We start from the raw sequence: 72,089 nt of genomic DNA on the forward strand, positions 1-72,089 counted from the left end.
AAAGGGAGTGGACTGACAATTCTTGGGGGGAGAGTAGGTGAGGGGTGCAGGAAGAGATTGGACAGAAATCTTATACCTATGGATGAGAACAGTGACAAGGGGTAAGGGTATAGGGTTGGGAGGCGGGAAATCAGGTGGAGGGGAGCTATGGGAGGGAAAAAGAGGAATGTCTTAATAATCTGCACATTAAAGATTTATTTAAAAAAATAAAATAAAAATAGCCTGTAAAAACTATCAACAATTTAAAAGCAACAACTGGAAAGCTTTAAACTGTAATGCATTTAATTTTGAATACTGGACAAAAATCTAAGTGTAAACTATCAGAACAGCTAAGTAACCCATGTGTGTATAGACTACACCTTTAAAAAGATATGAATATTTAAATAAAGATCTTTCTTTATAGTGTGGTTATAGAGAATTTTGTATATGCAGTCAAAGCTGAAGGTAAGATTAGGGAAGGATGCAGATGACCTGTAAAGTGTGTTAATGTAAGAATTTGAGAGTCATTATCTGGCTTTTGCAAAGTGAGTTTTAAGATTTATTTATTTTTAGTGGGTTGTTTTTTTGTTTTGTTTTTTAGGAAGGGAGAGGGAGAGGGAGAGACAAAAAGAGAAACATTGATCAACTACCTGGCCATGCACCCCACCTGGGAATCCAATCCTACAACCTGTGCATGTGCCCTGACCAGGAATCAAACTTGTGTCCTTTCAGTGTATGGGAGGACACTCCAGTCAACTGAGTCACACCCACCAAGGCTAAAATTTATATTTTGAAAAATTATTTTGTTAGCAATGCAGGACAAAAGCCAGAAAGAACTCTGGATTCCAGAAAGTGTACCACAGCAATCCATGGAAAAGACAACTAGATAATGAATTAAGGAGACAGATGCAAATGAAGAGAAGCATAAGGAAAGAGTGACTTAGAAAATTAAATAGAATGCAAATTGTGAATATTTGGATGTGGGAGGTGAGTAATTAGGGTGGATTTAAGATTTTGCATTGTTTTCTGTGGAAGGTATATAAAGTGGTTTTACATACCCGAGTTGTTCCAAACATGCATATCAGTTTTTCAATAACTGAATCATTGTCTATTTCAAGATTTAAATTTAACTGTGACTAATGCTAAATAATCTTTAAAACTTTTAAAAAGACTCTATATTGAGTGGCTTGAAAGATAGTTGTTCTCATGAAGACAAGTAAGAAAAGCAAATTTTACAACACATGATCATCTCAGTATCACTTATATTTAAATCAGGGTATTTTTTTAGTATGATCAAATTGAAGAAAAAGATGAATAGCATCAATTTGGATAGGAGCAAGCCAGGTGGTTGAGTATAATGCCAAGAAATAAAAACTAATCCCTAAAAATTAGGCATTTATGATGTGTAGACAACTTATCCGCCTCTTTACAGATTAAAATAAGCTAATTAGAGCAATTTTTCATCTATTCTTCATGAACTGAAAGGGTCTTTGTTCTGATTTTTCAAAAGATAATACAGTCTAGCCTTAGACTGTCTAAAATATAGTTGAGGATTATTTTTAGTCAACACATTAGACACATTGCTGTAGTTTGCTTTTCTCAGCAAAGAAAATGAATAGGCAGTAAATACAAAGTAGAAAAACTGACATGAAAAGGAAGATTAATAAGGAAAGATTGTCATTTACTTTCAAATCCTATGGCTCATTCTCCACAGAGCTCAAAAGTATTAGCTGCACGGTATTTGAATTCAGCAATAAAATGCATAACTTTAATGCTATACTTTTACGAGGTCATACATTTACTTTGTATTCCAATGTATACTTAATAAAAATAAATAAATAGAAATTAAAATATGCCTTTGCAACAAATTTTGATTCTAAAATGTCGGTGTGATAAGTCACCTCAAATTATTAGCAGTAATATCTACTTATGACAAAAATTAAGATATCACCTCCAGTTTATCTGATTCTTTAAATTAGACTTTCCAAGTGAAAACTTCATTTTAAAATGTTTTGTCATTAAAAGTGTTTTTAGCTTTATTGTATTATGTTTTATATAGAAAAATAGAACACATTTAATGTGTGCCTTAATGAGTTTGAACATATGCATGTACCCATAATATCATTGTACTACATTTGATGATATAATCAAGGTATTAAATATGTACATCATCTCCAAAAACTTCCTTTCAAAATTGAGCTATCAACTATTAAAGTGTATATACATTTTTGGGACACCCTGTATTTGAACATACACAATTATTAACTACAGATACTATCTTGTAGTGTATCAGATCTCCTGAACTTGTTCATCTTGGATAACTGGAACTTTCAACCCATTGAGCAATAATTCTCAATTTTCCCCTTCCCTGTCAACCACCATTCTATTGTTTGTTTCTATGAGTTTGACTATTTGAGGCATCTTCTACTAGTATGTGTGGAATCGAGCAGCACTTGATCTCATGTGACTGGCTTATTTCACTTAGCCCAATGTCCTCTAGTTTCATGCAGAAATTTCTCCCTTCCTACAATACAGACTAACACCCCATCATATGCAAATGCCACATTTTCTTTATCCACCATTGTGAATTAGGCTGCAATAAACATGGGAACACAGATATCTGTTCAAGATCCTATAGTTGTTCTATTCTTTTTTTTTTCCTAATGACCTCTGTTGTGTATTGTGTATTGTGTTAATATGATAGCAAATACACTTGTTTATGACTTAAGTGAAATCATTTTAAACCACTTGTTTCTGACACACACACACACACACACACACACACACAAACACACACACACACACATAAAAAAGAAAAAAGAAAAAGAAAAAAAAAGAGTTGCTTTGATATAAGAATGAAGTGTAAGCCTTGCCAGAAGGTCATCATTCTACATATGTTGTCATTGAAAAGCAGTCAGCAAGCAGCCTCTCAGAATTTCTTTCTGAGAGGCCCTGCTGAGGACTTATCCATAAGAACACGTGGAGAAGCAACTATGGCAAGGGGCCATTTAGACTATACATAGTGAGAGGTTGTGAGGACTATTTGAGAGTTTCACTTTGGGCAAGGCAACTCTTTGCTAATCTGAAAACTCACTAGAGGTGTCTGGTCCTACTGTGGCCAAGGTTAAAAGAGATATCCTGTAGGCCACTGTTTCCCAAAGTGTGGTACACATGCCCCCAGGGGTACGGGAAGAGTTTGGTGGGGGTACGTGTTGCACCGGAGTTTGGTGGGGATATGCACTGCACCGTGCTTAGCTGCGCCTAATTCTACATTCTCATGAGTACGAGGGGTACTCAGCGTTACGGAAATTATAGAAGGGGTACACATATGTCAAAAATTTGGGAAACACTGCTAGCTATAGGATTATAATTATTACCATTCCCAGCAAACCTGCAATAAATAAAAGCTGGCAAAAACAGAACCAGCCTCTGAGTATAACTTTTGCTGCCTCCCACAAAACCACACCAAAACAACCTCCATACTCTTTTCCATAGCAGCTGCACTAATTTGTCTTCCCACCTACAGTGTAGAAGGATTCCAATTTTTCCACATCCTTGCCAGCAGTTGTCTTTTTGGTTTTCTGCTGAGAAACATCCTAACACGTTTGAGGTGATATTCGTTGGTTTTGATTTGCATTTCCCTGATGATTAGCAATGTTGAGGACCTTCTCATGTACCTGTTAGCCATTTGAAGTGTCTCTCCAGTTCTTTGCTCATTTTTAAAGCAGGGTATTTGTTGTTTTATGCTATTGAGGTGTAGGAGTTCCTTGTATAGTTTGGATATTAACCCCTTATCAGACAGAGAGTTTACAATATTTTCTTAGGTTCTATAGCTTGCCTTTTCACTCTGTCCATTGTTTCCTTTGCTGTACAGAAGCTCTTTCATTTGGTATAGTCTCATGTGTCTATTCCTGTTTAGGACTTCTTTTTCCTGTGCTTTTGGTATCAAATCAATCATTGTCAAGATCAATGTAGTTTTACAAGTTGAAATTTTACATTGCTGTCTTATCCTTTCCAAAGTGTGGTGTGTGTGTGTGTGTGTGTGTGTTGTAAATAAGGATTTAATTTCATTGTTTTGTATGCAGATATCCATGTTTCTCAATACCATTTGTTGAAAATATCATTTTCCCACTGTGCATTCTTGGAACCCTGTTAAAGATCACTTGACCCTAAATAAGTTAGGCTCTCTATAAATTTATATATATATTTCAAAGAGGAAGGGAGGGGAAGAGAGAGACAAAAGCATCAATGATAAGAGAGAATCATTGATTGGCTACCTCCTACATGTTCCATGCTGTGTAATGAGCCTACAACCCAGGCATGTGCCTTGGCCAGGTATCTAACTGAACCTGTGACCTCTTGGTTCCTGAGTTGATTCTCAACTGCTGAACTACACTCAGCTGTGCTCGAATTTATTTCTTTACCAAATTGGTTGCAGAAAACAATGGTTTGGGGAATGGGGATGAAGTTTGTTTGGGATGGTTATATGGGACAAAAAGGGTTATCTGTAATAATTAAAAATAAATAAATTTAAAAAATAAAAAGCAAACAAACTAAATGATAGATGATAGATAGTAGATAGGTAGGTAGATAGATAGATAGATAGATAGATGATATAATTTTAAGAATCAGGACTCTGGCAGTTGAGAGAATGCAATGATAATTCTGTGTATACAATTATGGCCTGTAATTGCCTGAACTGCAGTGTTCAGTGAGGACAAGCCGTTGAGAGTCTAAGTTGCTGCTGCCTTTAAACCTATGAAAAGTTATCACACTGAGCCTTTGTAGCTCACATCTGTTCCCCTGCCTTGCTTTCTGAACAGACCAACCTCAGCAAAGGCTTGCACCATACCTCTGATGGTAGAGCCAGGTTATTATTTCTGCCGCCACCACAGCTATGCAACCCATATCCCTGCTGATGGCCTTGACTGGCAAAGAGCCTGTGTACCAGGCTCCTGCTGTTCTGAACTCCCAGTGGCTCCGGAGAGGCCAGGGGATGTGACCCACACTCAGGGCTGGGCGATGACACTCCATGTGAGGCTGGATTGAGCCATAGGATGCCTTCTCCTCTCTCCCTCAGATGGATTGCTCTGACATACAAAGTCATTCAGATGCCTCTATTAAGATTCATCCTGGCCAGAGCAAGCAGTTATGCTTTCTATAAATCTACAATGGGTGCAGTAACATTCCTAGCCACATTTTCTCTCCTTCCTTTTCTGTCTCACCCCCTCCTTGGGATTGGGATCTGTTCTCCAGGGAACCTGGATAAGAACAAAGGGGATGAGAAATTCACATTCCCCTGGGTGGTATATTTGCTCTGATATTGCAGGTGAATTTGGAGCTGTGCTCATCTTCTGAGTTGAATACAGGAACACTCCAAGTGTTCTCATCTACTTACTGTTCATTCTCCTGCAGCTGTAAGACTTAGAAAAGCTGCAGGCCAAACGCTGCATCTTTTAGCATGTCAGATTTCAACATGTGTTGAATTCGTAGCTACAGGTCGCCTGGTACAAAGTAAAATTTAGGCTATTGATTTAGAAAGAGGGTGAAATGAAATGTGTGTGTCCAGAAATAGCTGGAAGATACAGAGAATGCTGACCAGCTACTTGCCGTGAGCTGAAGAAGCTCATCTGCTCCATCTTTAGTGACTTTACCGTTGGGGATGGAGGACATTTCTTTGCAAGGTGAAGGCAGAATATCTGAGCTATGTGAGTGCTCATTAAAATTCTCCCACAGTCCGTTCCAACTGACTGAGATTACTACACTCCTTCCACCCTGGGATAAAATCACACTCCAAATGAGGAGCTCCATGAAGAAAATGGGAACATAGACTGGGTCGTGGAAAGAAAAATGAGACAATTTAGCATCCAAATGAAAATACCCATAAGAGTATTTATATCATTTCTAAAATACATCTTTGTTAATTGAATTTATATATATATTTATCAATTTGTTAATTGAATTTATAATATATATATAAAATATATATTTTAATAATATATATATTATTAAATATATATAATTAATAATTATATAAAATTATTTTTGTACACTAGTCTTCTATAGTTCCATATATATATATATATATATGGAACTATAGAAGACTAGTGTACAAAAATAATTTTAAATAAAAAGTAATTCTGTTTTAAAACAATATAAACACCCTATCTTCACATATGTAATTACACTAAAGCAACATTAAAAACTATTTTATATAAAGTTTCTCAATATTAAAAATCACATTTGGTGCCTAAATCAAGATATCTATTTGTACTTTAGTATATTTCTTAACAATATATGTTTCCTAATATATCTCTGGTATGATTTTCAGAGGTTATTCTTTTAATATATTATTATTATTATTTAATTTTTAAGTAAATTCAACACTGATATTCTTTAAAGTTGCATTATAGCTGATAAATTTGAAATTTCATTAACTTTCTTTATATATCATCTTACTCTTAGCCAAGAAAAACTTGAAAATGAAATATTGTTATGGATTTCCTGTGGAGTCAGCCTAGCTCAGTTACAGGGAGGAGCTGGAGTGTCTAGCATTCCAATATTCCATGTTAGCAACAAGTTGTCATGCATATCATATCCTTGTTAGCAGCAGGTAGTCATGCATCTGTCAGTTCTGCAGGCCACTTCCGGTCATTGTTCCCAGCTGGTGTTCTCCATGCCTGGTTCTCTGGACCACCTGGCTATAGGTGGAATGCTCACTTTCCATTCTGAATAACACAGGAGTGATTCCAGTTGTATCCAAACACAGCATACTCCATTAATAATCCCTAGGGATCAGATTCAGGAATGCATGAAGATATTTGTCCATATTTCACAAATAATATTCCAAGATCATTTTCTCCTTAAAAGAACAATTTCATAACATTTTTATCCCAGGGCAGGCGTAGAATAAAGAGTCGTATCTTTTGCTCTCTATTGTGAGTTATCTTTTTGAAATGTAATTTTATTCATTCTGGGTAGAGCAGCCACAGGCCTTTGCTTCTACACAGAGCCACAAATAAGCAAAAGAATAACGTTGATCACTACTGTAAGGCATCCTTAAAAGTCTAGGAGCAGGATTTTCACTTTTCAAATAAAAAAAAAATTGTTAAACAGACATTCTCTGTGAACAGTATCGTCTCTTCTCCCCAAGGTTTCACACTGAGGCCACCATGAGAAATTTCATCTTTCTGTCCCCCTTGTGTTTGCCTCTCCCCGGCCACTGGCCACCTGCCCCGGGTGCTCTACAACAGCTGAGGGGCTGGTGCTTCAGACCACTTGGCTAATTGATTCCCCAGGAAGTGCTATTCTTCGTTGTCTCGTAGGAATTTCTGGTGAACAAGACCTTCCCTACTTCATGTAAAAAGGTATTAGCTCCCTCTGGGTGCCATCAGCACTAGTGTTTTTCCCAATTCAGCTAAAAAAATGTATGTCTAGCCTGAGGAAAAACTGACTAACAAAGAAAGAGATGAGTTTGTGAACTACAAGCACTGGAGTTCTTTTGATTGATAGGCTACCATGTGTAAGGTTTGAGGCACAGGAAACTGAACACCAAGACATATTAAAGTTTATTCCCCAGTAATGAGCAGTACTCATTATGGAGGTAGAGAAATCAGAATTAAAGGAGTGGGGAGAGGAGAAAGGACCCAGCCTGGCTGCCTCCACAGATGGACCTAGAGAGAAGCAACATCTGGCAGGTCTGGGGAGTCTTTTTTGAGTGGAGGAACAGGAAAGGGTTCGACCCAGGACAGAACAGGAAGGGGTGGGCTTCAGGGCACTTCAGCATGCTCTGATTGGTGGTTCAATGTCTTGGGGATGTCTCTGTGAAAGATGCCGGTAATGTCAACTGGCGGAGGCCCACCAGTTGGGGAGAGGGAGAATCTCAACCATGAACTCAACCATCAGCCCTTCATGTGTAAGGCAACTGAAGGGGGTTATTGTAATCCCGTGCAGAGGCAAACACATTTCTATCAAAGAAATTACAATATCTCTTGTTGGTTGGCTCTTCTTAGCTTTCCATAGCGCTCAGATTACCTCATGAAATTATTATGTGGTCTGCCTCTTCTTCACAAGAGATGCAGAATCTGGCTAAGGATCAGCTTCTATGACAAGAGCTATTCAAATATTTAAGACAAGAAATTCATGAATAGTTGTTATTTCTATTTTCCAGGCATGAGACTGGTTTAAAGTAAGTGGCAACTTCATACAGGAAGATATACATGTATATTCCCTTGATCTTCTGATTCCAGTGATGAGAGTATTTACTAAGCAAATTCTCTTTCTACTGCATACTGATTTTTCTACTCAGCAACAATGTTCACATGTTTTAAGAACAAATGTTATTTTCAGATATTTTTAGATTAGAATTGATTACAGTACTGTTGCACTTATAAACAAATTACCATTGGACCATGGCCAGTCTGATGACATCAATTTGTGTGACATTTTGCCAAACAAATGTATCATTAACCTTCTAGTCCAGCTTTGTGTGTTAGGTAACCTGTAGTACCCTTTACAATCACGATTGTAGTCATGGACATTACAAGTTGGAATTTTTCAAACTGGCTCACTTGTTACTAATGTCTAGAGATATTTACAATATTTTTTCTCAAAGAAGTAGCTAAAAGAAACATAAACTGCAACAATGATTGGAAGTATTTAATCAGTAAACTATCTTGTATTTATAAGCTAATAAATAGTTAGCAGTTGGTATTACAGCATATCATTGATAAAATCAGCAAACAAAACAACAAGTAAACGAGGCCTTGATTCCTATCTTCATGCTCAGATATAATTATTATATTTTAAATGATCCATTGTTCCTAAAAGAGTTGCTTGTATTTGAGAGGTAAGAAAGGGAAATTTTAATATCTGGAAGTTATTAAAATTTATAAAGAATAATATTCTGGTTTTAACCACCTCAGTCTTTTAAAATTGTGTCCTTTGAAACCCTATGATGGCAAGATGCTGTAAGAAGTATAAGGCCTACGCTCAAATATGTTTTGGATATACTGTATAATACACAGGGATGGACAAAAGGAGATTTACAGTTGTAAGAATGATAAATTATATAATAATTAATAAATAATAATGTTTTGTGTACTCACCACTGTAAACCTACTTCTGCCTACCTTGTGTTCTTACTGAATAGTCACCAAAAATGCTTGTGTTTTAAAGGTTTAAGGCAGCAACTTTCAACCTGTGTTCCTTAATAAAATATGACATACCTGACTATTTAGTCAGGGAACTGACCTTTTTTTTGCCTTCGATTGTAAACTTTAAAAAATGATAACAGCCAACACATTAACTGTGTAGTGTGAATGAGTCAAAATTATACCTATACTAGAGGCCCGTTTCACGAAGATCTGTGCAATAGGTCTTCCTTCCCCTGGCTGCTGGCAACAGTTTTCCCTCGGCACCCGGAACCCAGGCCTTCGCTCTGGCCACCTCCTTCAGCCTTCAGACTTTGCTCTGGCAGGAGCACTGTTCCTGTAGCTCCCTCCCTCCCCTGCCCTTCCTCTCATAGCAGGCGTCCCACCCCACCTAGCTGCTCCTTGCCTGTATGTGTGCTGCCCAGAGGCCCGGAATGGCTGGGGGTGTGTGGGAGGGCAGCTCCACCACCATCTTTGTCAGGTTACTTTGCATACACACTCTTGATTGGCTTATGGGTGTTGTGGAGTGACTGTCAATTTGCATATTTCTTTTTTATTAGAGTAGATTTTTGAATATAGGCAAAAAAGCTATATTTATTGGTATGCTGTAGAATTTTAATAATTAGTTTATGTGTGCCATGAAGTCAAAAAGGTTGAAAATCACTGGTTTAAGATAATGATAAATCCAGTACCAAAGTAGCCATTTCTGCACAACACAAAGATATGCAACTTTATTTGAAACAAAATCTTGTTTTTGTCATTTAACATTTTGTAAACTAGTTTTTGAAAGGTTTATTTACAAAGCCTGGCATACCATAGTTTACTCAATGATTTATATTTTTTCTAAATAGTTAATTCATATTTCTCATATAACGATGAAAGCATGGTAGGCTGTGGTGTCAATAATTAGTTAGAAAGAGCAAATTTATCTTTTTGGAAACAAGGAGATACAGCTGGTATCAAAAGTTAAATCTATGGAAGTATGTGGAGAACACATTTGGCTGGGGGACGTAAGTGTGATGCTTACGATACCTAAAAACTTGATACCGTGACATACGGGCAGATCAAGTGTTGTGTGAGGAAGCAGCATCCTGTTTCAGCTCAGCTGAAATGCTGCCTTCCATGGCAAATATTGAAATGATGTAATTGAAGGGAATAGAATCCTTGGACTGGTGTAAATTTCATTAGAGTTGAATAAGAAATCTCATGCTGCTTTCAGATTAGACATTATTATTTCATGTTATGCTCTTGGATTGGAAATGTTAACTTAGTGAGTTTTTCACTGCTCCCATGAAAACGGAGTGCGTATTGTATTTAGTCAATTCATCATTTGAGATGAAATCTGGAATTGAAAAAAAAAAATGGTTATCAAGTTTCTGGTTAAAGAGAACGGATCTAAAAATAATTTAAAAGTCTGCCTGACTTGGCCTGTCAAAAGAAGACCAAAGGTAGGATGAATATGGAGAAATGTAGTCTCAATATAAGAGAAATGTATAACTTTTTTGAATGATGGGGAATAAAACAGTTTTACATTTTATTCCTGTTCTCATCTTTTCTCTCCTTTATTTCTATTTTTCCCTTTGTTCCTGGTATTGTACCCTGCAAAGAATTGAGGCTCTGTCGATGGTGTTGAATTAGGGATCTCAGAAGCAGGAGCATGATTCTGTGAAAGCAGCCCTTTAGAAATGTCAGTTTTATTAGGGAAAGCCTATTTCCGAGTAATAGACCTGGCACCTAAAATTCAGGAGTGCCACATAGCAAATAGACGAGGGAAAATAAAATCGCAGGAGATTAAGATTTATAGGCGAATAATTTTCTACCTGATTTGTGTTATATTGTCTTGAGCTGTAGTATTGTCTGCGTAGTTGCGGGTAATTTCAGCAACAGATTTATGTCTTCATCTAATTTAAAATGTATGCCTTCATAAAATGTCCACCGTCTTTATTTTCCTATAAATACTGGCATTTTCTACACAGCTTTATTAAGGAGTGGGTAAAAACATAGCTTCTTTCTCAAAATAGATGTATATTTAAGAACACTGCAGTCCAGACAGGGCAGAAAAGTCCATAACAGCATCATAGAGAGAGCATCCAATCCATCAGTGAACATGGGCATATTTGTCCTTTTGGGTTATTTGAAGCTAAATGAAGCAGTTGAAATGGTTCTAGACCACCTTCAGATTTTTTTCACCTCTGTGAAAAATGGAGACTAGGGTAGGGAGTGCTGAAAGTTCTACAGGCCTCCTCTACCTTTGACATCCCATGGGCATACAGCCCATACACACCTTATTCATGTGTGTCTCAACTTGGCCTCTTGTGTGCACACACATGTGCATGCACATACATTCACAGACACAATCACACTCACAACCACAGGCAGAAAAAGTCCGTAGAAGGGAAACAAAAAATCCCCCACCCCAAATGAGAACTCTACAGCACCCATTTAGGCACTGGAAGCAAAAGTGTGAATTGTTTTTTGGGAGACATACATGAGGCCTCTTAAACCATTAAAGCTAATGATTTCTTAATACTTTTCAATTCACCATTTCAAACTTAATTTACAGAGAATTTTAACATGCGTTCTTCATGTGCAACAAAATTTACAGATAACCTTTTGGAGTTGTATACTGAACTCCCAACATTTCACTAAATGTGAATGTTACGATTGCCTGGCATATAAAGTGAGCTTCTCTATGTATGTACATATGTATCTGGGGGGAAATGCAGTATAGAGGGGAAATAATTATGTTGGATAAAATGATGAAGTAATTGCAGGGTCAAAGTTTGATATGTAGGAGAGGATAGCAAGAGTAGAACTGACATAGACATATCATGATGTCTAATATTTTGTATAAAAAAATGCAAGTGTGGGGGAAGGGGAGGAGATAATGCACAAATGTGAAATCCAATGTGCCAGAACTTGTTAGAGTAATCTAAAATCCACAAGTGGAATATAAGAAATTATGAGAACTGAGATGGAAGGAAAATTTTGAACTATAGGAATTACTATATTTTAACCACAAACAGAAGAGTCCTAAAATTGCCTAATTTTTCACTTTGAAGGCAAGGGGAGAATTTCTACCAACAAGCAAATTTACAGAAATTATTACACATCAATTATAATAAAATTTGTAAAATAGAATGAAATGGTTTGATATCCTAATATTTGCTTCTGCAATACAAGATGGCATTTTTAACGCTATGATAAATTGGTCATTGTATTATGTCCTTATATAGCTTTTGTTTCTGGTGTTCATAACAGAGCCAGTTTTTCATCAGCTTGGTTGTCTTTATGGATAAGTCTTCTTCCATACTCCATCAGTGGCTCAATAAAATTTTCCACAGGTCAGTTCTCTCAGACACACTGTATTGAGCACTTAATTCCCCGACTCCCGAGTCATTGCTTCCCAACAGTTGCCAGCCTGGCATTCTGTGAATTGCCTCAGCTCCTTTCCTTTGTGGCCTCTCCTGTCTACTCAGCTCAAGCTTTCTTCTTTTTAAGTTCAGTCCTTGTTTTGGTAAGACACACTCTCACATGTATTCTGAGGACTGCTTCCTCCCTGTAAAAACAATGGTCTTATAATATTACTAGTGGCTCAATGCACAAAGATTTGTGCAAGAATGGGACTTCCTTCTCCTGGCTGCTGTCACTGCCTTCACTCCAGCTGGAGGTGCCTTCCCATGCTGCATAGAAGCCCTGAGCAGCTGGGGCAGTGCTGAACACCTGTGTCCTGCCCCACCCCGCCCCCAGCCACTAGGTGCCTGCATATGCAAATTATCCATCATCTTTGTTGAGTTAATTTGCATACCCACTCTTGATTGGCTGGTGGGTGTCACAAAGGTGCTGTCAATTTGAAAATTTCTCTTTTATTTGTGTAGATAACTGATATTTATTTTTCCTCTGCATACTCCCAGCTTCATCATTGTATTCAGATAACACATTTATCAACTAGAAACCATGCCTAAAGAGCAGATATTTCAATTATAGATGCCTAAGGATGCTTGCCAAAATCATTGGAATGTGTCAAATCATTAACACAGAATGATACCAATGTTTCTAGTATCATGTTATCAGTGAACAAATATGATTAGAAACTTTAAGGTATAATCACAGAACATACTGTTAAACAATAACAATTTTTCAAGAACACAAAGATGGTAACATATGCACTTTCAAATTTTTTCTTTTATTCAACAATACACTATACACAATATATTCAGCCACCATATCACCAAAAACTTAGTTAATAACAATAATCATTCTATTGTTTTTGCTATGGGATTCCCACTCCATAATTAATATATTCCCTAACATCATTAAAATATTTACTAATTATCCCTTATAACCATGTGTTACTAAAAGTCTGCATTCTTTTTTTTTAAAATCTTCATTGTTGAAAGCATTATCTATGTTCCCATTTTTCTCCCATTGACTCTTTATTGCCCCCACACCATTCAGTATTCTTTTTCTTAAGAAGTCATTTCTATTCTTATAGGATTCTCAAATGAAAGCTGCTCATTTTCCAGATCCCATCAAAGAATTCTTTGTCCTCACTCTGAACTTTTGCTTCCCACTGTCTTATGGCACATCCTATTTTTTTAAATGTTAATGCTACATGGTGTACTATAACTGACAATCTCTCTGTTTCTAGTCACTCCACTTACTCCTAGGAATCTATAACACTTGCCAGAGGATCACACAGAACCCAATGCTTTTCCAAAATCTGAAGTGAATTTAATGTCAGTTTATTAGGAAATGAATCTATAATAATTGACTAAATTCTCAATTCTTTGAAGTAGTAATTACATTGGCATGATTTTCTTTTTCCCTTTACACTTCTACCTTTTTGACTCATCATGGAGAATCTAATTCTTAACAAATGGACCTTTTAAATGATAAATTATAAAAACTTATTTACTGACCATGTTGTCATTTCTTAAAGTTCATTTGGTTAATAATGGCAAGATTCCATTTTTTTCTACTTCCAATTCCTAGACTCCTCTTGTTTTTTTCTTACATTTTAGGCAATTCCTTTTTTATTTCCCTCCATATAGGTATTATGTTCTTTCAAGTAGACTAATTACCCTAATACTGGATGGATCTAAATGTTATCCTTTGTTACCATACTCAGTATATTGAATTGTGCCACAGACAAACTCTCATTTAGGTCATTTAGGTGAAATCCATGACCAATTTCAATAGACCCTCAATACTGCTCATCAATTCTACTATACTTCTTCCAATAAATTCTCTCCAGTTTCAATAACTATTTAAAACTTCCCCACTCACCAACCACTTCACAATTCCCACACTCCATCAACACTCTCAGGAGGAAAAAACTGCCTTCTGCATAATTCAAGAGAAAAAGAGAGATAAAATTATTTAAAAGAAATACTCTCATCTTCCCCTGAGCAAAACCAAAAACCTACCTATTTAGGAAGTTTAATTCATGTACAAGGCCATTTTCCCACTTGGTCTCCATTTCAGATCTACTACAAATGCAACAGTGACTCCATTCATTATGTCCTCAGCTCATTTAACATTTCCCATTCTACATGCTTATTCTCATGAAAATTCAAATATACTCCATTCTACCTGAATTTACACTATTCCCGTTCCAGACTCTCTTCTACCTACTCCGTGGGTTTCTCCTTCCTTTCACAGCAAAGTTTTGATTTTTAAAAAAATATTATTTATAGTAGCTTGTTTCCATTTTCTTAGTTTCTGTCTATTTTTCATTCAGTTCCCATTTATATTCTGATCCAATCATTTCACTAAAATGATTTTTGAATAAACATAAATAAAGGTTTCAAAATCATAGCATTTAAGAAAAGTTTTTTTTTTATTTTTTTATCCCTTGTCTTGTTCAAATTATTGCAGTAGTTGGCATTATTTACACACTATCTTCTTATGAAACCCCCCTCCCCCCCCCCCCCGTGCTTCTGTGACACTGTACTTATCCTTTTCTCCTTCTTATATTTGGTCACTCTATTTCAACTTCTTTTTGGACTCTCTTCTTTAGATCTTAACTTCAGGGTCTACTGCTAGTTTCTTCTGCTTATTTCTGGGTGTATAAATTTAGAATGTACGTAGCCAATGGTTATTTTACTCTCTCCAGTCCAATATTGCCAATTACTTACTACAACCCTATAGTTTACAGCTACCTAAAACTCAACATTCCCTAAACAAGCAAAACTATCTTATGCCTTCGGTGTGTGGCATCACAATGTAAACAGTTGTCCAGTAAGAATCTTGGAAGTTACTGCTATTCTTCTCTCTTCTTCAGTTGGTTGAGCATTGTCCTGTGTACCTAAAGGTTACTGGCTGGATTCCCAGTTAGGCCACATACTTGGTTGTGGATTAAGTCCCTGATTGGGGCACATGCAGAAGGCAGCTGTTTGATGTTTCTCTCTCACATTGATCTCTCTCTCTCTCTCTCTCCCTCTCTCTCTCTCCCTCTCTCATTCTCTCCCCACCCCCGTCTCTCTCTAAACATGAGGATAAAAAAAGACTATATTTTAAAAATTAATCTATGGTATATGTATATAGTAGAATAATATTCAGACTGAAAATAAATGAAAAACAGTTGTACTAATGAAAAGAATAACGTAAATCAAAGAAGGTTATATACAAAATGTATCAATTTATATGAAGTTTAAAACTAGGCACTACCTAGTTATGGTACTTCAGAAAAGATGAGTACATGAAAAATTAAAATTAAAAAAAATGTTTGAAAGGGAAATAAGGGTAATGTTGAATATTTGTGGAGAGAATATATTAGATATATTATCAAGGAAATGGGACTAAGGTTAAGAGTGAATAAATTAAGAATAATGTTGTATGTCATAATTTGGATAATATTAACTGTATTCTAGGTTTTATATAGTTGTGTGTTTGTGTGTGTGTGTGTGTGTGTGTTTACTATCATTACAGACATAGCCATATGAATATGATCATTTTCAAAAAGAGAATCAGTTTATGCTCAACTTTAGTAGCTCTTCTAATTTCCATTTTCAAATATATGTTTCAGAATTTAATTATGTATTGTATTCTCCTAACAAGGATCCAGCAATCCCAATTATATATTGATTTTATCTTTGTGTTTCACCGATCTCTCTATTGTCAAGAGTGGAACTAATAGCTTTATAGATAGATGACCACAATTTGGCAAATGCAACACCTACTCAAATTGAACTTTAACATTTCAAGTTTCAAATTTCATCTGTTTTAATAGAAAATCAATTCCTAAGTCAAAAGGAAAGGCATACTTCTGCTATGAGGCCCATGAGCATTTAACACATTCTATTTTTAAAATATTTGACTAATTGAGTTACATGTAATGATTCTAAAACTGAAAATATTTAGTGTAAAATTAAAATAATATATTTTAAAAAGATTTTTATTATAATTTAAAATAAAATTATTCTCTAATGTTTAAAATGTTTAAGTACTTAGTAGTATGTAGTTCTTATACTATCAAATCATCTGATTTGATTGAGGTGTGGCAGTTGCCAATACATACACATTTATTGAGAGAGAGAAAAAATAGACATTGTATATACCATTTGCATTTCCAGGCTTTAACATCTTAATCATCAAAGAATAATAGAATATAACATATGTGAAATATATTACTACATCTCCCAAAATAAAAATACTTTGTGATTTAATATTAAACAAAAATATTTAATTGCCAGAATATCCGATTGTACAGAGAAAGTAATTACCACTAGCAAACAATTTTGAAAAAAAATTATGAAAATTTTGAGTCATCATTCTAAGGAACACATCACAACTAAACAATTCAAAGGTTCCTGCCAATTTCCTATAAGTATTATAAGTAAATGTTGCGTCTGTGCAGAGATAGGAAATTGAATAAAAAAGTGGCCAGAAATGAGACATGAACAGAAAAGGGCATAAGGATGATATCTGGAAAAAAGTTGAATAACAAAACATAAAGGTTTTAGTGTGAAACATTATAGGGATTAAAATTTATTTTGAAAATAACATGAAACTGCTGGATAAATTTTGTAAGGAAGTAAAATTATTTGGCTATTATTCTAAAGAGACTACTCCATCAGCAATATGGTTAACGGAGTTGATATTCAGGGATACCCGAAAGCGGAGGAAACTTTTACATGTGTCCCCAACCAAAAATTAAGTGGTCTTCAAAAAAAGGTGGAATAATTACACATATTTTAAAATACATTTCAAAGGCAAATTCAACAGGACCCAGTTTATTGGTGAAATTATCGTTGCTCAGTAACTAAGTGTAGTTTAGAAATAATAAAGCATCTTGAAGCTGTGTGTGTCATTGGCACTGAAAGTGTTGAGAAAAGAAGGCCTGTGTTAAAGGAAATACACTTGCATAAATTGGAAAAGTCAGTAATTGCTAGATGTCGCCAAGCTAGCTAAATGTAAGTGAAGTTCACACCACAAAAGTAATTTTCCAGCAGGTGAGAAAGTGATTCCGTTATGCTTATATCTGTGTAGAATCAAAATTCAGTGGCAATTGACAACCCTAGGGAGAGCTGAGTATATCTTTTTTGTTTTTGAAACAGGGACATCAAAAATTGTATGTACTAAACCTAAATGGAGGTGAATTCCTGCAGACTTGCTGCAGCAATCTTAGAATATTTACAGATTCATTCCAATTACATTTCATGCCCCATAGTGGGAAGATGTCTCAGAAAAAGAGAGAGAATTGCCATGTTGGGAAATGTGAAATTGGTTTAATGGGTCTTTACAAATTTGATATTTTCTTTACCTTATATTTTGGGAATAGCCTTAGAAATGTTTTCTGGGTCTTGTGTCTGAATTTCCAATCTTCAGAAATCATTTCTCATTGAGTTTTCTGTAGTACTTTCACAAAAAGAAAGTGTAACTAAATCTCCAGAAACTGTTTGCAGATCAGTGCTGACAAATGCTTCTCCGACTTTACCCTGACTTCTCAGCAAAAGTGATGCAGACTTCTTCAGTGATTTCAATCCAGCATTTTAAAAGAATTAAGTTTTAATCCACTTCTGAGAAGAATGGAATTATTGGTGTGATCCAAAGATAGATACAAAGTAGAGAAGTGACAAAATATCTGAGAAAGAAGAAGAAGAAGAAGAAGAAGAAGAAGAAGAAGAAGAAGAAGAAGAAGAAGAAGAAGAAGCAGCTGCCTACTGAGACAATTGTCCTTGCCGTGTACCCAGCACTCTTGGAATCAGTTTCTTTCTTTCTTTTTCTTTTAAAAAATATATATTTTATTGATTTCAGAGAAGAGTGAGGGAGAGAGAGATAGAATCATCAATGGTGAAAGAGAATCATTGATTAGGTGTCTCCTGCATGCCCCCCACTTGGAATCAAGCCCACAACCTAGGCATGTGCCCTGACTGGGAAACAAAATGGGACCTCCTGGTTCAAAGGTATATGCTTAACCACTGAGCCACATCGGCTGATCTTGAAATCAATTTCTTAATTAATTCAGCAGCAAGTGTCAATTCAATACCTAAGAAGGCTAATTCTGATTTTTTTTTTTTTTAGTCTGACAAAATAAGACCAAACGTTGCTTCACTGTTCTTGAAGAAAACTAGAGTATGAAGACTCATTGCATTCTTAAATAGATTTGAGAAATTCCAGTTGAAACTATCAAAGTGACAGTCAATTTCACTTAGCATGCTTCATAGGTGACAGGCATAATAAATAAAAATCTCAATTTTATTTTTTATAACTTCTCACAAGTTATTTGTGATCTGTAACATCACAGCTTTATATAGATTTCTTAATAGATAGCAAATATTTTTAACAGAAATTTTTGCTATTTTTAGCTCTCTAGAGAGTATGAGAGCCACCAGCTGCAAAATATTATTAGCTTTTTTTCATTTCATAGCAGATATGCATTTTTCTATTTCAATTGAATAAAAAATATTAAAAATTGTTTGCCTACTCTTTTTCTAGGACACAACTCTTTCTCCTAAATCACAATATATAAATTTGATTTATATTTCACTCAACCAAGAACAATTCCTAGTAGACCTTGCCTTCTTCACCAGCTCCCCAATCAGATGCACATGCATTGGTTCTCAAAAGCCTTGTCCATCAAACAGTGGTGCTAATTAGGAACAAGGCAGAGATAATAGAGAAATCAAGATGCTTTTAGAGTCACTGTTAGCAAAACTGCTCTGCAGATATGACATTTTTAGTAAAAACATAAGTGAAAACCAAACTCCATAGAACTATTTAGACATTCTCTTTGCAAGAAGCTCTCACTTTTTCACAAAATAAAATAAGTCTGTTTAATTAAAATAAAGTTACATCATTCATTCTTTTGAAGGGACATTTAAAAAATACTTCTAATTGCTTATTATGGAAGGCTGTGTCCTGGAATAAAAGTATTATATTGAAATAAAAGCTTTTGTACAATGGTGACTAACTAAAGAGTATTTTTAAATACACAAAATAATGCTTAAAAGACAAAGTAGAATATGATAAGCTGGATCACAGAAGTATTTAAACTTCCATGAACATCTCAGGAAGAAAAAATAAATCATGAGGTTCCAGGGCTGACCAGCAGATCCTGAGCAATAGATGAATGATTACTCTGACATGATGTTTGCTGTGAAAGAGAGGGCTAAGGGGCTGCCTGGCTAATGGAACCAGACAGCCTCGATCGCCTGCCTCTTTAGGCTTTTATTGTAACAGCAGTTCGAGATAAAGTTTACCTTTTAGATACAATCAGTAGGTTAAGTAATCCGGGGAGGACACATAAATGATTGCAGTGTCCTTTAAGCAAGGACACCTAGAGATTAAGCAGAAGGATTCCAGTAAACACCCAGGGGTCTGCTCATGCACAGACTTGTTTGGAAAGGCCAAGGAATAATTAGGGGTGCTGCCTTCAGCACTCCCCTAAATCAGATAAACAGGGCAGGCCACCTTCAGTACACTTCTCTTTTCTCGGAAAGTTTCCTTTACAAACTTTCCAACCAAGTCTCATGTGCTCCCCAGCAATGCAGCCTTTCAAAATTTTAAGAAATTGCATTGAATCTGCCCTGGAAGATTCAGAAGAAGGCATTCCAGGCCTAGTTAATAAATTAAAATACAAGCTATATACTGAAAAGGAAAAAAAATATACAGGGTCGTTTAAACTCCGCTTATATATCACATAGGATATGTGTTTATTACATAAGAATGTAAAGGGAAGAATTAGTGTCATATTATCAGCAACAGTAGGAGAAAGTTGGACCTGATAAGGAATAAAAATTCACTGTATATATATGTATGTGTAACACCAGTGGTCTTGATCTGGCATCTAGATGAGTTTAGGAATTTTGGAGAAGGGGCTGTGCATAAATTAATAAAGAGTCCAGAAATGAAACATGATTTTTGAAAGACATTTGGGGGTGCAAGAGGAGTTTAGCTGAAGAAACCAAGTTTGCCTTGTCTCAGGACCCCTTGCTTTTTATTAACACAACTTATCCTAAGGTAAGGTGGAGATATATACATCAAAGGGTAGGGTTTTTTACAGAAGCATTGTCATATTGGGGAATTACCTTTGGCTGTTCAGGTGTTTGGCCAGGAGGAGGCAATGACATGTAGATTAAGATACCCTGAGCTGTATGGCAGCAATCAATCATCCTTTTCAGGTTTGGTGAAATGCCTTTAGCCATCCCAGCAGGCAATAACATATGTGACTCAACCCTTGTCGAGTTCCCAAGTTCCATCAACCTTTTGATGAAACTCTTACAATTATGACATGCTGGAATTGGCTTCTGGCATATGTATGTATGCACATATGCATGAATATAAGATATATATATATGTATTGGTTATGAATATATTTGATAAATATTATAACATTAAGAATATTAATTTGGTAAGTACTTAGAGTAAAATAAATAAAAGGACACAGAAGGGAACATATTGAGGAAGCTGTTACATATCAATGGTGAAAATATTAATAACCTAACTAAAATAATAATAGAAGCAGAAGAGAAAAGAAAAAGGGGCATAATTGAGATAGAAAGAAGCATGTTTGAAGAAAAGGGAATACTGAAGTATTACTCAAAGGTTAATCATTTATCAGTTCTGCATATAATCATCGATCACATTTTAAAAATATAAAACTTTTCAATATAAGATTATAGGTGCCTAAAGAGAAATCCATATGCATGATAAGGTTAAGAATAATGTTTTCTAAAGACTGAGTTATTAGATAACATTCTTCCTCATTAACAAACATTAATTAGAGTTTTGACTAAATCTTTAGAATTAGATTGTACATATGGGTATCACTACTAGAGCAATATATATTTTAAAAAAAAAATTTTCCTTTATGAATTAATCACATACACTGTTTCCAATTTAAAAATCATCTGTAATAAAATTATATGGAAATAGTCAACCTTCCCCAAATCAGCAACAGCATTTGAATCAGAAAATTGACATCACCTGATTAATAGAGTCGAGGACTGCTATACTGGCGAATTTAAGACATATATTCAAACACTAGATGTCAATGGCAAGAAAAAAAAATGATTGACCTAACTGTCCTCCTTTTTTTTTTAATTACCATTCTTTGGTGACCCTGTTTAACAAAATCAATGACCTATGTTCTGACCTTCCAATTCAGACACACTGGGGAAATGAAAGCAGGTGCCAGAGATGCACAACAGTTTCCAGATATATAAAATCCATTTTAACCTTGAATTAACAGGAGATGGAGGGCATTAGCCAGCATATGACCCTGAGTTAATGATTTGATTTCACCTATCTTGTGCTTTATGAAAATATATTAAGGGGCAGCTAGAAGGCCTTATCAACTTCTGAGCAAATAAGGAGAAAGTTGTTGAGAAAGAGTAGCTCAGCCTAGTGTTGGAAAGCAATTTGAGGTTAATTGCCCTATCTTGAGGCAGAGTTACCACTTCTCCAGTCTCCAGGGCAGAAGTTGAACCATTAAAGGAGAAAGGATAATACTTTAGAAAGTACTATAACCACTCTACTGTGATTGCAGGAGCAATGATGTATTAAATGAAGCATAATCCTCCAGAGAGGAAACCCCTGATCCAGAGCTCAGAAGTGAGTCATCTAAGTACCCTCTCCTGCCAATGGTTCAGGGAAACTGCAGAAACAGGTGTCCTCACCCTGAAGAATGTTCTGTAAGGAAGAACCACCTTCACCACACAGGACATGGAATGCCTTAGTGGAAGAAACAGATATTATGTTACAGAGAACCTGAATAAATCAGTCAATGCTGGGAGAGTTTGGAGTCACATTTATTACGCGTGGGTCCAGAGGAAAATGTCTCTCACATTCTGGCCCCAACATGGAGGATTTTCCCCTATTTATATGTTTTACCTTTTTTGTCTCCCACATATGGGTATTTCCGGCCCTTTTTGCAAGAGTCCCTATGTGCTGGGGCCTTGAGACCTCAACCAAAGGCCTGGCCTGGTGCCAGCACTGATAACTTCATCCGGGGAAGGTTTAATGGCCTCTCTGAAGTGGGAGTAGTCTTATTTTCCTTATTATTTAAGCAAGCAAGCATTTACAGAAGCCAAATAGCAGGGTTAAAATCTCAAACAGCAGTTTTTATATAAGATGGATGCTTCTTATAAGGTGCTTGGAAAATTAGACTATTATTTTTTGTATTAGATATATTTATATATATTGTGAAAGAAAAGAGCCACATGCTAACCTGACAAGCTCAGGGAAGGCCTGCGTGGCAGTCTTGCAAACCCAGAGACCTAAGATAACCACAAAAGATGGTTTGAAAATCAAATATCTAACAGGTTATAGTAGGTAGTCATGTCCCAGATATTCTCCCAGACAAAGATCAACTTTGATCTTTTTACTGAGCCCATTTGCCTTTTTGCCTCTAAGATAACATATCTGTGAGATGTCTGGGTAACTTGTAACTTCCCTTTTTCCGGAGCCCCTGGGGCACAACCAAATCTGGTGGGCGCCAGGACAGATGCCTCAAATTCCTTCATTATCATGTTAATTGTTCTTGCACTCACCTGAGTACAGGTCCATCATTTTACTTGTTATTCAATCCCAGGAGTTTCCCACCGCTTTGCTTTCTCCCGCCTCCTTACTCCATCACCAATGAATTTCATGTAACCCACCTATGTCCCTCCTTTGATTTTGGTGTATAAATAGAGAAATGTAACCCTCCATTCTTCGGAGCATTATCTCAATCTGTTGAGGTTTTCCTTCCCGGCAATTGTCGACAGTTTTGGCTCAAATAAACTCATTAAAAAATTCTTTACAGGTTTCAATGGTTTTTTTCGTTAACAATATGTATTCATATATTCATGCATTCAAGAATACATATATATTTATGTATTCATATTATACACACATCATCATCCAGTGGGAGCAAAAGCCAGTGACATATGTATAATTACATGTGAAATATGTATAATTACAAGTTACATACTATTTAGTAAATTTTAAGAAATTTCATTTTTAGATACTGCACCTAATATGTACATGTTGAGTGTTTAAATTTACTTTGCTATACCCAAGAAAAGATTTTCTCAGATTCTTCTGACCAAAGAACTGTGATACCTTTGTAAAGTTTCTCAAACACATGGTAATAATCACTGTTACCAAATTATTAAATAAATGAAATTGATTCCTTTTGCAGCTACATTTACCATTCACAAATATCTCAATGATGACTTAAAATGATGAATTATGACATTGCTAATATCTTTGATTCCACCATCAATCCTTTAGGAGTTCTGTTATAGCTAAATAATCAGAGCTCACCATTTGGTTATGAGAGGGCAGGGCAGGGTGAGAGGGCAGGGGAGGTAAGAGGGCAGGATGGGGCGGGGCCAGCTCCCAGTAACTGGACCCTAGCCCTAACCCAACCAATCAGGTCAGTCAAGGTAGTGGCACCCCCCCCCCCTATAAAACCCATTGATATGTTAAATTCTTTCTCTCTTCCACCATGCCCTCGCCAGTATAAGTGGGACTGAGCTAGGACTAGTCCGAAATAAATACAGACTTTCTGCAATTGCATTGGATTCGGCTCCCTGGTAGTCTTTCGGGTTTATGACACTTGGGCACAACAGTTAAAAAAAATTTTCTGTAGAAATCTACTTTTAAACTATATTTTTTATCATACTGAGAAAATTTAATTATGTTTTATTTTCCAAATGAAATATTTTGCCTATTAAAATATTTGCCATCTTTGATAAGTGAAATATTATAAACTATTTGTTTTTATAAGATATATTAATTTAAATGTATTTTATTTTTAATATAACTTAGTTTTGCATTAGTTTTAAGATAAATATCTATACTATTTTACCTTAATGTTATTTATATGAGAAATTTGCATTTTGTATTACAACTTGCATATTTATTGCTTAAATATTCTTCCCATTTTTCATGTAGCTGTAATTTTTTCTGTATATTAACACTCACTTTTCAAAAAACCTTTTTGGATATTTTACTGAGATTTCAAACATTTTAGCTAACTACATTTCTTGATATTCATTATTTAATTGTTTTGTCTTTGATCCAGTAACCTCTTCTTTTGAAATGTACTGCTAAATATTGATCATACTCTTTACCTTTTGTTCTAAACAAACAACAACTATTAGAAATTTAACATCCTAGGTTATAATGATAGTTCCAGTATTTCTCAAATTGGTTTTGATTGATAAACATTAAAAAAATACAAAAAACAAAACACAACACCTGTACTTTCAGTCTAAAATGACTTAGCTGATCATGTAACATTATGACAGATCCTAATAATTTAAAGTAATTAAATTTAAAATACAAATATTTAATACAAATACATACACATACATATAGTATTTCTCTCTCTGAAATGTTATTTTTTCATACTTGTAATCTATGGGAAAAATTTTGAAGCCATTAAAATCCTACACATAGCTTAAGACACTGATATAGTGATAATATGTTTATTTAAGTTGCATAGTTTGAGCTTTATCAACCTCTGAAATGAATACTAGTATAAAAGCAAAACAAAACAAAATAAAAAGTCAAATTCCATGTAAAAATTAAGGTCTATCAAATTAAGGAAGTGGTGCATTTTTTTTCTTTCAAAACACATTTTTGATGCTATAAAAATTAGCAATGAGTAAAGAAAAGTCAGAATCCTAAAATTAACTACTATTTAATAATTGAGGAAACATTGAACATAAAACTATGTGTCTCTCAGTTTCATACATTTGTCTTTGATTCAAAATGAACTTGAGCTTCTACAGCAATACTTATCAGCTTTATGCTGAGAAAATTAACTAATTTAGTGAGCATAAACTGTCATTCAAATTTACAAATCGCTTAAGATTCATGGATACCAATTGACAGAAACCTAACTCAAATTAATTTAGGAAAAATAGCAAACAATATTTCTCAGAGAACCTACTTAAAATGTAAATAACCAAAATACAGAAGGGAAAGATGAAATAGGCTTATGAACAGCTGAACCAGAGTCTGCAATACAACCAAGACTCTATAATAATTTAATTTTCTTTCAACATGCTATCTTCTTTCACTTTAAAATTATTTTCTCTAAACAGTAACCACTGAAAACTCCACTATTTTTTTTTTTTTTTTTTTTTTTGGACTTGCAACTTTCAGCAACATAAAGAAGTTTTCTTTCTTCTAGAATAATTGTTTAAAAATTTCAGGCAGAAACTCTGCCTGAGGAAATCTGGCCAGTTACCTGTCTTTAACTGTATCCACCATGATTGCTATACTTTCATTGGTCTAACTTGAATCATTGATTAAGGAACTCATTTACTCAGGTATTAGGAATCTTTCACCACAGATGGGAGCATCTGGGGCCCACTTATTTGAATTAGAGATTATTGTAAGAAGAGGGGAATAATATGTGTCTGGAACCACCAAAACAGATATACCATACGATTCTGATATTTCACAAACATTAGGCAAAATTGTATTGGCATTAGCAGTCACATAACACTTCTCTAGTTTTTTTTTTAAAAAAAAAACAAAAAACAAAAAAACTGTATTTTGGAAGTTCACATTGAAATAGGAATTTTAGGGGTAAAATAGACAGGTTTAGGAAATTTTAGAAATTTTGGAAATTAAGGGGACCATGGAAGAAGCATAGCAGATGACATATTTCCATAGAATAAAAAAGCTGAAAAACTGTAACAGGTACATTTCCATAGAATGAGGGAGCTGGGAGCAACAAAAGGTCTATATTTACAAAAGAAAGAGAAGGAAGCCTTCATCCAGAAAAAGAAGGAAGAACAGAGGGAATAGGAAAACAATAAGGAAGGAGGAGGGGAGAACTTCACAGGTCCCAGGTGAGGTTCAACCTTTGAACCTAGGAGTTACTATAGCAACCAGTCTAAGGGCATAGTGACCAATCAGAGGGAACATTAAGGCACTAGGATCTGCAGCCTTTATAAGCCTTAGAGGAAAGGAACTCAGTGGGACCCTCTTTCCCTTCCCTACTTGGGAATCCATTCTGTGGGACTCTTTCCCTCTCCCCATGTGGATTCTGTACTTGTAATTCAATAAATCTCCACCTTTGTTATATTATTCTTCAATAAATCTCCACTTTTGCTATATCACTTTCTCTCCGTGGATTCATTCTTATTCTATTCCGGCGATAAAGAATCCGGGTTCCAGTCCAAAATTTTTGTTTCACTATCATCATAGTCTAAGAAGCAAGAAAAATTGGCATCATGTTAATAACTATTATGATTAAGAAACTGGACGATCGTAAAATGAGAATCAGATTATATTTCTGTCAATAATAGAAAAGCAAGAACAATTTCTGGGTAAACAAAAATCCATTCAAGATTTGCCAAATACAAAGCAAACTGCTTTGGGCATGTCTGAATTGTTGATATGTAGAGAAGATAGAAAGGATCTTCAAGATTCCACAAGTTCAAAAAGAAATTGTATTTTCATAATTCTTTTTTTTAAATATAATTTATTGATTTTTTTACAGAGAGGAAGGGAGAGGGATAGAGAGCCAGAAACATCAATGAGAGAGAAACAGACATCAACCAGCTGCCTCCTGCACACCTCCTACCGGGGATGTGCTCACAACCAATGTACATACCCTTGACCGGAATCAAACCTGTGACTTTTCAGTCCACGGACCTATGCTCTATCCACTGAACAAAACTGGTTTCAGCTATTTTCATAATTATAAGTTTTAATTTTATGTTCAAAAACTATTCCACAAAGCACAAAATTTAAATTAAAAAAGCATGTGGAAAATAGATATTATTTTAAAATGAAAAATAATGGCATAACTGATAGAAAATTGGTGACAATTGGTTGGGAGGAGAACACAGGGGAAAGGCTGAAATGTGCTTACCTGATAAAATGGAGATTTAAATGACATTATTTATTTATTTATTTATTTATTTATTTATTATTATTTTTTTTAAATATGTTTTATTGATTTTTTACAGAGAGGAAGAGAGAGGGATAGAGAGTTAGAAACATCGATGAGAGAGAATCATCGATTAGCTGCCTCTTGCACACCCCCTACTGGGGATGTGCCCGCAACCAAGGTACATGCCCTTGACCGGATTCGAACCCAGGACCTTTCAGTCCGCAGGCTGACACTCTATCCATTGAGCCAAACCGGTCTCCGCTAAATGACATTATTTAGAAAACAAAAAAAGTATTTATATATAGCTTGGGGGAAGGATGTGGAGAATGGGTGTAATGTAATTGGATTCAGTTTCTAATATTTTCCATCAGGCAAGTAAAGGACATTTTGCAAAGTAAATAGATAAAAAAAAATTATATCCCAAGCAAAAGAAATTAAGATAACAAAACAAGCTGAATATAGTGGTTATTGGGAAATAGAGCAGTGGGGTGATTGGGTCTCTCTCTCTCTCTCTCTCTCTCTCTCTCTCTCTCTCTCTCTCTCATTTTTTTCAAAACTATGTAATTATTCTAGTCTGCACATTTATCTATACTAATAAAAGGGTAATATGCTAATTAGACTGGGTTGATGAGCCATCTTCCTCTGGACCAGCCATGGTGGCGAGGGCGGAGGCAGAGGCAGTTAGGGGCACTCAGGCTAGCAAGGGAGGGCAATTAGGGGTCCATCAAGCAGGCAGGCAAAGGCAATTAGGAACTATCAGGTAGGCAGGCAGAGGGGTTAGGGGCAATCAGGCAGGTAGGCAGAGGCATTTAGGGATGATCAGGCAGGCAGGCAAGTGAGTGGTTAGGAGCCAGCGGTCACAGATGAAAGAGGGATATCTGACTGCCAGCAAAGGGTCCCTGATTGGAGAGGGTGAAGGAGGTTGGGCTGAGGGAAATCCCTCCCTTGCATGAATTTCATTCACTGGGCCACTAGTATATTATAAAACAAAATTAAAAATTGACTGTATTTTATCATCAATGGTCACCCTCAATAACTCCAGATGTGAACAAAAGTGACTGAGATTTCGATGAGTCAAATTCAGGTTCATTCAAGAGCCTCTGTTACATAATGTATATAGAAAAAGAGTGGAAAAATTTATTTCCATGTGAAAAATGCACCTTGAAAGAACTGATTCCATCCTGTCCCCTGCCTGAACCATAGACACTCCATTTTATTCCCATACATAAGTTTTTAAAAACTGCCTTTTAGGGCTTCCCTATGAGCACAGATGGTCCCCTTGTTCTGTTCATTCCAATATGTAACTAAACCAGATAAGTAACTAGCTTCTGTAGACACTTTGCTTGAATAATGGAAAAATAAGGCATTTTTGGAAAGAGGGGCTTGGGGGGGCTAGAAGTCTGAGTCTATGACAGAAATCTGATGTCCATTCTTATCTGTCTATGGTCTGGTCACTGCTTCTTCTTAATAGTCCATCCTGCAGGACCTGTTTACTTAAGCACTGTTCCCATTCTGGAGAGGCCATAAACATAAAACCCCCAGACAGAGTTGTCAGGGCTGGCGACAGGCCAGGCCTTGAAATACGGTCTCACTGTACCAATCCTAGAGGGTTTTGTTTTTTTTTCCCCCTCTCTCTTTTTGCCTTTATAATCTTACCCTTAACTTCATTTTGAGGCCTGGAGGTTTGGAGAGGTATTCCCCGGCTTTTGAAATAAAGGCTCCAAAATTCGACCCTCTGACTGTGGTGTCTTCTGTGGGACTTGCTGAATTTCAATATAACACATGCTTTCAATATAACACTTGGCTTCCACGCCTTAATTGATATTGCTAATGAAAATGTCACCTTGTCCAACTATCTTGTACCATTTATTAGTCACTTATATTATGCCACCATATTCTCAATGATAATTTTTATATTTTATGTCATCCCTAGAGCAAAACTGTAAATACCACTGTGGCAGAGATCAAGTCTTGTATTTCTTTATTTCTCTAGCATAGTGGTCGGCAAACTCATTAGTCAACCCAGCCAAATATCAACAGTACAACGAGTGCAATTTCTTTTGAGAGCCAAATTTTTTAAACTTAAACTTCTTCTAATGCTACTTCTTCAAAATAGACTCACTCAGACCTTGGTATTTTGTGGAAGAGCCACACTCAAGGGACCAAAGAGCCACATGTGGCTCACTAGCCACAGTTTGCCTATCACTGCTCTAGCACGTTGTATATTATCTTGCAAATAAAAGATGATTGCATATGAACTGAGATGGCAAAAACAATTGAACTATATAGAAAAAAAAACCACACACATATAGAATAATTTATAGTTTTTAGCATGCTATTAGTAAAATAATAAAATTTAATTTCTATGTAGGAAAAGGCTAGGAAGCTTCAACATTCTTGCAAACCATTCCTGCTTTGCAAAAGATGTTTGTAGAGAGAGAAAAAAAAAAAGAAAAAGAAATAGAGAATAAGAAAACGAGGGAATGGCGAAAGGTTGAGAGGAGGATTCTAAGAGAGGTGATAAAAGTGGGAAGAGTGAGAAGACATAAGAAAAAATAATGAATAGTGTCAAGGGATTAAGAGAAATGGGTTACTTGCCTTTATATTGAGAAAGGAAAATTCTCATCTAAATCATCCTATTTTTACCACATTCCTGGTTCCTGCAATTTTGTCTGACCACTTGCCTGGCTCTGGTAATCTTGTCTAATTATCCTACCCAGACCACTTCCTTGGTTCCTGTAAGCTCACCTGCATCAGTCAAACTGCCCAAAACAGAAGGCTCCCTGCATGACCAAATCTTAAGTCCATATCTGTGAGACAAAGGAACTAGGGACATGTTTGGGAGCTTAGTCCATATTTGGGAGATAAAGGAGTTGGGGGTAGGAGTGGGGAGAGGATAAAAGGCCAGGCCCCACTGCATTTGGGGCTCAGCCTCTGGAGAAGACTCCGCTGAGCCAAGCACCCGTGCGAAGAAAACAGTCCTTTTCGGAACCTCCCAGTGCATCTGGCTTGCGGCTTCCCGCAGGCCTGATTTCTGCCATAACAATATCAATTCCCACTCAACCCTGATCTCCCCCTGGAAACATTGTTTTGATTTAACCTGCTCAGAGGCATTAAATCATCATCCCCCCAGGCTTGATTCTGCTTAGTTCCTGCCTGCTTTACCTAACTGAATTTTAGCCTTTGTTTAAAGAGAGTCTTCAGAACTGTAGGACAGAAACATCATGTCCTATAACACCACAGCAAGGCTGATTTAAACCTGTGTTCTAGAGACAGGGTTGGTTTGAAATATTACAAGGAAATCAACAGCAGTGGGCTTCAGAGTCAGCCAGGGAAAGTGCAGTCATGAATAAAAGCAAGCGTGGAGGCCTTTTTTTCCCCTTTCATCTCCTCTCCTCCAGTTTCTGAAAATGGAGACATCTATATCTTGTCCTTTACACTGCCTGCAGAGTGCTAATGACTGCTCTGCTAAGGAAACCTAGTGAGTTGGAGGTAGAAAATAATGACTATCGAGCAGAAGATGTCATCCAGAAGGTCAAAGAGCAAAAAACTTGTAAGGCTTGCGCATCTGAATGAAATGCCATCCCTGTGTGGCAGCTGAGGCGGATTCAGTCTGGCACCAGCGTAATTGTCTCTACGCAGCTTCCGCGGAAGTACAGAAACTCACATTACAGCCCTGTGATTCGGGTGGGTTCAAAGGGTCGGTGATCAAATGGCAGTTACACACTTCCCATGGATTCCTAGATCTTGAAATCAAAATGCTGGATCATGAATGGCAGCTTTGTTCTTTGTGTTTTATTTCTACCAACTTACAAGCAAGCATATTGTACCTCCATGTATGCATTTCCAAGTTCATGGATAACATTATTAAGCCAGCAGTGTTTACAACCTTTAGCATTTGATGTCGTCAAATGCAAGTCTAAGTGAAAGGATGCAAAACAAAGGAATCTGAATGAGTGTATCTTGCCCCCAAAGTCTCCTCTAGATTTTTGGCCTCCATTAACTTCAGCACATTGAGGATTATCCTATGTAATAAAAGCCTACTATGCAAATTGACCGATGGGCAGAACAACCTTTTGGTGATGGTGGGGCCAGCGAGATGGTGGCACCAGGCCAGCCAAGGTGGGTGCCAATGGGCAGAGAAGGAAAGGATGGTGACTGGTGGAGGCAGGGAAATGGGGGGCAGGGCTGGAGCTGCCCCTTGTGCTCAGTGCACTCTCCTAGGGGGAGCGCTGCTCAGCCACAAGCCCACAAGCCAGGTTGAGGGCTGGCAAGTGCAGCAGGGACCGAGCCTAAGCTGTCAGTCAGACATCCCCCAAGGGTTCTTGGACTGTGATAGGGTACAGGCTGAGCTGAAGGACCCCTATCCCCACCCCTGAGTGCCCCAACTTTTGTGCACTGGGCCCCTAGTTATAATATAAAACAAGACTCTTAATCCAATTGTGTTAGATGAGAATTCACAAATTTGTTGTCATGCTGGATTGATCATTAGTTGTTTGAGCATCACATACCACCTATCAATTCCCCTTTGAGATGCCTGGATATTAATCTCTCAGGGGAAAAAAAGACTCATCAATGAACTGTCTCCTTAGGTCACAAGAGCAATGATTTTCTGTCTTCACATTGGTCTCTAGGTGCTGATGGTGGCAGTTTGCATTTAAAAAGATTTTTTCACTTGAGTGTGTTACAGATATGGCACATAGTGAACAAGCTCAAACTTGAAGAACAAAGGATAAAAATTTTTTTTTAGTCTAAATATGTGGCTTTTTGAGAAAGAGAAATAGCATTTACTACCTATTTCTAAATAATGTTAGTAAAATCAAAGAAAGAAGAAAATAGTTATTATCTAAGAAGCTGATGCTTTTTGTCAAAATAAATATATATGTATTAAATGATTAAAAAACACTCCATGCTCCTTGTAAATTTTGAAGTGGAATTATTTGAAAATGTATCAAATAATAGCATAGTGTAATGCATAGCTTTCATTAAATGTTCCATGTGAATTAATATTTAATCCTATCAATAACTCACTGAGGTAAATTTAATTATTAGACTCATTTGTAGACAAGGAAAATTCGGATTTATATAATTTACAATGAGATAATTTACCAAAGACCACTCAGCTATATCCGATGAGTCAAGCTATTTGACTGAATAGCCCTTTCTGAAACCATGACCCTGTGCTATGTGCCTTAGTCATGATTTTAAGCCCATTGCAATAATGCCTCAGAGATAATAATTGCAACTCTTTGTTAAGTTTATTATATATTATTCCATATTTCATAATTTATATATGTTTATAAGTTGACATAGCAATGTAGACAAATAGGCATTTCTATTTTTAATCAGGACAAAATATAACATCAAATAAAATATCAGAGACAGTGATATATCTTTATTCCAATTCATGTAATCAATGCTCATCATTTCAAAATGGCTGCATATCAAGAATTCCTCATGTGACTGTGCAATACTTTAATTAAGGTCCTGAAGGTGAGTATTGAGGCTGCTTTGGATTTTTTTGATATTTGTGTAATGATACTATTAATAAAAATTCTACAATAAAAATGTATATTTATGCACTCCTAGATCCATTTACAAGTTGAACAATTTCTGCAGGGCTGAAATTAAACAACTTTCGCAGAGCTAAAATTATGCAGATATTTTAAAATGTAATTTTGTTTTTCTTTAACTGATCTAATATTTCTCATGAATACTACTATGTAATAATATCTAAGTCTCTTTGGGTTCAAAACATCCCCTTTTCATGGCTGTTACAGACTAAATTGTGTTCCCCCAAAATTCATAGATTGCAGCCCCAACCCTCAAAGCTACTGTATTTGGAGATAAGGCATTTAAGAATATAGTGCAGGTAAAACGAGATCTAATAGAACTGATGTTCTTATAGTAAAGGAAGCGGAACCAGGAGTGTGAACACCCAGAGGAAGGGCCATGTGGCGACACAGCAGCACAGCAAAACGATTTCTTATCAGAAACCACCCTGCTGGTATCTTGTGATTGGACTTGAAGAACTGTGAGGAAATAAATTTCTGGTTTTGAAGCTATCCAGTTTGTGGTATTTTGTTACGGCAGCCCTAGCAGCTTAATATAGATGACTTAGGTTTCTTCTGATAACTGGTCCATGTTCAATATATCTGTCAGTCCCCCCTTCCTTTTCCAAAGAGTGATTTAATGTATCGGGGCTTGGAAATGGAAGTTTATATGACTTGGTCCCTGGAAGAAATAGTGGGGCCTCCTAGCTGTGATTTTGAGTGGTTGGTTGAATACAGTCTACGCCCAGGGGTCTATTGAGGTTCAGGGGTTGCATTTCCTCATTTGGGGGTGCAGCTAATTGCTCAACTTGCCATTGTCTATGAAATATGGTAGCAACCATACTTGGGTAAAAACTGCTGTTTGAATTTTAACCCTGCTATTCTGGCTTCTGCACTTGCTTAAACATAGGGTAGTTACCTCAGCTTCCAGATGAAGACCTGGAGGCTAAGGCAATTTTCCTGTGCCTGTGGAGTGTGTGGACCACAGGAGATTGACTCCCACTGACACAGTAGCTTCAGGAGTAGAAACTGTAGATAACCTTTAGAGATTAATCGCTCAGCTCTGCTTCTGTACTATCTGCTATCGCAAGATAGGACCACATTCCAACGTCCAGCAGGATGTGACTGGGAATGACCCTGCAGGCTCTTCCCAGCCTTTAGAATTTAGAACACAGGAAAATTTTTGTGGTTTGGACCTTTAAAAGGACTGCCTACACTTGAAACAGTATGGTCATGTGGACTCCACCTGCATGTGGTGCTCTTGCTGCCATCCTGGCCAGTTCAATAAATCCTTGCCTATTTTTTTTAATCAATCATTAGCCTTCAGTGGTCTTATTTTGATCCCAGGGTTTGACCCCACAACAGTCTACAGTAGACATGTACCTTCCCTTCAGTGTCATCTGCACCTCCAGGACCCATGAACATGACACCTGGGAAATTCTAGATCCTAGGCTGAGATGAGTCAGGTCCACCTCCTCAGACTTCACTTTCTAGTTTGTTACATTTTTGTTCCAGTAGTTGGTTATGATCTGTATTCTTCCTGTTGGTTTGTTCTATTCCTAGGGAGGTACGTTACCAGTTGTGATTGCCTCATGTTCCTCTACCAATCTATGTCTTCCGAACCCTTCTTTACCAATAACTTTCTACTTTCTGGTGGGCTAGAGTGAGACATGGGTATGTATCTCCCCTTCTTTTCTCCTATGTAGAAAGGAGATCTTAAAATTTTCTATGTTCCTGAAAAAAAATGTGTATAATTCTGCCTAGCATATATGTATATATATTATATTTGATATCTCAGCATACATAATTTTTTCCCTTGTAAAACCTGACTATTTTGTTATTGATGACACAGGGGAGAAAAGAGCTTTAATGTGGGTGTTAAAGGCTGAATATTAAACCTTTATTTATTTTTTGCATTCTTGCTGCTATAATCCCAATTTACCCCAAGGCAAATACATTAGTCTGTAAGAATGGGGATAAGGTGATGGAGAGCAATAACAGAAAATTTAAAAGCACACTAAAAAAATGTGCCTTCAAATGAAAGAGGCACATTCACTGCTCTTGTGGATAGCATATATATATATATATATATATATATATATATATATATATAGAGAGAGAGAGAGAGAGAGAGAGAGAGAGAGAGAGAGACCCGCTGAGAAGACATTTAAAAAATTCAATACAAAACCCTTACCCGTTTGTCTCATTAGATAGAGCATGGATGGGTGTGTGGATCAAAGGGTCCCAGATCTGATTCCAGTCAAGGGCATGTACCTCCATTGCAGGCTCCTCCTCAGCCTGGGTCTTGTTCAGGGCTCATGCAAGAGGCGACCAATTGATGTTTCTCTCATAGCGATATTTCTCTCTGCCTTTCCCTCTCTCTTTCACTCTCTCTAAAAAAACAGTAGAAAAATATCCTCGGGGAAGGATTAAACATTTTTCAATACAAAATATTTAATTAAAATGACCATACATGCCAAGAGAGAATGAGAGGTGGGGTGTACTTTAAGAGTGGATAGGAGGGACATCTGTTAAGTCTTTTGTGGAGAAATGACCCCTGAGCTGAAAACCAAGGGAGAAACACTTGCAAAAGCCCTAAGAGTGAGAAGCTGGCAGGACTAAAGAAGAGCAATGGTGAGCAGGGAGTGTAGTATGGCCAAGGGAAGGGAGGACGGGCACAGTAAGAGTCTGAAGAAGTCAGTAAAGACAAATTATTCAGGGTACAGAATCTAGAATATTTACCTAGTTCCTACAGAACCATGGGAAGCCAAATGAACATGTTAAACTGAGTAGTGTCTTATCAGATGCAATTGCAAATGGTTTCTCTGCAGGTAGAGGGCTAGAGCGGATAGAGGGAGCCTGAGTAGAAGATTCTTGCCTGTGCACTAGTGAAGCATCCATCTTATATAAAAACTGCTGTTTGAAATTTTTTAAAAATATGTCAAATTACAGCGGGGAGGGGAGGAGGATCTGGGGGAGATAATAGATCAACCAAAGGACTTGTATACATGCATATAAGTACAACCAATGGACATAAAACTCTTGGGAGGGAGGGGATGTGTGGGAGGGAGGGAGGGGGGCCAAAAAAATCAATAAAATATGTAAAAAAAAAAAACACAAAAAAACAAAAAAAAACACACAATCTTTAGCAATAAAAACTTTTGATACCTTGAAAACAAAACAAAAAAATAAATAAATAAATTAAAAGTATATATTTTATTGATTTTTTACAGAGACGAAGAGAGAGGGATAGAGAGTTAGAAATGTCGATGAGAGAGAATCATTGATCAGCTGCCTCTTGCACATCCCCTACTGGGATGTGCCTTTAACCAAGGTACATGCCCTTGACCGGAATCGAACCTGGGACCTTTCAGTGGGCAGACCGATGCTCTATCTACTGAGCCAAACCATTTTCAGCTGCTGTTTGAAATTTTAACCCTGCTATTGTATTTGGGTTCTGTAAATTCTTGCTTGCTAAGACTACTCTCACTTCAGAGAGTCCATTAAACCTTCCCCAGACAAGGTTATCAGTGCTGGTGCCAGGCCAGGCCTTTGGTTGAGGTCTCAAGGCCCCAGCACACAGGGGCTCTTGAAGAACTTGCAAAAGGGGCCGGAAACACCCCATCTTTGGGAGACAAAGAAGGTAAAAACATATAAATAGGGAAAATTTCTGCATGTAGGAGCTCAGAATTTGAGAGACATTTTCCTCTGGACCCTAGTGTAATAATACTCTGTAAGTATTGCTTTGTTCTTCTAAGGTTTTCTGTAACACTAGAGATTTGGGGCCTTAAAGAGCATGAGGTCATGAAGTTAGAAACAAATCTATTTGATCTATGTCTAGAGGGGAAAGCAATTATACTTTATAATTGACAGATAATGGATAAGAAAGTTACTAGATAAGGAAGAGTTTAAGGTTTTAGGAAGAAGCAAATGAGGCAGTTATGGTATGTAATCAAAGGTGCACTGGGAGGGGAGTGAATTTAAATAGAAGAGGGAATGTTTGGGAAACATTTAATAAGAGGTATCTGTAAGACAAAGATATGGAGAGAGGATTGAGTTTGAATACATTTTATTAGATAAAATTCTGGACATTTTAAAAGATAATGTTAAAATTTTGTTATATTAAAAGATTATCATTTAAAAATGTTTTTTCTATAAAAGCAAGTCTTGGCAAATGGACCATCCTTATACTCATTACCATTAGCATTAGATTATTTTTTTTTAAGTTTGTGGCTACCTGATCTAATAAAATTTATAATTTTTTAATTTGCATGTATTTGTTTTTTTATTGATGAGTTGAAGATTTGTATGTTTCTTGACCAAGTATATACCTTTCTTCTTATGGGGTTTGTGATAGTGTATTTGTTTTCCTGTTGTGTTTGGAGCCACACTGCTTTAGTTCAAATTTTGGTTCCACCACTTAATAAGAATGGGAACTTAGACATGTTTTGCAAATCTTTGTGCCGGAGTTTTTAAATATTTAAAATGGAGAGAATAATAGTCTAAGATCATTGTAAGGACTGATTGAGTTAATACTGCAGATCGTTAGAACAATGCCTTGGCATAGTAAGCTATATCAATTGCAAGTTCTCAATTTAAGACTTCTTCTACTTATTCTTCTGGAATTGGGAAATTAAACTGAAACACAGTGTTTTCCTATGGGCAGGATGCAAGGGTGATTTCCCAGATCCATAGAGGTATGCCCAAACAGCTTGGATCAGTGGTTGAATATCAACCTATGAACCAGGAGGTCACTGTTTGATTCTCGATCAGGGCACATGCCTGGGGTTGTGGACTCGATCCCCAGTAGGGAGTGTGCAGGAGGCATACGATCAATGATTCTCTCTCATCATTGATGTTTCTGTCTCTCTCTTCCTCTCCCTTCCTCTCTGAAATCAATAATAAAATACATATTTTTAAAAAGCATAGAGGTACAACAGAAACAAGTAATGAATTTTATTATGGAAGTAAAACACATTTAAAATTTTTCAAAGTGTAGGTGGAAAAACACACACACATGTATGCACACATACACACACACACATACACACACACCATATTACACATGTTTCAGAAACATGAATGGCCAAAGTGGATATAAAGTTTGAAGTGAATTACCATATGCAACTTGTAATTGTGATTTTATATTTAATATTACAAAGCCAATTTTGTTATTTTAACAAGAGAACCTCACTTTCATTGTTCTGATAACTTTTAAAACATGATTCTTGAGGAATTTTTATCTGAAAGTATTAATTAATATATTTGTTATTTCCCTCCTAATATTGTAACAGACTTCAACTTTTGCATGTAAAACCTTCAACTTTTTCTTATTTCTTATATGAAAACATGGATAATTAGTCAGTTAGTAAGGCTGATTAGCATTTTTTTTAAATCTGCCCATTTAGCTGCTAAATTTGTGTCAGTTTCAACATAATGAGGTTCATAATAAGATGGTTTTCTGGGAATTATAAAATTAAAGAAAGCTTAAATTTTGCAGTCTCAATTTTAAATAAGAAAAAATCTACACATGATTTAATTTAAGTTTGCATACTATATTTAATTATTCAAGAACTTGTTCTGGCTCATATTTCTAAGCACCATACTCATACACATTTTGTTGTCAATTATATATATATATATATAATAAAATACAAAGAGCTAGAGCTACAAATTTTATAATGCCAGATGTTCCATCTCTTTAGCAGTGTGGAAAAATGTGATGATATTTAGCTAGCCTGAAAATTACAAAATATATTCAGGTTAGGATGTAAGATTTCTAGTATTAATGAAAGGGTTAACTAGCTAGCTTAATTAGGCAGGTTTAAGTTAGTAATCAAAAGGAGTCTTGGGGGAAGGAAAACATAATGGAGACTTGAAGACACCAGGGTGTCTATCTTACTTGTACAGAGAGTAGAGAAATGGTATAGACAAATAAAAATATATCTGGCCCACACAATTGAAGACAGCCATAAACCAAAAGGCATCTAGGGCCTGAGCAATTAAAGTGACTATAAGTTAGGCCAAAAGTAACCCTGACCTGAGTAACTGAGAGGGCCATAAGTTAAGGCCTTCTCTGCTGACACAACTTGGAGAGGAATAGGATAAATCAACAGGGACTCCAATCAACAAGATAAGGGGGAAAGAAAGTGGGGAACACCATGTGAGCTTTGAGCTTTGAAAACTAATTCTATGCAGCAGAATGACCAATAAAAAGGGGTCAGGTTCACACAAAGAATTGCAGCCTATTTAATGCCTCAAGACAAAAAGAGCAGTGGTCACTCTTCTCAGGAGCCCCTCTATCTGTCCAGGAGGAACAGTCTCAGTCTTAGAGCTTAGAATTGGGTTTTAGAGGTAGAGTCTGCTTGCCATAAAGGTTCTGTGCTTTTCACCTATCACCTTTTGTCTGTGGCTTCATTCTTTGAATGAAGAACCTGGACAAGAACCTGGGAATTCAGAGCATTACAGTTCAATTTTCAAGTTTCATTAAGAACACCATGGTTTTCACTGTACTATTTTGCGCTTTAGCTTTCTTCATTTTCAAATCCTTTCTTATTCTTGCATTCCTCCCACAGCTACAACTTAATTATCTCTGCATTTCTGGAGTTGTGTTTCCTCTACTTTATCTTATTTAGAGTAACTAATGGAAAACCTTAAGCAAGAACAAAACAATGTGTAAATTCATATTAAAAATAAATTATTGCATTGTCTTTTAATAGAGAAAGATCATGGAAGGCGTAATGAAAACACCAAGAACAATTACATTGCAAAGCAGAACAGAGTAAAATAATTTCAACAGAGAAAATGTAAAATCCTATTATTTTAAAGAAATGTCTGATGTCTGGCCAATCTGGTAGAAAGGAAAAATCAGGCAGAATGAGCAAGAGAGGGACTCCAGCGCTAGCAAGGCCCTGGCGCGTGAGGCTGCCATGAGGGAGTGGGCATTGGCCCCTGATGGGCTGCTTTGTGTCAGTGGCCATGTGGGGGTGGCAGGAGACAGAGCCTCAGGCCTTTGCAGCAAGCCAAGTCTCCAGAGGTCTACAACTGCAAGGTAGGATCAACAACCTTCTAGTCAAAGGGAAGTGGGATAGGAATTGGTCTATTCTGGCTCTTTCTGTGGATGGAAAGAAATAAAGAACCAACCTTGTTCCCTTAGAGTTTTCAACCATAAACCCCCATGGTCCATACAGAACTCAGTGAAACCCACACTGGCTGTATGATCCAAATGTTCATTAAATTTAACTAGGCAGTAATTTCAAGTATCATTACTCAAGCAAAAACTACCTCCAAAAGCGACTATTGGTAAATATTTAATGGTGATATGTTGGTAGAATTACCACTGAGGTTATTAAAAAAAAAAAAAAAAAAAAGGCTTATCACCCCTTTGCTTTACTATGGTACTTTAGGTCTTCACAGCATAGTCCAATAAAAGTAAATAAGTAAATAAAAAAAAATAATGTACTATATAATAGACATTGTAAATCATCGGTAGAGAATACAAAAGGGTTTTATGACAAAATTACATAGAGATCAAATAAGACATAGAAAACACTGGGTTAGTATGCAAAATACTGTGAAGGAAAAGAGCCACTTGCTAACCTGACAAGCTCAGGGGAGGCCTGCGTGGCAGTCTTACAAGCTCAAGAGACCTAAAATAACCACAACAGATAGTTTGAAAATTAAATATCTAACTACAAACAGGTTATAGTGGGTAGTCATGTCCTAGATCGATATTTCACCTGACAAAGATCAACTTAGATCTTCTTTACTAAGCCCATTTGCCTTCCTGCCTCTAAGAGAACATATCTATGAGATGTCTGGGTAACTTTTAACTTCCCTTTTCCTGGAGCCCCTGGGGCACAACCAAATGTGGTGGGTGCCAGGACAGATGCCTCAGGTTCCTTCATTATCATGTTAGTTGCTCCTGCACTCACCTAAGTACATGTCCATCATTTTACTTTTTATCCAATCCCAGGAGTTTCCCACCACTTTGCTTTCTCCAGCCTCCTTGCTCCATCACCAGTGAATTTCATGTAACCCACCTATGTCCCTCCTTTGATTGCAATGCATAAACACAGATGTACCCCATCATTCTCCGGAGCATTATCTCAATCCATTGAGGTTCTGCTTCCTGGCATATGTTGACAGTTTGGCTCAAATAAACTCACAAAAATTCTTTACAGGTTTCAATGTTTTTTATTTGTTTGTTTGTTTGTTTGGGCTTGTTTGTTTGTTGTTTGGTTTTTTTCCGTTAACAGTACTTTATGTAGATCCTCTCTCTTCCTGTAGATGGAGCATAATCCCCTGAGTGTGAGCTGGATTTAAGGACTCACTTCTAAATAATTGAGTGTTCATGAGGTGAAAATTAAGTTGACAGTGGTAAAGTTCAGACACCTGACAAACAGTATTTTTGAGAGGAGTTAGGAACAGGACTAGGCAGACAGGGCAGGAGTAACAGGAAGGGGGAAACCTGGACTTGACCCTTGGAGCCAGCTAAACCTGTTGCAGGATTCCAAAGCAGGAGAACTAGGGAAACCGAGACAGGAGCGCTAACACACGGCCAAACAGAGTGGGGTATTTACAGCCTGCCTGTAGCTAACAAACCAGTATCTTCCCCAGCCAAGGACACAGAGCAAATGGTTGAACACCTCCGTAATGAGAGAGTGCAGAAAGGGAGGGGATGAGGGCAGCGGCGGGGCGGGGGGCATTTTAATCCTTAAGCAGAGAAGCCAGCCTCTCAAGGTTTGGCACAATAAAGCTTCCTGGTGTTTTCATGAACTCTGGGAAGGCCAGTCTGTACATTGTTAACCCACAATCATCAATAGTGAGAACAGAGAAATAAAGTGGGGTGAGCATGGTAAAGAGAACCGCCTAACACGCATTCAAGAGGATGCTGAGGAAGTGGGGTCTGAGCAACCTCTCAGGTCTCAGTTCTCGGAACTGCTGAGAAGCTGCTGACCTGGTGCTAACCTCAGCTCAAGGCCAAACTGCAAACATCGCGGACGGACATCTGCTACTTATCAGAAGGGACACATATGGACTTTCTGCCCAGCACTAGCCCTAGCGGCACGCATGTAGAGATCAATGTGGCTCTAGCTATGTCAGCACCAGTCACACATCATGAGAGAGCAACCCAGGTAACGAACCCCAGTGGGATGTGTTTCTCCTTTGCCTTTGCAAACTTCTGCCCCCAGTCTGTCCCCAGAGCAGGCTTCAGGTTGTTATCTAAATTTGTGTGTCCTGGATTGCAATCCTGACCTCAAATAAACGTTTTTTATTCTCTATTAGAGCCTAATTCTTTATTCAGTTAACAGTAAACAATGCAGATAATTATTAACAATTGACAGACATTCGAGAAAGAGAAAAATGAGTAAAAGGTACTGAATATTTTACAAATAAATTTCTTAGAGAAATAGGAAAGATGCTCAAACTTACTAGTTGTCAGGAAAATACATTCTATTCATTACCATGCAAAAATAAGCAAATCCGTCTGCAAAACTACAGAGGAAAGCAAGATAATATCAAATAAAATATTTTAGAAATCTGGATAGCTGAAGGGGATAAGCAGGGGATGTGATCATGGCGGTAATAGTTTCACAGTTATCATTACTATTTCATACCTAAAAACAGACTGTGGATATATAGTTATTTATTTGTATTTTATTCTAAAGTCCCCTATTCATTCTCCACCTTGTAAATATGTGAACGAAATCATAATAACACAGTAAAGCAAAAGTAAAACCAACTACATGTTATATTTTTTAAATTCTTAACAATTCAGAAAGAAAAAAAGCAAAATTAAAAAATAAGAACAGATAGCTTACATTGAAGATGAAAGTAGAAAGTATAATTAGGAACTAATTTCAAATGCGGAAATGATATCCTATGGCTGACACTGGCAATATCAGTGAGATTTTATCTCTCATAGATTAAGTTTAATTTGAAACATTTTCCTACAAGATTCCTGCTTAAATAACAACAACAACAAAAAATCCTAAATCCACTTTGCAAAAAGAGGGTATATTAAAAAAAAAAAAAAATATATATATATATATATATATATATATATATATATATATATATATATAAAGTTTTTAAAAATACAGAAACAACCAATTAAAATTTTAAGCTTTGGGGCCCAAAGAATTTCATGTGATTAACCCATGGACACAGGAATAATAATGATAATTAACAATAGCAACAACATTAATATAGCTAGACCTATTTGCCTCTGACTACTTGCTAAAGACCAATAGTCTGTTGCATTTTCTTTTTTTTTCTTTTTTTTGTTGAGGGAGGCGGGAAAGTTATACTCAAAGACTGCATGTCTTTGCCAGCAACTTCATTTAACATAGGTTCACTATGGGAATTATAATAATTTCACAAGCAAATAGCACACAAGATATATATCTCTTCATAAGCTAGATAAAGAAATTACATACTCTGAACAAGTGACAGATTAATCACACTATTGTTCCAGGAAAGGGGAGATAAGAGGAATAAAATGTTCGTTTTCACAGAGGTGTACCTTCTTTTATGAGGAGGCACTCTGAGGGGACAGCCACAAACCAGGAGCTGGTTTCCAGCAGCCGGCACAAGAGTAAAATCCCCTGTTGCCTGAGCATGTTGCTAGGGAATTAGGATGCTGTTTGCAAGTGGGCTGACTTCTTTCATGGGGCTGTAGCCCGAGGGTTGAGTGAGTGGAATTCCTCTGATGGTGGGGGGAATGGGGTTCTCACAATATCCCGAGCAAAGGGATTTTCTAAGACTTGCATGAGAGGTAGAGTGACTTTTCTTTGCTTGGAATTGTATTTCTCAGTTGACAAAGTCCTACATCCCTTAAGCCAGTTCTGGAAAATATACAGTGGGCGGTTCAGTAGAGCTAAAAGCAGGCGAGTGTCCAGAGTTTCCATTCCATGGCGGTGTGGGTCCAGGGGAGCATCAGGCTAATTGAAAGTCTATGAGTCCATTGTGTGGAGTCCACATGGCTGCAGATCACATGTTCGAATGCAGGGGAGCATGCCCTCTGCAACAGGAGTCCCAAGAGAGCAAGAGGACCAAGAGCCAGGAGCCAAGAGCCAAGCGTGCAAGTGCCAACCAAAGTTCCCTTGGCCACTGTAGGAGCTAAATGCCCCACAGGTCTTTGGAGAGTGTTGCGGATAGCCAAGAGTCAGTCTCCTTGCCCAAACCCAAACTCTCAAATAGTCTTCACAAATTCCCCATAACCCCTGGAGAAAACCCCCGTGCTATAGTTGCTTCTCTACATGTTCCAGTGGATAAACCCACAGTTGGACCCCTCAACAGCTGGGCTGCTTGCTGACTGCTTATCAATGACAACAGATGAAGAATGATGATATCTGGGCACAACTTACTTCATTCTTACTTACTAGAGTCTCAGTGCATGAAAATTCATGCACTGGAGGCAGAGTGGGAGGTCCATCAGCCTGGCCTGGCCCCTCTCATATTCAGGGAACCCTCAGGGCAGGAGGTGACATTCCCAGCAATCAGGGGAAGGCAATGCCCCATCACACCTCTGCTACTGCCACTGCCAGCAGCGCAAGCCTCAGCCAGGACTGATTACCTGAGCTTCATGCGGCAGCTAGGTAGCTGCCATCCAAGGCTTGCCTGTGCCTCAGGCTAACCCTGGACAGCTGGGCAGTTGACACCTGAGGCTTGTTTGCATCCCAGGCTGCCCCTGAGCAGCTGGGATCTGTGGGGACTGGATGCTGCCATCTTGTGGCTGTGGGCACCGCTATCTTTGAGGGCATGGCGGTCAAGTAGCATATTCCTCCTTATTGGCTGTGGGCACTGCCCTATTTGAGATGGCATGAAGGTCAATTAGCATATTCCCTCTTTATTCGATAGGATATTAAAGGAACCTTTTTGGTTTGTTCAATTTTTGGCATAAACAATTGTTAAAACAATTTCACTTAAGTCATAAACAACTGGATTTTGAAATCATATTAAATCTATATACAGCAAGTTTTACTTAAAAGAGGCAAGATAACTTAAACAAATTTGCCACCATAGGCTTAACAAATTACAGTGATTTGTAACAGGTCATATAGTGTGAGGAGACCATTAGAGATTGGCATGGACCAGAACCTAAATAGCTTTTAAATAATGTCAAGTGGATTTTTTTCAAAGGCAATGAGAAGCTTCTTTAAAAGTTTTTGGGCATGGAATTGTTATATGTAATGTCACACTAAAGACTGTAGAATATTACAGTGTGACTACATATAATAGTTATTAAAAATACTTGTGCATATGAATATTGTATTTGTTGAAAATTTCACAATTCAATAGGACTCCTATTGAATAATTGTGGTTATATTTTAAACATTATGTTTGTCTGACATAGCCCTTAGGAATACATTTTTGGCAACATGGTTCTTAATACATTTATTGCATAAAGACTTTTTGGATAGATTTTTTTATATTGGTTTTCCCCCATTCTAGTTCAACTCAATGAAAGTGACTTCCCTTCAAACTGCATGGTACTGTATAGATTTAGAAAATGTGCCATTAGACATGCTATGGAATTTTCAATAAATAAACAGAAGTATTTGATTGGGGATGATGAAGTTCAGGATATTTTCCATGTTTTATGCCCTGAATACTTCTGTGCACAGTGGGAATTTCTCTGAGTAAAGATTAATTTCTCGGCACAGAGGCTTTAGGGCAGCGCTTTCTTGAGCAAATCTACTCTCTTTTAAAAGTGAGAAATTCATCCCCAGGCATATTTTTGTTCAGCATGTGTGCATAGCTGAACGAATGGCTGAAATCACCAATAACTACAGAGAGGGACCCCTGGAGAAAATGTTAAACATGTACACTTGAAGATATAAATAATAACAGCAAATAAGGTACAACTGACCAATTTTTCACTCAAGAAATGACATACATGTGACTTACTAGGAAAGAAATTATTGCCTTCTATGCTAATTAATCATCCGACTGGTTTCACATTTTAAATTTTCTACACATATAGAGAGTTCAATAGAGCCTATATTTATTTGGGCCTCTAGTAAATTGTGTGACTAATAAAAAGAAAACATGTTTTGCCCTAGCTGGTTTGGCTCAGTAGATAGAGCATAGGCCTGTGGACTGAAGGGTATCAGGTTCCATTCCCGACAAGGTTATATACCCAGGTTGTGGCTCGATCCTCAGTGAGGGGCACGCAGGAGGCAGCTGATCAATGATTCTCTCTCATCATTGATGTTCCTACCTCTCTCTCCCTCTCCAAAATTAGTAAAAAAATATATATATATTTAAAAAAAGAAAAATGTTTTGAGCATTTTAAAATGTGTTATTCTTTTTATCTGATTCAAATATGTTCAGTTTAGTGTTTTAATGTGCTTCATTGATTTGTTTGTCCTTAATTACAGCATTGCCAATATGGTCAAATAGCTCAATGTTATTAGTTATTTAATTCACTTGTAATATTTTCTAAATAGTATATGAAAATAACATTACAAAATAAAAGAACCATATGTGAATTGGGGATATGTAGGTTTAAATTACCATTTCATATCATTATAAAGAGAAAAATTAAATACATACAAAATATATCAACAAACAATTGGATAAAAGAAAAGCCGTTTCTCTAATAGTAGAAAAAGAAAAACAGACCAATACATAAACTCAGAGTAATTAATTCCAATAAACTAAAATAACTGCATACAACAGTTTGAATTATTGCTTAGTCTTAGTCTCTGCATATTTTTTGTAGAGTACAAATAAGCCAATTATTATATTTTTATGTTTTATTTTGAACATGTTTTTTATTGATTTTAGAGAGAGTAAGGGGAGAGGAAGGCTGCCTCCTGCATGGGATCAAGCCTGCAACCCTGCGTGGCCCTGACAGGGAATCGAACTGGTGACCTCCCAGTGCATGGGACGATGATCAACCAACTGAAGCCAACAACAGCCAGGGCCAATTGTGATTTCTTAAGAAGGTGTAAGTCATCTGAGAGTAATACTAACATGGATATGTACCATTCATCTAGAAGAGAGAGCTTCTCAACCTCCACATCGCTGTCATTCTTCGTTATGGGGCTGCCCTGTGAATTTGGTGATGTGTGAGGCATCCATGGCCTCTGTCCTAGATGGTCACAGCACCCCTCCTCCCAATCACTTTTAACAACCGAAACTATCTGCAGACATTAAAAAGCCTCCCCCTGCCGAAACCGGTTTGGCTCGGTGGATAGAGTGTTGGTCTGCGGACTGAGGGGGTCCCAGATTCGATTCTGGTCAAGGACATGTACATTGGTTGCCGGCACATCCCCGGTTGGGGATATGCAGGAGGAAGCTGGTCAGTGTTTCTATCTCATCGATGTTTCTGGCTTTCTATTCCTCTCCCTTCCTCTCTGTAAAAAATCAATCAAATATATTTTAAAAATAAAATAAAAATGCCTCCCCAGCGAGAAAGTCACACCCTTTGAGAACACAGAGTCTTGCCATACTAAGGACTCTAGAATGAAAGAAAAAAAAAAAAGATGTTATTCTGTTAAATCTGAAGTTGCTTACATAATTTATGCCTCATTCTCAGATTACTGAAAGTGAAAGCCAGTATTTCTTATTTCCTGGCATTGCTTTAAAAAAATACAGGTTTAAAGGAATTATTGATTTTTATATCTTGCTTTCTTTACTTTGCATCTATGAGAGCTGTGGCTAGTTATGAAGTGATACACTTAATAAAAAAATAACATCCTGAAAATTTGAGGCAAGAGTGTGTTTCAGTATTACAAATAAAGAGAAGTGCCACTACACAGGGCAGGGGACAGTGCAGTCCTTACAGTTGGAGGAGTAAACTACTCAATTCAGGCCAGTTTACTGGGGACAGATGGGCTTTGTACTCCTCATTAGCTCAAAGTTACCTCTCTCTCATGTATTTGATGAAAGACAAATGTTCTTGGGCTTTTACACCTGGTTGGATTTACTACTTTGCACTCATGTGGCTATACCTCACACTAATATAAGAAAAGTCACTAAAATAAGGAGTTTTCTTATAATTATGAAGCCTTGATTCTTTCCACATATTTACAAGCAGTAACTAACTGAAAATAGAAAAGTTTAAATGTGTTCACATTGTAGCCAAAACCGGTTTGACTCAGTGAATAGAGCATCAGCCTGCGAACTGAAAGGTACCAGGTTCGATTCCTGTCAAGGGCATGTACCTTGGTTGTGGGCACATCCCCAGTAGGAGGTGTGTAGGAGGCAGCTGATCGATGTCTCTCTCTCATAGATGTTTCTAACTTTTTATCCCTCTCCTTTTCTCTCTGTAAAAAATAAAATATGTATTTTTTAAAAATGTGTTCACATTGTAAATATGCATGTTCACTGAAACCAAGACATTTTTGCAATTACAAATGAGGTGAAGGTGTATGTACATCATACATGCTAGCTCTCTTTCTTCATACTATTAATTACATGTGAATGTTATCCAAATACCAATTTAATTTAACCTTCTTACTTCTTTCTAAATGAAAAGCATAAAATTAGTCTAAAAAGTAAGTTAAGAATTTCATTGAAAGGATGATGTGAAAAATATAAATTAGTATATTTATCCATATGCATTTTCATAACAATTTAGTTTGTTTTCTATACCATATTGATATTGAGATAAAGGCAAATAAATACTCTTTTAAATTATTTCTAGTAAAAATTAATTTATCTAATTTTTCACTATTGCAAAGTAAGGTTACATGAAGAGAAAACATCCCAAATAGAAAACAAAATTTGTCTTAATAACTATTTAGAGTAGAAAAAATATTCATATTAAATAAAGAGTAAGTTTGACAGAGTTGAGTTAATACTTACATTATCATGAACCATCAGAATATCAATAGACAAATTTTCTCCAATATTTATTTCTTCAAATTTCATTTAACAAATAAAGATTTGAGTTTAATAATAGAATTTATAAGCTACTTTTATATTCAAGAGATCAAAAATGTGCAGATGCTGTGTACTACAATGCAAGTGTCATGAATTATTCAAAGTACTTTACATAATGCGTATGTATGTGTGTGTTTAACTGAAAACAATCATGCAAATGAGGTGTTATACTATTATTTCCAAAGGACCAATCAAAATAAATAATTCCCTGACGTCAAAATGACTAGAAAATTACTGATATTTGAAGTCCAGTTTGTCAAATTCCACAGCATATCTGCATTTAAAGCTACCCACTGAGCTTTATGGGCATTTGACAAGTAAATTGTATAATTGTAAATCTGTGAACACAAGCCAATTCTGAATGGCCTTCTCAATTATGATTAATTTTGAAACAGCGCTTTTTGAATGGCAGCAGATGATATTGAGTTTCCCCATTATATTTGTTATTTTCTAGTTTGTCACCCCTCCCCCTTGGAGTTGCACTAACTGGAGCCATATTAAAAAAAAAAAAAAAGAATTCTGAAACTCTGTGTACAGAGTTCTGCTGACATTCTGAGAATTCAGGAGTGAATATGCAGAAATTTGGGCGTTAAACACTCAATTTGTGTAAAATGTGTTTTTTATGTGTTCTGTCTTATTGAGTGGCAATGGAAGTAAGTATTAAATAATTCAAAAGGTCTGAACCTCTTTTCAATAGCTGGTCCTGCCTTGGGCTTTTACTGATACAGACTCAAGAGGCCCTTCATGCTGGGCAAGAATGGACTGATTCCTACAGCTGCAAAAGAAAGACCCAGCGTGCTGAAGAAAAATGATGGGACTCCGTGGAAAAGAAGTTTCGCCATATTCCTGTCTTGCAGTGGAATTTCCACTTCTGTCCAATATTTATGCTTAGGAAGTATGGCTCCCAAGTTTCCAAACCAGGCATGCAAGAAATATCACCCGTCTCTATTTTCTAAAAATCAAATGAGTTCCATCTTGGCAGCCTAATCCTGATGAATTCAAAGACACTCTGGGAGATTTGGAAGATGCTTTCCTTAGTAGCCATCAGGATTGTATCTGGCTGCATAATTCACAAAGCTCGAAGGCATTTGTCATCTGTCATCTACTCTCACGAAGATAACTGATTTCCCCCTTTATATGACATTTTCAGTTCTGCTATGTCTATGCTGCTTCTGGTCCATATTCAAGAATCTAAAAGAATCTCTTGATTTCAGGTAGGCTTCTGTGTCTAAAAAAAAATCACATACCTACTTTTATCAGAGATTTTGTCAATTTGCTTGCTAGTGTCCAGGAAGTACAGGTACTCATGTAGGACCATGTATAGGCCTCTCTCCTTGCCCCAGTCTAAGATAACATCTACATAACACATGTAAAGCCCCTATAAAGAGAAACAGGAAGATAAATAAACCGCCCCATGTGGATATCCAAAACATTATCCAGATCCTTAAGACAGCATGGAGGGACCTGGAGAGTATCATGCTAAGCAAACTAAGCCAGTCAGAGAAAGACAAGTATCACATGACCTCACTTATATATTCAATCTAATGAATAAAATAAAGTGACAAATAAAATAAATCCAGAGACACGGAAGCATGGAGCAGACTGTCAAATCTCAGAGGGCAGGGGGCAAGAGGTTGGGGAGTGAGAGATATTTACTGAAGAATTTATATGCATATATGCATAACCACAGACACAGATAATAGTATGCTAAAAGCTTGGGAGGCAGGAACGGGATGAAGGAGATCAATGGATGAAAGAAGAGGAACATCTGTAATTCTTACAACAATAAAGATTTTTTTAAAAAAAATATATGACTAGACTAGATCATTTAAAGTGATTTCTAAGAAGTAAAATTGACAAAAGCAAGTTGTCTGATGCCAAAATGCTCATGTGCAGCCCCTCTATACTCCTAATGCTATTCAGAACCTCAAAAGTCATACTTCTCAGCCCAGAGGGGTGAACTGCAGCAGTCTACTGCTGTTGTCACAATCTGTTCTTCTTTTTGTTCATAGCAATATGATATTAAACTGTTCTGATCCCTGGAATACAATCAAGGTGGTGTTCGCCACAGACCAACAGGCCAACTAATGACTCCCTGAACCTGCCTTGTGACTAAGGTTAACCAGTTCTGCAATCAGAATTGGCATAGCATATCTCTGACAGTTTAGCTTCCTGATCCCAGCAGAGGTAAAAGTTCTATTGGCAAACCAGGTCTGAGTTGTATTTCTGGGAGTTGTTCTTAAAGACTCAAAGATATCCCCAGACCCACACTGTCCAGTCCAATGGTCCAGAGCCACATGCGATTGTTGAGCACCTAAAATGTTGGTGTTCCAAACTGAGATGCACCGTAAATGTGAAAAACAAGATAGATTTCTAAGAAAGTATTATACAAAAAAGTAACGTATCTGTCATATGTTTATATTGGTTACCTATTGAAGTAAAAAATATTTTACATTAGGTTATATATTACAAAAGTTAATTTTATCTTATTCTTTTATATTTTGAATGTGACTACTAAATAAAATGGTATATATAACTCATATCAGGTTTCTATTGGACAGCACTGCCTAGGATCTTCTAAAGGTTTTTTTTTCAACACAATCTCCTAATAAGTTCCATTCCTTGCAAGAGATGGCCTTATACATGCTATCTTAGAAAAGTTAGTTCGCTTGCAATCTTAAAATCCTTTTTTAAACTGCCTGAAAAATATAACTTGAAAGGAAACTAAGTTCCATTTGGGGAAGAAAAATTCTTAAAATATGCCAGTCATATCACATTGCTAAAATGTAAATAAAATACATCTCGAGATGTAGAGTTAAAATACACAGCTGTTCAACAGCATATGTGAGCTCTGAAACATCCCAATGTGCTAAATAAATTACATAAATTAGTACTGTTAATTACTCTCCAAAGGGCAATGTCAAAATGATAGATGGATAATTCTGATTATTCAATGTTCTCTGTCAAGCATAGAAGAATGAATTAGATCGATTCAACCTGAGTGATTTTTTTGATGTACTCAATGTTTTCATCAATATTTTCCTTTGGTTCTTTCCTTCTCTATTAGTTTCCTTATTGTGATAATCATTAATATAAATAACTCACCATATGAGTTGGTTGTTGAGTTGGATTTTTGAATAATCATCATTAAAAAAGGAATGAAAAAAGTAATAGGCATTAATTACAGTCATATTTATTGTATTATCTCAGCTTTTGTTTCTATTCATTCAATTACTTGCCTTTTAAGCACAGGAAGTCACAAAATATTTGAACAAAATATTTTTTAACCCTTGCTTCTTACAAACTTATCAGGGAACATTTTCATTCAGTATTTCTTATATAATGTATATTACTCATCTTTTCATGGAACACAAATTTATATATGTATATATATATATATATATATATATATATATATATATATATATATTACTATTGAACAAAACCATGATGCTAATTAATTAATTTATAACAAATAAAATAAAAAGTTCTCAGGTCTCCATCTGGGTAGGAGATAATGGAGTGCCCTAACTGACTGCAAGGGAAGCAAGAATTAACACCTCTTACTCAGGGTTGTTATTTAAACCCAGGTCTCTTAAACTAAGAAAGTATAGTTCAGAAGTTAAAACCAACATGCAACATATTAAAAAGACAGTAAGTCCAGAAACAGCAGTGGTAACTATGAGTGATCTGTCTAGATGATAAATTCATTCTAAAAAATTTACACATCATACAATCAGCAAGAAAGAATACTGGCAGCATTCCATGAGCTATTTTGATTGGATTGAAGGATTTTCTTTGTATTAAGTCCTTGAGGTTTTATCCGGAGGGAGTTGGGGTGGTATGATGTATTGTCCTAGATGGTTAAAGAAACTTAAGTAGAATAGACTTAAGAGATTTGAAAAGGAAAAACTGTTTTTCTTTTCTACTGTTCACTCTACTCACAGAATGCTTCATTTCAGACACTTCTGGTCAGCAATGGTTTATGCTTTTTTTTTTTTTTTCTCATACCAAACAATTATTTGAGAACAACTGGTTGACTTACAATTCATTTCAGTTCTGACATCATCTCCTTAGAATTAGCATCAGATTCCACAGGTGAATGAATAAGCCTCACAAGACTTCCTCCAACACACACACACACACACACACACACACACACACACACATACACACGCACACACACGCACATCAGATACCAGTCTTGTGATTGCTATGGTCCAGGTTGTTACCTGTGCTTCTGACAACTGGATATAAATTAGAGGTTCCCAGGACCTCCTCATTGGGCTCCATTAATGTGTTAGGGCTTCTCACAGAGCTCAGGAAAAACAGTTTGCCTACTAGGTTATCATTTACAAAACAATATAGCTCAGGAAGAGCTAGACAGAGACATCCATAAGGTAAGCTATATGGGGAGAGGTTCAGAACTCCCATGTCTTCTCCAGACACAGCGTCACACCATCACCTTCCCATGTTCACCAACCTGGAAGCTTTCTAAACCACCATATAGTTCAGAGGGTTTTTTTGAAAGCTTTATTATGTAGGCATGTTTGATTAAACCATTGGCTTTCCAAGTCAATTCATTAACATAAACTGAGGTATAGTTGAAAAGAGCTTGTTATTTGTTTCTTAGGAAATTCCAGGTTCTGAGAGAGCTCTGTGCCAGGAACTGGAGTTAAGCATATATATGTAAAACTAGAGGCCTGGTGCATGAAATGTGTGTACTGGTTGGGTCCCTAGGCCTGGCCAGCAATCAAGACAACCAGCTGGGAGATCAGGAAGCCCCTGCTGGCACCTCCCTTGGCTTGCCTGAGACCTACAGGCAGGGGATAGCTCTTGTGTTGAATGTCTGCAGCCTGGTGGTCAGTGTGTGTCATTGTGACCAGTCATTCCACGAGTCATTCCACTGTTCAATTGATTTGCATAGTAGGCTCTTATAATATAGGATAAATCATATCATAATATGTCAGAAATACAAAGATGAAGAAAGCAAGGAAGGAAGAGAGATAGAAAGCGTTAGTGTTACTGGAGAAAAACATGCCTTATCCTTCCCCATTGCAATCAGGAGTAGGTTCTAGGGATACCAGTGGAACAAGCATTTCTAGAGGCCCCCACAAGAGGATAAAATATAGTGGAAAGCTTTATTTCTATGTAATTACACCTCTGGGTTTTCAAGTCCCATTTCCCTTAGTCCAGTCATAGAGGAAATGTGACTGGGGTTTCAGTAAAGCTAGAAGCAAAGCCATGTCCAGAGTTTCCTTTCCATGTTGGAGCTGGATCCAGTTCAGCATCGGGCTAGTTACAGTTCACTAGTCCCTTGATTGTGGGGGCAAATGCAGGGAAGCAGAACTGAAAGAATCCCATAAACCCAGGGTCACAAAAGTCCCAAGAGAACAAAGGTCTTTGTTCAGGAAATTACATGTCCCAAATTTCCTTGCTCTTGCAGGGACAACACCCATTCTGGCCAATCATCTTGTCTCTATATGTGATTGACAGGCAAGTACCTTCCCTATGCCATCCCAGCTTTGCTGGGCATATGTCAATCTTCACTTTGTCCAGTCCCCTTCTGCCAATGTTTTTCAGGGAACATGCCTATGATGTCTAATCTTCCCATTGTTCCTTTCCTATCTATATATGTAGAAGTCTAAGCGACCATCCAACTGGCCGACTAGCTGACCAGCCAGTAGGTATACTGTGTACTGACCACCAGGGGGCAGATGTTCAATGCAGGAGCTGCCAAGTTGTAGTGACTTTGCAGCAGGGGTTCTCAGGTGACACACCCTGGAACTAGAGAGGAGGGAGCCCGATTCCTCACAGAACTGTGCAGTTCCACCTTGGTCATGGGTTATGTTGTTGCTGGAGCACTGTCAGCCCCAAATCTAGTTTACTGCACATTTGGATTTGCATTCCACACCCTGTACCACAGCAACTTTGCAGAGTGCCTTCTAGCATGCCAGGACCTCTCGGGAGATGTCAGAGAGCCGGTTTTGGTCCAATCCCCACAGGTCAGACTGAGGGACCCCCTTCACTCTTCAGACACTCTTCCAGCCACAATGCAGCCCCAGGTGCAGCTAGCACAGGAGGAATCACGGGAGGTTGGTTCCAGGGCATGTCCAGCACGTCTGGCCCAGTCCCTCCCTACTGGCCACCTTCTATTAGTTTCTTTTTCCTTTCAATGTGCACAAATCCATTCATCAGGCCACTAGTTATTAATATGTAGCTAGTTACAATGGAATCATTAGGAGGACTGGGTGGAGAGAAAAACTACTGTATGTTAGAGCTAACAATCTCATTATTTTGTACTAGTGAGTACATTGAGAAGGAAGAATAAATTAAAATAGTTTATAGAGTAAGAGGACAGTTTCTTTATTGTTACTGTAGTTTTCACATAATTCTTTAAATATAAATTTATTCAAACCTTATTTATTGACCATCTATTACTGACCCCTCTATCCAACAGCGATCTTAATACTCTGGGAAATAAAAAATAATTTTGAGATACTTTCTGCCCTCTAGGATCATATACTCTTATGGACTCAAATAAACCAGCATATATATTCAATTTAATTACTCATTTCCATTGTTCCATTTGTTTGGTTTAAGGTCATGGAGCATTTGCTTGCTTGTACCATTTAAAAAATACAGAGTTGCACCAAATTATACAATGTCTGATGATACTAATGTGATAGTCTTTAATACACCTCTGACTTGGTATTTAGGTGTTTAATGGGTAAAAGCAATTATAGAGATGGTTTAAGATAATAAGCAGATGTAGTCCATTGTCTGATAGACAATTTATTTAGATACTGACAAATACGGTTATAATTTCCAGTATACATGGAATGCTAGATTTAAAAGGACAGTATTATTAGAGAGAAGGTTTTTAATTTTTTTTCTTATGAAATCTGATGACAATATTGTGTTAAACTTTAAATATACTATATTCTTCTGAAATTCCCCCTTCACTCTCTCACATACACAGTCTCAAACACAGGTACATGCACACAAACATTTTCCACAACCTTCAGGAAATTCTACTCCTTTCTCTGAGTACTGAAAAACTAAATGATTTATGAACTCGCTTTTTGAGGAGAGTATTTTCTTTTGTGGGCATCTACTTTGATAGAAAACATTTTTAAGATTATTTTTTTCCGGATTAAAGTCTAAGATTGCTGACAAAATGTGAGCGATTTTAAAGCCTTTTTAAAAAAATAACTTTTAGGTTCAACTCTTTTTATATGAAATTACAGCAGGAATGAATCCATTTGACTATATGAAAGAATATTTCCGCTAAATATTTTATGATTCTTTAGAGAAACAGAACATTCTTTTGCCCTATTTGATCTTTTGAAGAATATTCTCTGTGGCCCAATTGATTTTTCAAGATCCTTTCTCTTTCAGAAGAATATGTCAGCTCTCAAGTGACCAGTAGTTCTTTTTATCTGATGCGGTCTCTTTAAAACCCATAAGCATGTTTGGGTTATCAGATCTACTTTAAAATGCTGCCATTCATCTGTTCAATTTAATGCTTGCTCAGGAGGGAGCTGCTGTATTGACTAAGGGCTGTGCCACAATGAAGCTCAGAAAATGAGAAAAGAAAGAAAGGCAGGCCCAAGCTAAGCATTCCATTAACTCCCCCTAAGACTGCAGTACATCAATAGAGCATTAGACCTAATCATGTTTGAGACAGGTAGTCAACCACAGAAAAGAATAATCAGAGATATTTATTCAGAAAGGAACACTGTTTTTAGTCTTTAAGTATTTGCTCCTCTTTTCTCCCCGAAAATTATGTGCAGTGATTAGCTTTTATCTGAGCAGGCAGGCATTCTCTCTTAAAAATTAAAATATGTCCTACTCTGTAGAATGGAAGTAAAGAAAGAAAGATGTAGCTTTTGCCTTATCTTATGCTTAAAGGATGCTTATCGAACAAAATAAAAAGACTAAGGCCATTCTGAGGGGCAGATAATATTTTTGTGTTTTATATTGATTGAGGAGGAAGTCGCACGGGGTCGCTTTTCAATGTGCTATTGTGAATGGGCCTTCTTTGTACTCATTAATACCTAGTTAAGTCCCTGGACAGTAAAACTTGCTTTTAATTTACAACCAGCTTAGTACACTGCTACTGCTTTTCTGTTTCTGTTAGAAAGTCATTTAACTTTCCTTACAAGGAGAGCTGCCTAATTCTTTCTTAAGGATTAAGAAAAAGGAAAGAGAAAGAAAAGAAGGAAGGAAGGGACGGAAAGGAGCTTGACTATGACTTATGCTTGTGAGAGGGAGCAGCATTTCTCACTCCAAAATATGCCTCTTTAAATATTGGCAATTTAAAGTAGTTATTTTTAATAAACAAAAGTCTTGGGGGGAAAACTGTGACATTCTCCCTCACTGCCTAAAAGGAATTTACATAGGTAAAAGGCTTGCTCCTGGAAGAGCAATGTCATCACAGATTACTCTAGTTTAACACGAGCTAAGTGTGATAGACAGGGATGTCAAGGAAAGAAACATTCAAAGCTGTGAAGGCTTTTTGTGTGTGTATTTGAGCCAAACTGTCCATAAATGCCAGGAAGCAGAATCTCAACGAATTGAGATAATGTTCCAGAGAATGGCATTTTTCCACCTTGTTTTATACATTATAATCAAAGAGGAGACGTAAGTGGGTTACATGAAATTCATAGGTGATAGATCAGGAAGGTGGGAGAAAGAAACGTGGGGAAGCCTCTGGGATTGGATAAGAAGTAAAGATGATAGACACATACGTCTTTTACTTAGGCGGGTGCAGGATAGTTAACAGTAAACAGTTAGCTCAATAACAATGAGGGGATTTGTGGTCTCTGCAGAGAGGTGCCTATGCGGAAAAAGGAAAATTACTTTGATATTCGAATGATACCTTATCATACATGCAAAAGACAATAGACAGGCTCAGTTAAGATAAAGATTGAACTTGGTCAGGGAAGACACTGACCTAGGATATGACTACCCACTATAAACTGCTTCTTTTTCAGTTTAAAAACTTTTAATTTCAGATCATCCTTTATGGTTACTTTAGGTCTATGAGTTTGCAAAGCCACCACATGAGCCTTCCCTGAGCTAGTCAGGATAGCATGTGGCCCCTTTTCCACCTCAGGGAGGGACCTGACAAGGCCCCTTTGATCAAAGTTATTTTGTGACCCATCGTTAAAGATGTCCCAGCAAATACTTACTCACAAAACATTTGCTTTTCTATCTCCATGTGCATTGCTTTCCTGTCCTTTGACGTTCCAAACCCACTCCATCCTTTTCTCCTTAGCTCAAGATGACATATAAGCCTTAACTGTCCAATGTGTCCTTGGGTCTCATACCTGTAGGTACATATGTTTTAAATTTTGTGGTGTTCTCCTCTTAATCTGCCTCATGTTAATTTTGTTATTATCCCAGCCAGAAGAGTTTAGAACGGTGGGAAGAAGTTATGTTTTGCACCCAACACATTTGGAAGCCATGAAGCTTAATAATAAAAAATAAATAAAATCTGGAATCTCTCTCTCTCAGGTTTGAATGACATATCTACTGTTCTTTGGGAAAACAACCTGAGATGAGCCAATCTCAGTCTTCTGTGCAACATTCTATCATAATGGGAAGTTGCAGAAATAATACTTCTGTCAATAGATCATTGTGAAGAACAAAAGAGATAATTTATACATAAATGGTTTATAAGGTATAAAGTGCTGTGTGATGATTCTCAACTACTACTTCTAGAAAATGCAGGCATCCTGTGAGCCAAGGTGAGTGGTTATTGAACTAAAAGAGTCTCGGGTTACTATTTTCACGATTCTCAAAAATAATCAATATAATGTTCTCCATGTTCAGCCTTTTAAGCCACTTTTTTCTTACACAGTTCACAATTGCTACCTCTACGCAAATAAGTGACCAAAAACAGACAGAATGCTTTGAAACTGACAAGCACACTGTACCCCTCTCTCCTATAAATGAATAGAAATTATAGAAAAACATAGAGAGTTTAGCACATAGCTTATTTCTTACCAATATGCACTGAGCTGGTATAAGCATTCAGCTGCCTCTGGCCAGTATGGTTCAGTGGTTGACCATCAGATCATGAACCAGGAGGTCATGGTTTGATTTCCCATCAGGGCACATGCCTGGGTTACAAGTTCCATTCCCAGTAAGGGGTGTGCAGGAGGTAGCCAATCGATGTTTCTTTCTATCACTCTTCCTTCCTCTCTTTAAAATCAATAAAAATATAATTTAAAAAATGATCCAGCTGCTTAAAGCATGTGCACACGCGCGCGCGCACACACACACACACACACACACACACACACATGCATGCATTTCAATATACATTTCAATATAAAACTTATAACTAACAAAGGGAACACCTCAATGCAAGAAACACGAATGAGTTCAAACATATAAAAATCAAGAAAGAATGAAGTCCAAGGACTTGTAAGGGAGGCAGAAGTGCATGTACAAATTTATGATTAGAACCTGGAGAGTGCAGATTAAAGGCTGTAGGGGAGAGATTGTTTTCTAGTTCTTGAACTAATAGAAAAATCAACCCCAAATAACAAGGAGTCACTACTGACTAGAAAAATCCTCTTGGGATAAGTTTAGGAAAGCAGCAGGCACATTTGTGGTAAATCCATCAGTCAGGGAATCAGAAGAAAAGATGCCCATAAGAATTAGAAGCCACCTCCGTGAGTTGCCCATGTTTGCAGGAATTGTAAGGCATGGGCAATTTACTTGTGATTATAATGCAACTCAGTGGCTCACATTGATATTTATGTTATATATGTAATCAAGTATGCACTCACATTTATTAAATAAAGTGTTTTTTCCAAACAGTTTGCAAATACTCATATTGCAATATATTAATTTCCCTTTTTCTAATTTATGATGGATTTTTTATTAGTTCTTCAATCTCTTTTACTTATTTTTTTATTTAATTCTATTATATCTGATATTCCATTACCTCTGAATACTACAGTTTCATATTCTCCCACATAACCACAATACAACTATCAAAATAAGAAATTAATGCTAATATATATATAACCACCATCTAATCCTCAAACCTCTTTCAAGTTTTGAGAATTGTCCCAATCATGTCTTTTATAGCAAAAGGATCCAGTTGTAAATCACATCTTGAAGAGTCTGAAACAGTATCTCTGCCTTCATGACCTGGAAACTTTGAAGTTCATAGCCAGATTTTATTTGGTGGACTCTAAATTGAGTTGTCTAACTAATCTCATAGTTAGATTCAGGTTCTATATCTCCAACAGGAATATAGTTATGCTGTAATTTTCTTTGTTTTCTATTAAATTACACACTGTTTTGTAGTTTTTTCATTACTGATCATGTCCAGTGTGATCACTTGACTAAGTGATGCCTGTTAGGTTACTTCCTGGTTTGACTCCAATATCCACACTCGGCTGCATCTCTCATTCTGCACGGATTCTGAAAAACCCTCTGTTGGACACCATACCAGGTACACCCCTATGCTCTCTGCTTGGGCTGGGACACCCTTTCCAGGCTCCGCAGTGTCTCTCATTCTCACTTGCTTAGGCTGTCAATCTATACATGAGGCTACCATCTGAGTTTAATGTCTTACTCCCCTTGCAAGAGTTTGACAGCCCACCAAGGAATGTATCACACTTTGGGGGCCCATGTCATCCCGGCAGAGGACCTGAAGTCTGAGAATGTGAAATCTATAGGCCATCCATATTGGGAATAAACGCAGTCTTGTGGTGAAGAAGACCAGCAGCATATTTGGGCCAAAATTAAAAATACAAGAGCTTGCTTTCTTGCTAGTAGTTCTTTTCCACATGCAAACCATGATCACCCCATCCCAGGATCTAAAAGCATTGTTTAATCATTGTAACAAGCTCTCGATCCGGAACTATATAAAACAAAGACAAGTTAAGTACTTCTTTTATTGCCAACATACAGTGGAGCAGAAAGGATAGAAGTGCAATAAATAATCCTGCTTGGAAATTAGAAGAATGGGATACACGGAGTAATCACTGATCCTCTAGTACTGCTAAAATCTTTCCAGTAAAATATTGTTTATTCATTCCCCCTAATCCAGTAGTTTTCAGCTGGGGGTGATTCGCTCTCAGCTCTCAGAAGACTCCTTAAAAATCGCAGATTGTCAACATTCTTGGTTGTTGACAATGAGGGTTGTGTGATATATAGGGTATAGAAGACAGGAATGCTGCTAAACACCCTCTAGTGAACAGAACAGTTGCCCTCCAAAAAAATGTATCCATCTCAAAATATCAATTGTGTGAAGGATGAAAAACTATGCTCTATTTTAAGAGTAAGAAATAAGTCTTTATGAGGCCTGGGTTCTCTTCCCTGTGAATGACTTCCCAGGCCATTGTTGTTGGCTTTTGATTCTGTCCCCTGGTATGTATTTCCATGTCTCTTACCTGCTAGCCATTTCTAAAGGGGGCATTGGAAATTACACACTTCTTGGTGGACAAGTAAATATCTCAGGATACTTCTGGATATGGAAAGTAGGGGATCTAGGGGTTCTTTCATATTTTGAATATTAGAGCTAATATTAATATTAATATCATTTGTTAAGTTCAATCCCCTCCATGTGCCAAATGCCAAATTAACTCACAACGTTTATATTCTTAAATATCTGAAGGTTAAAATTTGCTATTCTAATTGGCAGGATTTTGACAATATAAATGTCTTTTAAATAAAGTGAAAAGAGCCCTAGCTTGTCTAACTTTGTGGTAGAGTGTCAGCCTCCGGACTGAATGATCTAGGGTTTGATTCTGGTCAAGGGCACATGCCTGGGTTGCAGGCTCGAGCTCTAGTGTGGGGTGTATAAGAGGCAGCCAATGAATGATTGATTCTCATCATTGATGTTTCTATCTCTATCTCCCTTTCCCTTCCTCTCTGAAATAAATATATATATATATATATATATATATATATATATATATATATATATATATATAGTGCAAGGGTTTAAAAAGGAATCACACATAGTGTACTAGAGGCCTGGTGTACAAAATTTGCGCACCAGGGAAGGGGTCCCCTCAGCCCAGCCTGCACACTTTCCAATCCGGGACCCCTCAGGGGATGCCTGACTGCCAGTTTAGGACCTCCCTGTCATAATCTGGAACTGCTGGCTCCAAACTGCTCACCTGCCTACCTGCCTGATCACCCTTAACTGCCTCTGCCTGCTGGCCTGTTCGCCCCTAACTGCCCCCTTTGCCATCCTGGTTGCCCCCAAATGCCCCCCTGTGCTGGCGTGGTCACCCGTAACTGCTCCCCTGCCAGCCTGGTCATCCCCAACTGCCTGCTGCCCACTGGCCTTGTTGCCCCTTACTACCCCCCCACCCCCACCCCAGCCAGCCTGGTTGTCCCCAACTGCCCCACTGCCAACAGACTGGTCACCCCCAACAGCGCCCCCTGATGGCCAGGTCTCCCCCAACTTCCCCCTCTGCTGGTCTGGTCACCCTACACAGCCTGCTATTCAGTTGTTTGGCCATCCCTCACCAACCCCTCTGCTGGCCTTGTCACCCCCGTGCAGCCTGCTATTTGGTCATCCATCCAGTTGTTTCGGTCGTGACGGCCCTGGCTTTTTATATATTAGGATGGTACCCTTCTGGAAAAGTGTTTTTATGTTAAAAAAGCCAAAAAGAATCCCTTGTATTTTTTAAACTTGTAAATATTTAATTAAAAAGTGATTTTGTATATGAACATCTGTTTGGGTAAAAAGAGATTGCAAAATATTCAATGTGTGTTATCATCTAGTGGGAGTGGAGCCAATGCTCTCACAGAGGTGGACTTGATCTCATCTGACAGCAAAGACAGTAGAAGATATTGATTAGAGGAAGAGCTTGTGGAGTGACATTTACAGTACAATGGATTAAGTTTAATGAGGGGACTTACTACTTATCAATAGAAGGCTTAACCTCATCCCCACATTTGTTAGGCATTATTGTGCAAAATAATTTAAAGTAGATTAAATGACTTATTGACTACACATAAAAGTCTGGAAGAAGATAAACATTAATTACCTCTCTGTGTTTTTACTTTCCATAGACCATAATGTTAAAACACACACACACCCTGAAACTTTATGTTAAGACAATTTTAATTTTAGGTCAATATACATCACAAACTGTATATTCATTCCTTAGATATTATTTTAAAAGTTGCTCTGCAAGACATTCATAATATGTTTTCTTAGGAAACTTGATTCAATAAACATATTTTATAAAAATATTTTGAATTCTGAGTTGTAAAAGGAAATAAGATACCTAGTAAGGTTATGGTTCATTTCTAGCAATATTAGCTACCAAAAAAAAAAAAAAAAAAAAAAATCAAATAAGGAATCTCAGAAGAAGGGGGGAGGAGAGGCGGGAAGTGATTATCCAAAGAATTTATATGCATATATGCATGACCCATTGACACAGATAATAGTGTAGTGCAGGCCCAGAAAGAGGGGCAGCTGTGGGGTGTGGAGGGTCAGTGGAGATGAAAAGGGGACATGTGTATATTTCCACAAAAAAAAAAATAATTTTTTAATCCTCACCTGAGGATATTTTCCCATTGATTTTTAGAGAGAGTGGAAGAGAAAGAAAAAGACAGACAGAAACATTGATGTAACAGAAACACATCCATTGGTTGCCTCTTGCATTCCGTGACCAGGGCCCAGAGCCAGGGAAGAGCCTGCAACTTACAGGGACCAGGACCCTTCAGGTCTGCAGGTTGTTGCTCTATCCCCTGAACCAAAATGGCTAGGGCAAGATAAATTTTTAAAAATTCAAGTAGAGTGTTTCTAGTTTTATATAGTCTCAAAATTAGAGAAAGTTTGTAGTTTATATTTCTTTCAACCATCCCTAAACTCATTTAAAAATGATAGATGTAGACAAAAAAATTGGATCAAAGGCATTCAAATTTTAAGTGAAATGAACATATAAGGATAGTAAGCTTCATTCCCACTAATATAAAATGTCCCCCCTGCACACAAAAATGACCATTAATTGAGAGTACATATTTTCAAAACCAATACCTTATTTCCTATTTTTTTAAAAAGAATCCCTGACTCTTCACATGTTTAAAATAAGAATATTATTAGCCTAGTTCTCAGTTTTGTGAATTAGAAAGAACTGACCTGAATTTATAAAATAGGAGCTTGGGCTCTGGAAAGAAACTCCACAAATTTCTAATTCTATGTCTTTAATATTCTCCTTTTCTAACAAGTTTTATTTGTTAATTTTAGTTTTTATTGATGGAAAGTTTACATACAGAGATGCATAGTCTTAATTGCAGAATGTGACACCTCTTGGCAAGTGTATTGAGGACATGATATTGTAGACATCACTCATTCCTAGGGTTGCCAGGAGTCAGAGCTGACTCAACAGCCTTTTAAAAATCAAAAATAAGCTCTAGCTGGTTTGGCTCAGTGGATAGAGCATTGGCTTGCGGACTGAAAGGTCCCGGGTTCGATTCTGGTCAGGAGCACGTGCCTTGGCTGTGGACACATCCCCAGTAGGGGGTGTGCAGGGGGCAGATGATCGATGCTTCTCTCTCATCGATGTTTCTGACTCTCTATCTCTCTCCCTTCTTCTCTGTAAAAAATTTAATAAAATACTTTTTAAAAAAAGAAAATAAGCATTTCCAGATTAATCTTAAAGAAATTATGTCATTTCACATAATACAATATCAAGCAGGTGTCAAATGAATGAAATAGGGCTCTAAATATGAATATTACAATCACAATTTTGAGAGAAATAAAGTTGCCAAAGAATTTACACAGTATGATGACATTTTCACAACATATGAAATATCAAAACAATAATATATTATTTAGCAACAGATATATTAAAGGTAAAATAAAATGCAAGGACTAAAATATTATGGGAATTTTTAAATCAGGAATTAGTAATATGAGGCCTTCAAATGTATTGTTTATGTTTTATTTATTTAAATGGGGATTAAGGGCTGGGCTAGAAGAGTTAATTGTGGGGAAAGGGGGACATGTGTAATACTTTCAACAATAAAGAGTTAAAAAAAATAATAAAGGCTCTAGCCAGTTTGGCTCAGTGGATAGAGCATCAGCCTGTGGACTGAAGGTTTCCAGATTTGATTTAGGTCAAGGGCTTATGTCCAGGTTGTGGGCTCAGTCCTTAGCAGGGGGCGTGCAGGAGGCAGCTGATCAATGATTCTCATCATTGATGTTTCTATCTCTCCCTCTCCCTGCCTCTCTGAAATTAATAAAAATATATTGGAAAGATAAAATAAAATAAAAGGGAGGGAGGTGCCCATACATTTATAGGTGAGAGATATTAACAATACAGGTGTAAAATAACCCAATTAAAAAATAAATCTAATAAAATATTGCTTCTATAGAAAGACTATAATCAATAGTCATTATAAATAAAATATTATAAGTAACAATAACTATTTGCTTGCAACAGAGTGAAGACTGTGTCAGGAATAACTGTCATATTCATTAACACTTATGTGGATATATTTCACAACTCTGTATCTAGCTTATACATAAAAAAAAGCTACATTTATCTACTGAATATGCCTTAGTACCAGCACATTGACTCCTATGAAACGCAGACACAATGACAGCAGAAAGCATGAGTGATGTTGATCTAATTATCCCATTAAATGCATATTATGTGTGAAGGGGAGCAGAATTCACATTTTCCAGTTATTAATCCAGACTAACTAAGGAAAGTGGAGAATAAAAAAGGCTTACATTTTCTTTACTAGTTGAAATTGACGAACTCTATGGGTGGAGAAACAAGAGCTTTCATGGAATTTCCAATCCGCAGCTGTGTTCTGTGTCCTTATAAGAACAAGGAACGGAGTTGATTATGAACAAACACTGGTTGGAAGTACTGAGAATTAGTTTGAGGTACTTGGAGACTGAATAAAGACATGTAGCTTAATACAGACATAAACACAGGAGAAAAATGTTGGTATAAAGGTTGTATTTGATAATAGTATATCAATGGAAAACTTTCTGGATTCCTCAACACTCAGGTGTATATATCTATCAAGGTGGCTTGCTCATAAAAGGTGTTTCTCCGTTCCTGGCTGGTGCCTATGGGCCCTCCATTTTCCTTTCTATATCCAAAGGTTTCAGTCTGCTCTTGTTTTCAGAGCACTTATTTCCATTTGCTCTGGTTTGAAGCTTCCCAGCAAAAGCATGGATGTGGAGGAAAGCATACTTAGCTCTATATTTCTCTTTCCCTGTGAACCTCAAAGTAAGCACCTTTGTTATTTTAATGAAAGAAGCTGTTGATCATAATATGAATATTACCCACAAATAGGAAGACACACATCTTAGCTTTGCTTGCTCTCACAAAATATCATAGACAGAGTGGCTTGAACAGGGAAAATATTTGATTCTCCTATTTTTGGAGGCTAGGTTGTCCAAGATCAAAGTTCCAGCAGACTTTCAGAGAGCAGCCTTTTAGTGCTCATATGGCAGAGAGAGAAGGGTGTGGGGGGAGATGCTCTGGTCTCTCTCTCTCTTCTTAAAAGGACACTAAACCCATCATGGAGGCTCCACCTTTATGATCTCATTTAATTACCTCCCAAAGGACCCGCCTCTAAACATCAACATATTGAGGGTTAGAGCTTCAACACATGTGTTTGACCAAGACGTACACATTCAGTTCCTAATAGCACACAGAGTCTAGAAATATTAACACATCATAGTATTCCATTCCTGGCCCAGGTTCCCGATTATTTTTTTTTTTATGATCCTGGAAGCTTCTCCCAGAAGATTTTGAAAATAGACTAAAGTTTACCATTTGCTTTACTGGTCTCAATTTCTGTTTGCTCTTTCTGCAACATTATATGAATTAATAGATACGTGCCATGGGTCAGACAGTACTCAGTGAGCATTAAACAGTTTCTGACTAAATACTTACTACACTGGTTCAGAGGGTGGAAGGAGGGCAAATAAAAAAAAATCATGTCTAAAACATACTTTTTGTGTATTTTTTTAATATCTCGTCATCTTAGTCTTTTCAATAGTGTCTATCCAAATGTCATTTTGCATAATAAAAAATCCTTGAGACTATCCTATTTGTAGTTAAAGAGGAACCACTAGTTTATATATTATTTGACTAAACTATTGACATATTCAGAGATTAGTAACTTCTCTGTGCTAACCTATGTGTTTGTTTCACTCTGGAACTGGTTATATGAACATTACTGCTATATATTTTTTAAAAAAGTTAATTATTAGAAAGAAGAAAATATTAACTGCAATAAAATCAATATTCTTCATGAATAAATAACAATTTCTACCAACATAGGAAACATTTAGAACTATACAACAAAACTTTAATTTTATAGATAGTGTAATACTTAATTTTTATTAGTTAAATTGGCTCTACATTTTTATTTGACATAGTTAAACTAGAAAACATTCTTATTAAAAGCATATAAATATTTATCATGCATTTTAATCTAAGATATGTTGAAATATACAGGTTTTTATTATTAAAAACCACTAAATTACATAATCATTAAAATAATTTAAAACCCTTAACATTCTATACTAGGTAAATAATCAAATAAAAAATTGCACAACTTCAATAATATAACTGAAATAGTGATTTAAAATTGTGTTTATGCCTATTCTATGTCCTAGAATTGTAGACAATCTGAAAGCATAAAAGAACCACTATGGCTAAAAATAATCACTAGTCCCTGATCTAGAAGAAAATGGGCAGAAACAGACATGAAATACTAGTATACATCTACCGGTAGGTTAGTGTTTTTCCAGGCAGCCTGGATGTATTGCAAAGCCCTTGATTGTTCTCTGTTCAACTGAAAAACTAAAAGTTTGGGGTTTACTTGGTATACCGACAAGAGTAGCACACCCAAATTAAGGATGCATTGCCTCCGAAATCCAAAGACTCCTAGTAAGCATTGTGCCTATTTCTTGGTTGTAGGAGAAGCCAAATGCCACAGTTTCTCCTTTATCTTAGATGGGATATCTCAAAATGCCCCAACTGGACCCCTAAAAATTTCACTAAAGTGGAAGATCCTAAATTTTTGTCAGATTTACTTCCTACCCTCTGACACACAAATATCTTACCAATAAGAGTGGTTGCTACTTCTTGCTCACTAGGTCCAATCAATACAGCAATATGAATGGAATGAAACTGTGATAGCGAATTAGAAACATCCATGGGAGAGAAACATCGATCAGCTGCCTCTTGCACACTCCCTATTGGGGATGTGCCAGAAACCAAAGTACATGCCCTTGACCAGAATCAAAACCCGGGATCTTTCAGTCCGCAGGCCAAAGCTCTATCCACTGGGCCAGATTTTCCATATGAACAACTGTAAGCCTAGTTTTGCCACACCCTGTATATGGCTGCTTCATGAAAACAGATGTCTAAGGGGTCTGATAGAATATGAATGGCATATTAACCAAATCCTATGATTCCAAATTAAGGGCCACATACTGTAAAGCCATTCTAGTTTTCTGTGGCTAGTTATCTTTCCAAAAGGGACAAAATTACAAGAAAATGGTGAATGGCCTTTAACTCACTGCAGTTCGTCTCTGGGCTATAGTTATTTTCATGGTCTTTCTCTTCCATTTCTTTTTGTGTGTCTCTGTGTGTGGGTTTGTATGCACATTGCAAAGTAAGGATTCTTCTCCTTTGTCTTCAAATATACTTACATTTGTTCTAGGGAAAATTGTCAAAAACATTATTATATTCTGGTTAAATAACCATGACACCACTGTCAAAGAAAATTAAGCTTAATAGGCTGGGCTTATTTCTGGATTTTCTTTTTTCCATTCTCTATATGTTCAGTTGTCCACAAATGTGTATGTCACCTATGCTATCCTGCCTTGATGACTGGTGCATATAAAGACTATATAATGAATTTTAAAATAAAAAGATGTTTCTCCTCTGTCTTTGTTCTTTCTAATCACTTTGGTTGTGATAAATTTTTTGAATTTCTGCATAAAATTTAGAATTGGTTTGATAATTTAAATTTGACTGAGTTTTCATTGAATCTATAAATCCATTTGGGGAGGATTAATATCATAATAAGTCTCCCTATCAGTGAGCATGCTTTATGTCTTAATTTATTTAGGTCTTTCTCTCAGCAAAGTGGTGACGGTTTCAGTGGACTGATATAGCACATATTTTGCTAAATTTATTCTTAAGTGTTCAAGTTTCCATGTTATTATTAATATGTGTGATGCCTTGTATGAAACTCTTCCCTTTTCATATTGTACGAGGTTGGACTTATATACAATGTTGAGTTGCCATGGTTAGAATGGGTGCCTCTGCCTTATCCCAGAACTTAGAGGGGACTAATTCTGTTTTTACCTAGGACCAACTTCATGCATTGTGAACTGTGCCTTCCACAGGGCCTCATGCTCAGAAGGTCTCTATTTTTTGTTTAATGCTCTTTAAAATCTTAATAATCTGATCTTTGTATTTGTGTTTTATAAATGAAGTTTGATTGGGACACTGGAGCCTGAGAGTGATCAGGAATTGTAGAGGATGTGCGTTCACTGTTCCTTGCTGTTCCATTTACAGAGTATTTGCAATGTCCAGCTAGCACGGAACTCCGGAGACATACCACACATGAATGGACAACAGGTTTAAAGCCAGTACAAGATGTACTTCTTAGATCTATAAATGCGTGAACAGGGGTTGACAACCCTGAGAGCTATGTTTTTCTAGGAGGCTATGAAAAAAGCAGGTAAGGGCTTTCTAAGAAATGCAAATAACACAGATACCCTATAATGTCATTTCCCCTTACTGTTATTTTCCACTGTTTACTTATTTTGAAAATAATGATATTTATTATTTATTAATAATTAAAATAATGACATAAAAGAAAAGAAAAAGTAAAAATGTTACATAATAATTATTTTTCAATTCAGTCCTTTTTTCCCCTATTTTTCTCATCTATTTTATTTTGTTGGTGTTTACTCCCTCTTTGTCAGTTTTTTTTTTAAATTTAGTATTTTTTATTTCACTTTGCTTCTGTTAGTTAATCAATTATAAACTACTTTTATGGTTATTTTGTGTTCATAATACATCCTTATGTTATTAATTTACTTTCACATAATAGTATTCTACCACATAAACAACATACACAATCTATTAATATGTCCTAATGACAGTTAAAGAATGAAAAAAAAACTTGTATATTTGTAATCATTCTTTTTTGTATTTTTCAGTTTCCATCCACCATCATTTTACTTGCTTGAAAAACTATAATATTATATCAAGTTCAATACATAGTTGGTGATAAATTTCCCCAACTTTCTAGAAAGATATTTATCTTACCTTTATTTGTGATGTGTATTTTACTTGATATAAAATTCTGTTGACTGTTAATCTTTATTTCAACTTTAAAAATGTACGGTTGTCTACGAGACATCCTTTCTAATGAGAAATCCATGAACATTGCTATCTTTAATCTCCTGTACACTATGAATAAACCTTCACTCTAAGTACATGTCATTTGTATTTTACAGCAGAATAAAGCGTATACAAGCTCGTGGTCTGAGCACTATCCTTCCCTCCGCTACCGGCTCTGCAATTTCCCAGCCAAATCCACCTCTCTGAAATCATCTCCCCAAATTCCTAACTCATCTCTGGGAGATCATCATGCTGTACTGTGGATACCACTCTCTTCATCACAGAAACCCAGAGTAATTGGACAGCTTACCTCAATTCTCTCCCTTTTCTTAGGGATCCTAGTTCTATACTGCTTGTTATCCAGTGTCTGAAATATTCATATATTTCATCCAGTTCTCTGGTTGTTAGGAGCAAAAGGATAAATCCATTCCTAGCTATTCTATCATAGCTTGAGGCAAGTTATTCACTTTCTTTCTGTTACATTTATTATTTTAATATTTTAGAATTCTTTTTGCCATTGCCCCTACTTCCTCTCTTGCACTCTTTACCTCTGTTTCTTTCTCTACTGCTTTTTACTGATACATTATTCTATCTCCACTCTAACCACAGAGTTCCTAACCTGTACAGTAACATCTTTTTCTAGGAATGCATTTTATTAGGTGATTTCTAAGATCTCTGTACTCCCTGTCTCCCTGTATCACAAGATACAGCTTTGCTCCCCTCTTATGGGTCCAACTATGTCCCCTTCAATAAAAACTTATGTACTTTATAGAGGTGGTCACATTAAAATTAGGCCACTAAGATGGGCCTTAATGTAATATGACTGGTGTTTTCAAAACCAGGGGAAATTTGAAAACAGACACACACAGGGTGAAGATAATCATCTACAACCCAAGGAGAGAAGCCTGAAAAAGAGCCTACCCTCACAGTTCTCAGAAAAAATCTGTTGCTACTTTGATATTGGACTTTGATTATTGGGACACTCTATATTAAACATTTGGCAACATAATGTAATATGGAGCATCTAGGACAACCCAAACACTTGTGGACATGCATGTGCATGCATGCGCGCGCGTGTGTGCGCGCTCACACACACACACACACACACACACACACCTTTTGGGCATTATCTCATACATTTGACAAACATAGATCATGCTGATTGTTCTTAATTTAAACATGTGACTACAAACCTCAAGGAAGTTGGGCATTATTGTTACTCAGAAATCAAACTGTACAACTTCATTCATTTTTTATCTCATTCTGCTAGGAGGCTATTTTGTTTTTCCTACAAATATCCAGAACCACCTAAGTGATCTTAACTCTCAGCTAATGATCTTGCTTCCAATTTCACTAAGAAAATTGAATCAATTACAAGAGAACTTTTGCAGGCTCTCACCACTCACTACTTATCAATCCATCCACCTGCAATTATGTCCGGATTCTTTTCCTGCTCCTTGGTTCATATGGATAAACTCCTAGCTGAAGTTTTCACCTCCACTTGTCTTCTACATCCCATTTTCTTTATGCCAAATCTTGGCAGCAATATTTTATTCGCGTCTCCAATACATTTTAAAAATTTCCCTTTCCAGTGGATCTGTACAGTCACCACATAAATATGTCACTACTTCTATATTCTTCAAAAAGGGCTCCCTAAATCACAATTCTACCTTCACACACTGCCCCATCTTTTAAAAGGTCTCTTTATAAGAATATACAGTGGAATGGTTATTTATTTTTATTTTTAATTGCTTTATTGATTAAG

Source organism: Pipistrellus hanaki (assembly GCF_964339955.1).
Source record: "Pipistrellus hanaki genome assembly, chromosome: 2".
Taxonomy (NCBI): Eukaryota; Metazoa; Chordata; class Mammalia; order Chiroptera; family Vespertilionidae; genus Pipistrellus; species Pipistrellus hanaki.